Genomic DNA, 72,089 nt, shown 5'->3' with positions numbered 1-72,089 from the left:
TTAAGTTCCTGAAAAGCTGTTTCTGCTTCTTCGGTCCAGGCAAATTTTTTGTTGTTTTTTCATAGCAATACGGTGATCGGGTGTACGACCTGAGAGAAGTCTGGTATGAACCCGCGATAGAAGTTCACAAAGCCCAACATGCTTTGTACCCCTTAAGGACGTTGGTGATGGCCATTTCAAAAAGGCATCTACTTTGTGCAGGTCCATTCTGATGCCTCCTGGAGTAAGAATAAAACCCAGAAACTCAACTTCGGTGACGTGAAAAAAACACTTTTCAAGCTTTGCATATAAATGATGTTCACGGAGCTTGGTGAGGACTGAATGGACGTGCTTGATATGATCCTGTTTTGAGGTTGAGTACACTAGGATATCATCTATGTACACTAGTGCGCAGACATCAATTAACTCTCTCAAGACGTCATTCAGGAGATATTGAAATGCTGCGGGAGCGTTGCATAACCCAAAGGGCATGACTTGATATTCGTACAAACCGTATTTGCTACGTAAAGCAGTTTTCCATTTGTCTCCGCTTCTGACCCGGACCAGGTTGTATGCTCCTCGAAGATCCAATTTGGTGTAAATCTGGGCATCTTTGACCAGGTCCAGCATTTCAGGGGTAAGTGGCAAGGGGTAACGGTTCTTCACTGTGATCTGGTTTAATGCGCGGTAGTCAATACAGGTTCTTAAGTCCCCTTCTTTTTTCGGTACGAAGAACAAAGGACTGGCTGCAGGGGACTTTGATGGACGGATGAATCAGTTTGCAAGGTACTGGTCTAAATAAGACTTTAGATTAAGGTTTTCAAGTTCCGTAAGAGCATAGATTCTACCGCAAGGGACTTGAGCACCTGGAACAAGGTCGATCTGACAGTCATAGGGCCAGTGCGGCGGCAGCGTGTTTGCTTGGTCCTTCTGGAATACATCCTGGAAATTGTGGTATTCCTCAGGCAAGGTATTAGTTACACCCAGGGTTGATGCTGTCGCTCCGGGAGTCGTAGAGGTACTGAAAGCAGGTTTCTGTTCTTGATAATAACAGGCTGGGGAGCAGTCGCTGGGGAAGGTTAATTTCCTTGCCCGCCAGTCAATCAAAGGGTTGTGAGCGACTAACCATGGCATCCCTAGTATGAGCCGGAATTGAGGTGCCTTGATGAGATCAAACGAAATAAGTTCCCGATGTCCGTCCTGGCACAGCAAGGTTATCTTGGCTGCGCATTGGGTTACGGGTCCGGAAGCGATTTCTGTCCCATCCACCGTAGTAACCTTAACTGTAGTCGGCTTGGAACATAGGGGAAGCCCCATCTCTGCAGCCAGGTCTTGATCTATATAATTCCCAACTGCTCCGTTGTCGATGTATGCTTCAACGGCATGCATTCTTGACGACCGTTGGTTATTAATTAAGTTCACCGGTATTGCAAAGTGTGAGTTCAGTGGCTCTTTTCTCTCTCTCGACAAACTGACCTCTACGTTTGCCGAGCTGGGTAGTTTTCCGACTTAGATTCCTTCTCTTCATCTTTTTCCGTGGCCGCGACAATCTTCCTTAGAGGTTTCACTGGGCAGTCCTTCAGGAAAGGCCCTGGTGTTCCGCAATACAGACATAGTTGTTGTCTCCTTTTATCTCACTCTTGTTTTGTTACTGGAGGTCGTACCCCTCCGATTTGCATGGGCTTCACAGTATTTTCTTGCACTCGAGTTACATTGTCTCTAGATCGAACGTACACAGCCCGAGGTTCCTTTTTGGAACGGTCTGCTTCACAGACTTGCAACCGGTGGTCTAGTTGTACGACCAAATGTATGAATTCAGAAAAGTCTCTTGGAGGATCAACCACTTGAGCTAGAACGTCTTTTAATTCGCCTCGTAAGCCCTGATGAAACAACGTGGTTCTTTTGTTTTCAGTCCACCTAGCTTCAGCAACCAATCTGTTGAAAGTAGCAATGTATGTTAACAAGTCCTGATTCCCCTGTCGGAGGGAAAGGAGTTCATTGTCCACTGCTTGCTCTCGAGTATGGCGAGCAAAATGTTTGTCCATTTCCCTCTGAAATCCCCCAAAGTCATGTAATAAAGGATCATCATGGGTCACCAATGGTACTGACCAATCTGCTGCGCTACCACTCAGGTATGATAAAACAAAGGCTACCTGAGCTTGGTCATTTGAGAATGCTCCAGGCCTGCAAAGAAAGTGAAGGCGACACTGATTCATGAAAGCTCCTATTTCCGTGGATCACCTGCAAACCTCTCCGGTGGTGCCAAAGGAACTGTTCCCGGTAACATGATTTGTACCGGAGTAGAGGTAGTGGATGGCATGGTAGGATTTTGCATCGTTGGGTTGTTTCCAGGTAGAGGTGTCTGTCCTGCTTGTGATTGCAAGTATTGCCTGCTAATTTCTTCAGTGCGCTCTTTAGTCACTAATAAGTCTCTCCGGAGAGCATTAGTCTCTTGTCGGGCAGAATGAACCTCGGCACAAAGTTCTCCTAACAATTGGGCCAATTGGTCTAATTCTGATGACTCCATGGTGCCCAGGTGGATTGGTTTGACAGGCTTCGCGTTCTGTTACGCTCACCTGGTATCCACGGGGGCGCCACCCAGCCGTAGGGACTCTGGTATCCTTCTCTGCGGTTCCCAGGTGTGACCAGCAGGGAAGTTTTGCCTGGAATACAGGTGGGCAATGTTCAAGACTGGGCGACTGGGGTAAGCAGCCCCCCACCACCCTGTATGCCTGCAGCCCCTCTGGACCTCTCCTCACCTTGTTGTTAATTCAGGTGTGCTCTCTGTCCTGCCTTCTTGGCAGGGGCGCGTTGTCCTTTGTGGGCGAATGCGATCTAGTTACTTCACTGATGCCGCCCCGCTTTGAGTCTTTCAGGTAGGTCTTATTGCTGTTGTATATTGTTGTTATTCTTGCATGCCTTTCTTGGTTTAATAAATGTCTCTTTCTCTTCCTTAGGTGCGCGGAAGTCCAATGTGATGCATTGGCTGAATTGGGTCTCGCCGGTAAATAATGGCGTATTAAGAGCGCTATAATGCGGTAAGTAGGCACTATGCGCAGCGCTATGATGCCTTGCCTTAACCTGTTGTCTTTTCTTTCCCATAGATCGCGGTGCTCACCCAATGTATGAAATCCATAGGCGATGCTGGTCGAGGGGCGACTTGCAAGGTAAGCTTTTCGGCAGTTCGATATGTTGTAAAAGTGTCTAATGTCTTGTTTCTTCCTTTTTTGCAGATCCGTCGGTCCGGGAGACGCGCTGATCCTAGGATGCTGTTCGCAGGAGCTGTGGGCAGCTAACGATGAAAATTACAGGTAAGCTGCTGCTGCTAACAATGTCCTTTTGTCTCTTTACAGATGCTGGTCTTCCGAGGTTCGCGGGTACAGCTGAACACGATGAGCATCACGTTGCAGGATTGCAAAGTAACGCGAAACGTGTTATCCAAGTCGGGTGTGGTTTAAATAGCTTCAAGAAAGTAGTCCAGATAAAGTAGTTCCTAGGGTACCACACCCAAATCACTATACTGCATAGCTTGGTTCCAAGGAGCCAAGTTATGTGGATGCATCCATGTTGGCTGGCACTTGAAATAAAGTAGTTCCCTATACACAAGTCTTTATTAAGTATGAGCCTGGCACCAAACTCACCAGGACTGGCCCCAAGAGGGCCTAGGCAAAGGATGCCTAAGTTTGTTGGAGACCCGAGCCAAACCCCTCCTGGCCCATGGGCTTGCCAGGAGGGTTTCTGGATGCGGGTCGTGACAGTACTCCCATAGTCTGGATTTCCCAGTTGTCCTTGCACACCCCAGTGGTTACTTCGTATGTTGTGGCATGTGCAGCATTTTTCTTGCCCATTGTGGTGTATTTGATGTGCGCCTGTGGAAGTGTGCTTGATTGGCGTTTTGTATGTCTCCAGACTGTTGTGTGCTACTGGGAATGGTGGGGTGCTTTTCTTTCTGCTTCCATGTATGGCCACCTGGGCCCGGCATCAAATCTGAAGGATAGGGGAGGGAGCGCTCTGCTACAAAAATGCATTTGCAGTTATGGCGTCCTATGCTTTAGTGTGGAGGGGGCATGGCATGGGGTGTTTATGTGGATTGTGCCTCAGGGTACTTTGTGCTACATGTGCATGATGGATCTTAGGCCCCCCCTTCCACATTCACCTTTGTGGATACATACCCAAGAGCCAAGTGTGGTGTCCTCTGTAGGTCTCCATGTACGCAGCCAGAGTGCTCCATGTACGCAGGCTTAGCAGTGGGTCACAGTGAGGTCTGCGTCACATGCATTGGAACATTCAGGGAATGGTACTGTTTGCTGTTTTCGAAACATATGCTCCGCTCCACCAATGCACATGCATGCTGTCCAGAGCGGCTACTAGATTGAGGAAGTAGTCAGTGGCTTAAAATCTGGCCTGTGTTGCATGCACTTCTGCAAGGGTGCTGGGCAGAGAGATATGCTGGTGCACATGTTTCAGTGGTGTTTCAGCACTTTTGAAAATGTTGGTTGTGGCATGCCGTGCAGCATGCCGACTGTGTGCTGATATGTGCCTGTGGCACAGAATGCATGACTGATACCAGCTTCAGCTGCGCTGTTCGTATGTTGATGGTACTCCCAATGTCAGGCTGGATAAAGGTGAGGAGGTCTGCAATGGTTTGGCAGTTGAGGTGATATAGTGTTATCAACTGTGCGTCTTTCAGTGTCCGGGGCGATGGTCTGACTCTGGGAAAAGGGCCCTCTTTCCCACACGTCTCCTCTGACCTTGGCCCTCGTGGGTTCCTTTGTTGCTGCTGGTGTGCTATCCTCTCTAGGTCAATATATTGTAGGAGTCCCTGGATCTCATAGTTAGCATCTGCCATGGGTTGCATGGGGCTTGGAAGTGAGTTTGCAGAAGACGTGACTCTTACACACCCTGTTTCAGTCAGTTGGGTGCACCTGTGGCTTTATTTTTGTCACCTGAATGCATTTACCTCCCTTTACCTCCCCCTGTTTGGTGGTAGTAACTGACCCCATTTTTTGGTGGAAGAACCAGAGTGAATCTAGAAACTTTCACACCTATCTTTTTCATCTGAATTGGCATTTGTTCTGCTTTCAGTTTGTCTGCCCCCTACGCTACCCCTATTAGGTGCTGCATCTAAAACAAACCCTTTAATAGATGAGACTAGATTTAGGCAGCACTAGTTCTTTAAATAACGAACATCTAAATCCAATTGACTTCCTACCATTCGTACCGAACCTTAATACATTAGTTTTAGAACAATTAATTTCTAATTAGTTTATTGAAGCATATTTTTCTATTGCACTCGCCAATTTCTGCAAAACGATCTGTGTTTTATCTAATAAGATAGCGTTGTCTGCAAATGTTAAATATGGTATCTGTGTTTCCGCCAACCTTGGTGGGGCAAAACTCACTGAACTCAGGCAATCGCCCAAATCAACTAGGTACAATACACAGCCCTGTTTCAGTCATCTCAAAGTGTAGAATTATTTAAATAAAGGCCCCTCCCTGTTCAATCTAACCTGCAAAACAGTCCCGTAATGTAGATAGACCAAGATAGAAAGTAAAGGTTTCAGGATACCCCAAGCATGTAGTTTCGCCAAGAGACTTGCACGTTTCACCATATCACATGCCATGAAGAAATCAATCGCCATGACAAAGACCTGCCGCGATGAATTCGTCCATGCAAATTCTTGGATTGTAGAAATGACATAACCATTCAGTGTAGTCGACATACCCTTTCTAAAAACAGGTTTGGTATTTCGTTAGGCAACCGGCCTCTACAGCCCAAGCTTCTAGATCTTATAGCGCCAAACTTGCAAAGATTTTACTTTCAGAATCCAACAGCGATATGGGTCAGGCTTTTCTGGTCACCTTTCTTAAAAAATAGGCACAATCACAGATTGCTGCCACGAGCTGGGGGTCTGCTTTTTTGTCAAGACTGATGAAAATAACAAAAACAAGACCACTGCCCATAACCCAGGATTGTCCTTCAAGATGACATTTGATAGCACATAGGGTCCTGCCACTATCGAATTGGAAGCCTTTCTAATTGGACCTTCAATCTTCTCGTCCCCAAACTTCAGGACCCACTTACCGCTGTACTTGTAATGTAGCCCAAAGCTCTGTGCCTTACTCATAAGGCCTATTTCAAAACAGCTTCTGCATTGTCCAGCTACCATTTCTCTCACTGTGTTCCTGGAAGACATCTTAGATCTTTCTCTGCTAAACCTTTGACTATCCCCAAATTTAAGCGACATAAATGTGGTGGCCGCACATTTGCTGTCACTTCCTCGACAATCTGGAACTCGCTCCCTTTTTCAATTCAAGACATATTTATTATCTTGGGAGGTCAGTTGCTGTGCTTTATAAGATTTCTACCTACCTAGCCAAATGACAATTGCAAGGTCTCCAAAGATGCCAAAACTTTGGGGGTCTACCTCAACTCAACCCTTTCATCTTCAAGACAGTTCAATGCCACAGCCTCCTCTTCGGCCTACACCGCAAAACTAATAACTGCCTGTAGACCATTCTTATCCACCCAGAGTTGTATCATACTAGCTAGAGCTCTGATACTATCAAAACTAGACTATTGTAATTCCCTCTATCTTGGCACTAGAAAGCAAAACCTCCACAAACTCCAAATCCTGCAATATAATGCTCTCAGAGCAGCCCTTAACATTCCATGCTCCGACCATATATCCCAAGCCAGACAGATGGTCAAATGGCTCCCTATAAAAGACAGAATCACCTTCAGAACTCTCATGATCACCCACAAATGTCTCAACAACACCGGCCCCAAATACCTGGCCGATGAATTCTGTAAAAAGACTACATCGAGGCCTACCAGATCACACTATGCCCATTGCCTCAGCATTCCCAAATATAGACTCTAAAATTCAGGCGGAACCAGCTTCCCAGTCCTGGCTGCTAAAACTTGGAACTCCTTGCCCCCAGCGCTTAGAGACGAACACTCCTTCCCAGCCTTCTGTTTCAAAGTCAACACCTGGCTCTTCACCATGATCACAGCTACGTAAACCCCACTCAACCAGTACCGAGAACATGTACATCCTGTATATTTTGTAAATGTAAATGTATATTACAGTACTCCGCTGCTATTAACTTGTAAATTCTTGTAAATTCTTCTTGTATGCACACTTGTCTTGCCTTACCCACTATGTATGTATTCCTATACCAATGTCATTTCTGTGTACTTGTATATTATCTCTATTCTCAACTACTTTTGTGTATTTTACCATGTCTGTAACAAACCCAACCCAAGTCAAGCGCCTAGTTACCTCAGGGTTCAGCGCGCTATACAAGCAAATAAACTAAACTAAACAATTGTTCCCTTTCCTGATGGCACTAAGTGTATAAAGGAAAGTACATTGATGATGCTTTCAACATATCATGCACAATATTTTGCTGTATGTAACTTTGTCTACAAGGTGGCCATATTGCCTAACAGATGCTAGTATGTCCATAGACAGTGCGCAGCACATGTATGCAAGTGTCTATATGGATGTCTGTGCCATGCGCGGGCCGCCCCATCTGCAAATTAAAGCTGTTTAGCAGACATAACTTCTATAAGGCATCATTCCCTTGTGCTCCTGAAATTGGAAAACTCTGGGAGTTTTCCCCTAGAAAATGGAAATCAATAACACCTACGATAGGGTACATTAAGAGAGATTTTGGGCTGGACACACTTAGAGCAGCCTGGATTCTATGTCAAGACTGAGGCGAGCATTAAGCTTTCTCTTCTCTTTAATTTACTCTCCAGCAGTTTCAACAAATAGATCATATTTCGTGAAAACAACATTTTTTTTTTTTCCAAAAAACTTCAAGTCCCATCATTCCCTGTAGTCTCAGTCTCTAGTCTCTATGCTTAGTCCTTCCTGTTCCGGTACTCCTCCTCTTCTTTTCCTGCTCTCCAGATAAGTACACATGATTACCAGAGCTCCGTGAATTGTATACTTATAGAAGTAGGATTGCATAGAGTTTAATGTTTGGGGGGCGGAGCAAGCGGCGCGAGCGAGAAACTTTTTCTTTTCCCGCTCGCGCTAGGCATAGAATAGCCCCCACCCTTATGAGGGTGGAGCAGAGCGCGAGCACGCACAGAAGCTTGCGCTCCCAAGAGGAGAGGGCCCCCTCCTTTGCGAGGGAGGCTCACTGCTCCCGAGCGATTAAGCCAGTAAGAGCGCGAGCGCTCGGCTTGAGAAGCCCCCCCCCACCCTTGGGGGGGCGGAGCCAATTCACACGGCACGGAGAAATCTTCAATTTGAAGGGATTTCGCCATGCGGTGTGTTACGGAGCGTTAATAAGCTCAGTGGATTATCGTTACGTGGCTGACACGAATATTGTCTCATAAAGCATATAGCTTCACACACAGGGCAGAGAGCCTAGCCCTAAAGAACCCTGCACAGCAAGAAATAGTGCAGGCAGGTGCAGCCTCATAGAGTGGAGCAGTGGACGTGCCCCTACACCTGGAAAGGTATTTGAAAGGCACCTATACAGCACAACTATGTCTAACTTTGAGTGGAGTGATGAGGAGCAAGAGGCGATCTATCCAGAGGATTTAGCCTACAGCTTTAAGGAAGTGCTGGGAGACTCACTCACAGAGGCAGTAGCGCAGGGTGTGGGACCCCTGCAAGACAGGCTACACACCATAGAATTATACCTGAGCACAAATGGTACATGCACTGAAGATAGCACGTCCACCAGGGTCGCAGCAAAGGACCCCAAGGGGTGTACCAAGGCCCGGAAGAGCAAGGACTCTTCCGACCCCCAGGCCAAACTGAGAGGGCAAGTACTGAGGCCCCAGAGGCTTTAGATGCTTTTAGTAAACTAAGAGAAGCGTTCATAAAAAAATCGCAGGTGCCGAGCCTCGAGACCCCCTACCCAGGGGAAGATAATATGGGCAACATAGAAGGAGGTTTCCCCGAAGAGGGAATTCCAGAATCCCCTATCTCCTCACAAGAAGAGGCAGACAACGAAGGGGACGAGAGTAGCCAACCGCCGCCGAGGAAGAGGCTCAGAAAGCTCAACAATTTAGAGGAGGAAGAGACCTCTGATATGTTTAATCCGCAAGATATCAGGAACCCAAGATCATCAGAATGGGTACCATAGCCAAGAGTGGCAAAATACACGACGCAGAGATTGCGAAAAGCGTTAGAGAAAGAGGTCAGGCAGAGGATGAGGGCAGAATGCCTGAAACCGGAGTTACCAGGCAAGGTAGCAGAGGCTCCGGAGTTTGACCCGAAAATGTTGTCATTTGTCTCAAAATCGAACAAGGATCCAAGAAAAGGCATTGATCGCTCTTGGAAAAGCTGTCAGGAGAAACTTCTTGACATTGAGGGACCATTAGCGAAGATCATGTATCTGGCCGAACGTGCGAAGGACACGGGGGAAGAAGTGGACCCGGGAGTCCTAGCAAACTGGGCCCAGAGGGCAGTGTGCCTTTTAGGCAATGCGAACTGCGCAATTTCTTCTGAGCGCAGGAAAGGACTTCTACTTAAGATTGATCAGAAGTTAGGAGACCTGTCATCCTATGAAGCGGGCGAAGCCGCTCATGGTCTTCTATTCGGAGAAACCTTCAGCAAAGAAATGGGGAGGTTTGTAGGAACATACACCTCCCTGGAAAAGGCCCAAGCATCCATGAAAAAGATTTTTCCGGGACACATTTTTGGAGGGACCGGTCGGGCTAGAGGCCAAGCGGCCAGTCGATACCAGGCATTCAGGAGGCCTCAAGGAAACAGAAGTAATTACTGGGAAACAGACAGCCAGACACATTCTTCCCACCCAGGGGTCGCTTCCCGAGAGGAAGACGTGGCAGAGGACAAGGGAGAGGACACAACTTCCCCACAGGTGAGAGTCCAAAATTATCCACCAGTTGGGGGGAGAGCACCAATATTCTGGGAGAACTGGCATGCGCTTTCCAGCGATGCCTGGGTTCTACAGACAGCAAAAGGCATGCACATAGATTTTATAGAGACTCCTACTCAAAGTCAGGGACCACGTCCTCTAACAAAAACACGAATAGAGATAGATCTTTTACACGCAGAGCTACAGAAGTTAGCGGAGAAGCAGGCGATAGAGCCTTGCGAGACCTCTCCCAAATTTGTGAGCAACATGTTCTTAGTCCATCGAAAGGACAAAGTGAGACCCGTAATAAACCTGAAAGACATGAACAGATGGGTAACGTACAACCATTTCAAAATGGAAGGAACTCATCATCTCAGAGACACACTCAGACAAGACGATTGGTTAGTGAGGATAGACCTCAAAGATGCTTATTTGACAATACCAGTTCAAAAAGATTTTCGTCCATTCCAAGCATTTTACTGGGGCGAGCAGTTGTGGCAGTTTTCTACCATGCCGTTTGGTCTGGCGTCAGCGCCGTGGGCTTTCACGAAGATTATGAAACCAGTAGCAGCAGCGATCGGGGAGAAGGGGATCTGTATGATTATATACCTAGACGATATCCTTCTGATGGCCGGCTGCAGGGAGACACTCTGCTACCAGTCCAGCTGGGTAGTGAATCCCCTGACGTCACTGGGATTCCTAGTGAACCAAGAAAAATCGGAAATGAAACCAGCCAAGAGAATAGAATTTCTAGGTTTCATTATAGACACCAGGTCAGCGACTCTAGAACTTCCAAACAGGAAAATAAGAGACATAAAAAGGGGGATAAGAGCATGTCTCAGCAAAGCAGTCATATCACTACGCACGATAGCATGAGTGGTGGGCCTCCTGGCAGCCTCCATACAACCAATATTCCCAGGGCCGCTACACTATCGAGCCCTACAAAGGCTAAAGATAAGACACCTGCAGCAGGGTCTGCAATATCAGCAGCTAGTCCACATCGACCAGGAAGCCAGAACAGAACTGGAGTGGTGGCTAGCAAACATGGTTGCATGGTACGGGAGAGCCATTTTCGGCGATCGTCCAGACCTGGTTATAGAGTCGGACGCCAGCAGAGCAGGCTGGGGAGCCCGTTGCGGAGACCTTCAGACAGGAGGGAAGTAGAGTTCGGAAGAACCCATACTTCACATCAACTGTCTAGAATTACTAGCCGGATCATTTGCGATCAAGGCATTTACGAAAGGGAAAGTGAACTCCTGTATTCTGATGAAAATGGACAACATTTCAGCAGTAAAATACATCAATCACCTAGGAGGGACGAGATCCAAACTCCTAGCGGAAATAGCCAAAGATTTCTGGCACTCCTGCCTGGAATCAGGGATCTCGGTAGTAGCAGAATACCTGCCAGGATCACAGAACATGATAGCAGACTGGAACTCCAGGTACCTTTCGGACTTCAGCGACTGGAAGCTGGACCAGCAGGTTTTCCGACAGCTGGAAGAACGTTGGGGTCCGGTCCATACAGATCTGTTTGCATCCAGACTGAACGCACAGAAGGATAGGTTCTTCAGCTGGAGGTTAGACCCAGCAGCTGCTGGAGTGGATGCCTTCCTGCAGGACTGGAGAGTACAGATTCTGTACGCCTTCCCGCCCTTCGTAATGCTGAGCAGAGTCCTGGCGAAAGCTTGCAGAGAAGCGGCGATTCTGATATTAATAGTTCCAATATGGAAGTCACAAGTTTGGTTTCCAGCACTCATAGAAATGTAAGTAGACTATCCGAGAAGGTTACCCCAAGGAGTGACCCTGCTCACGGACCCAGTTGGGTCATTTCACCCTCTGAGAGTGAAGGGTCGCTGCCATTGATGGCATGCAGGATAGCAGGAGACGCTGGAACTTCCCAGGCATTTCGGCGCAGGCTGCAAGTCTCATCGCCGAGTCATGGGGCACCTTCAACCAGAAGGAGCTACGACGCAGCTTGGAATAAGTGGTCGTCATGGTGCAGAAGGAGAGATATTCATCCCCTTTCTGCACCTTTAGTCGAAGTACTGAATTTTCTGGCAGAACTTCTGTAGAATGGCAAAGCATATAGAACCATAGGAGTCCACAGATCTGCGATTTCAGCAGGTCATATACCACTTGATGGTACACCAGTGGGGGAGAACATAGCAGTGATTAGACTCCTGAAAGGAATAAGATTTAGGAAACCGCCACAGCCTAAGTACAAAGTGCTAAGGGACTTATCGATGGTGCTGAAACTACTAGCAGACTGGCCTAGCAACAGATACCTGTCTCTAGAACAACTATCAGGGAAACTAGCCATGTTACTGTGTATGGTATCATGCAGGAGAGTGGCAGACGTGAAGGCACAGGAGATAGATATAAAGACATATGGACCGGAAGGAGTAACTTTTAACCTGGCAAAGAGAACTAAAACAGATTTGTCTACAATCACATACCCATACATGCAGGAGCATGCGAAATGGTGCGTGGCCTCATGTATTAAAGAGTACGAGAGTAGGACAGCGGAAATGAGACCAGTAGGAACTACCCAATTACTTATAGCGCGTAGAAAACCACACAAAGGCGTAGCATCAGCCACGATAGCGAGATGGGTCAGAGACATCATGGGCCTAGCGGGCATTGATTTATCTACATTTGGAGCACACTCAGTCAGAGGAGCGATGGCCTCAAAGGCATTGGGGCAAGGCGCAGCCTTACAGGATATCATAAAAGCAGCAGATTGGACTAGTGATAAAAAATTTAGGATGTTTTATTTTAGGCCAATCAGCACGATAGCAGAAGCAGTAGCGAGAAGCTTTGAACAAGCTTAATGCTCGCCTCCATCTTGACATAGAATGAATATTCCCCCTGCTAATAGCGCAGGGAGCTCTTGATTCTATTAAAGAAAAGGAGGCAAGCATTAAATTCCCGACCCAGATACACAGGAAATAGGAAAAGTTAATGTAATGAACGAAGTATTGCATTGTAAGTAACCATGATGACTCTTTCCTCACAAAATAGGGTGTGTATTCCCAGCCCTAACATATATCTTTTGTTATTTGCCGATATTAGGAGATGACCAGAAGAACGGCTGATTCATAATCGAGGAAGCTGGATTGATCAGATCAAATTGCAAGTTCTGAAGCAAGAGATCGATTCCGCAGAAAGCAAGGAATGTGAAGCAGTTGGGCCCGTTGGCAAGTTAAGGTTACAGAGGATGGCAGTTTAAAGCAGTCCAAGAAGAGGAGTAGTACAGGAACAGGAAGGACTAAGCATAGAGACTAGAGACTGAGACTACAAGGAATGATGGGACTTGGAAGTTTTTTGAAAAAAAAATAAAAAAGTTGTTTTCACGAAATATGATCTATTTGTTGAAACTGCAGGAGAGTAAATTAAATAGAAGAGAAAGCTTAATGCTCGCCTCCTTGTCTTTAATAGAATCAAGAGCTCCCTGCGCTATTAGCAGGGGGAATCTTCATTGTATTTTCCAGCTCAAGCTTTTATGTGGTACTTGGCCAGTACGTTCAGAGACCGGACACAAACATGTCCACTATAGTCTGCATCTTCATGGTTACCCCTGGCTGCTGCTTGTTACTCTTCTGGTCCTCAACGTCTGTCATGCGCAATCTCTCTGTTCTGAAAACCGGAAGTCTCCTCAGTAACCCTGGTCCCAGGCAGTAGGACATCTCCTCATCTAACAGAGCCTACATCGTTTCCAGCAAGAGAAGCAGCCTTCCTGAGCAGAAGCTACACTCAGAAAAAATGTAAATTGCCCCTATGCGTTGTTGGTCAGTGTGAGTACTCCTTTTGCCCTCATTGGCAACTGCTACACATGGCATAGCCCTTGATGTCTGATGCGGTGACCTTAACAATTACCCCTGCTTCGAGATCTTTCTTCCGTAGCCTCATGCAATGCTCAATCTCTCACATCAGAAATCACGCAATAGAGCAACATATTTTCGAGAATACCGATTATGAGATGTTGGGCTGTGGCCTCCTTGTTATACGACAATTAAGTGCCTGTTCACCATGTACTGCTTCCTTCCGCTCAATGAAATCAGAGTGGAAAAAAGTAAGGAGAGATTGAAAGCTGCGATGTGCAGTTCGCCTAAATGAAGAAAATTAAACCAAGCAGTGAAGATGAAGTGGCAACGACAACAGTTTGGGCTTTAGTTTAGGTGTGGCATAGGCATTGGCTAGGCACTGTTGTAATTGTAGTACCCGGCCATAAGATGGCAACAGCTGGATATCGGAGTGATGGACCTAGGCATATGATGTCAGTACCTGGCAATTGCCTATCTGATGTGCAAGACAAAACTGTTGGCTTTGCCGTTGCTCGTTTTTAACAGGACTTCAGTACATGGAAGAGATATTAAGTGGCTGAATTAGCCAGTACCCATTTACAGCTGCAATACAACTGTTAACACTCCGAAGACTGCTTAGAAAAAACATTGACAATCAAATGTTTGATGTTACTGCTTGATAGTGCTGGCATAGAGATCCCAGGAGGGTGTTTTTCGGCGGAGTGTAGGGGGCATGTAGTGGATGGAATGGCCATAGGGATTTGCATGGCCAGGGGCAGTCAATGGGTCTGTAAATAATCAAACAACACCTACAAGTTGCATATCACTCCTCACGTCTCCTTCCTGTACTCCAATGCAAAAGCACACCCTCCCTTAGATACAAAGTAGCAACGTGGAACCTTGAGGATAAAGTGATTGGCAGAGCGGCCAGAGTAAACACAGATATATCTGGAGAGAAAATGGGGGCCCTCGGGCTTAGAAGCGCGATGGCCCATCGGGAAATCTCCAGAGTTCCCAATAGGTCAGTCCACCCCTGGGCTTTGAACCAATTCCTCTGCCAGATTGGGAGCGACCCGAGGGCCTGCGAAAAGAGAGAGGTCCGCTGGTATCTTCTGTCGTCAATCTGGCGGCCATATTGTGAACCAATTGAAGGCAGTGAAGAGGGAAGTCACGTGAAGTATGCAAGGCGTGGCCCTACTAAAGCAGTGCAGGGGAAGATGCGTGAGAATACACAGAGAAGGGGAGCAAGAGGCCAGAGAGCAAGGAGCGGCTTCCCGATTCATCCGCAAAGTAAAGGATGCAATTTTGGTTAATTTTGAATATCAGTTTTAATACCGCGAAAGGAGGAGGATAGTGCAAGGAGAGGAGTGTCATATATTGGAGCTCCAAGTAGAAAGCTGGCACCCGACCACCATGCTCTGGCCTTGTTTCCTTTTCCGTTTCTGTAGCCATAGCTCTCAACTAACACGCTTTTGGTGGGTGTCACCGCCTTGTAAAGGGCTGACTCACCCGCCAAGTCTCCTGCACACCCATTAATTCCAATGGGCGTCTCACCCGCCAAAAAACAAATCAGGTGATTTCACCCGCCTTTGCGAAACAAATGGTTGAGAGCTATGGGTAAAGCGGGTCCAGGATGAGGAAACATGCGGTAATGAGGTACCAGGTTAAGGATTTGTCTGGTAATGAAATTGTGCTTCCCTAAACTTCAATGGAGCATGCAGAAACCTGAAAGTGGCATTCATGCAGCCTCTACTGCACAGTGATTCTGGTGGCTGTCTCCTAGGGTGACCAGATTCAAAAAGTAAAAAAACCGGGACAGGGCAACTAACGTAAAAGTAGGACTAACTCTTGAAAGTGGCTGTCAAGGCACTACACTTCATTAGTGGTTGGGGGGGAAGGGGGTTTAGGTATTACTGTTCAAATTGACACATGTTATAATTAATCTATCACAAAAGAACACTAGCTAAGTTGAAAAATGCAGCATTTCCTCTGTGCGAGATTGTGCATTCCTGTCTGCCAGCAATGAAGACCTACTACCAAAAACCGGGACCACTGCAGTTTCCAATGGAAACATCATCTTGAGAAAGGGGGACTGAGCACCAAAAACTGGGACAGTCCCGGCAAAACTAGGACGTCTGGTCACCCTACTGTCTCCACTACAGGTATGCCCACCCATGGTTTGGTTTTAAGGCAGGGGATACTCCCTGGACACCTCCCAGCCCCGCCCTCCCCAACACCCCCAATCCTTCCCCATTTCTACATATCATTCTTATTGGGAGGCAGCCCCACTCACACCCTTGCTTGTGGCTGAACAGATCACCCCCCCAATTTCCTCTTGCAACCCCACCCACCTCTTTATACGCTCATGCTCACTGAACCCCTCTACTCCTCCACCTGATTCACCCCTCGGGGTCCATTGTACCCCTTGGCTCTGGGGCCCAGCTACTCGAGTGGCCATTTTAGCAGCCTTTTTCTCTTGTGCACCCTTTCCTCCTGTACACCCTTTCCTTTGCACAGCGGCATGACGTCCTAGGATACATCCTTGAAACCAACACCCACAGCACAAACTACAGTTCATTGAAAGAAGCCGCTGTTTAGAATATAGATGACAATGGCGGGAAAAGGCAAATGAAGGCCAGCAAGAGGGGTCACCAGGAAGCTTGTCTGAGCACTTCTCTTCACATTCCCCGAAAACGTTTCTCAAACAAATGCCACTATCCATAAAAATCACTCTCATATTTTGAGATGAATATAAATGGTGAAAGAGAAAATGTCCTGATTGAAATGAAAATATCCTAGGCGACAATTCAATACATTTTATGGTTATGGACGTATTGTTTGACAGCTCAAGCTTCCCGGACGTAGCTTTCTGACGTTTTTATTTCCTAGGAAAGTTTCTTCTTCTGCCAGCTGGAAGCAGTAGAAATCATTGTGAACTATTTAATACTCATATTTTCCATTCAGAAGGTATTCACAAGCCACCAGTGAGGCGCGATGGCCGTGAGGCTGAGAGGCCTTGGCGCGCAATACAGCAAATCTGTTTTTCTTTTTCTCAATCATCTTGTAAATTCAACTGTAAACTCTGTTTTCAGTATTTTCTTTGTGAGGCAAGACTGATTAGAACCGTGGTGTAGAACTCTGGCCTTCGTGCCTACACACCTATCGCCTTTTTAGGATAACCCCTGAATATGTCAATATTTTCCCATTTGGATACATAGCACGCACATGTATTCTCGTGTATATTCCTGTGGACATCCCGAAACCTTACACAATAGCCCACAAAGAATAATACAAACTACAGACATCCCAATTAATCCATATTCAGTAAAACAATATACAATCTAAGAGCTCAGATAGACGAATTCACATTAATAATTAGTTAAGGATACTTAAAATAGTTTTGATTTGTGTCCAGAACTTCATCTGAAAATACGTACAGGCAACACTATTGTCGCTCATGAACAGGTTCCAATATTAGATCAACACGAAGAAAACTTGGATGCTGGATATCTTTGTCTTATGTGTTTTAAGGAAGGGCATTCTAACAGTAGATGTTTAACATGTTCGATCCTTTGCTCAACACATCATTGACAGTCTTTCCCCCTTCAGAATGTTGTGCCACGCTCCTGTCTAATGTAGTAGAGGTGCTACATTGTATTTTTAGATATTCCCACGCAGAGTAATTACCCAAATAAGCCTTGGTATCCGTGGGTGTTAAAACACGGATAGCAGTATATTGAACAAATAACTCAGAAAGGCTTTTTGTAGCTAGGTCTATGAATGTCTGAACCCAGCTACGCACAAAACAAATATTGCATACTTTTGTTATAAAGAGATTGTAGGACTCACTCAAAGCATCCTCCGGCAACCACACAGCCCAGTGTACAAATCTATTGTGGATGTTTATGATCAGGCTTTTCTTCATTAAAGGGGTAGTTTTTACAGAAATCTTATTTCCCCAATCGATCGGCATGTATTTTCGATCATATATCAATCCATCTTAAAAAAAGTCCTATGCACCTTACCTTGGTTTTTCTCTCTTTTATACATGAGAAAATGCCTGCCTGGGCAGCGCCATCTTGTGGAAATCTTATCCGTTGATCCTTGCTCTAAGTTCAAGTGTCTTCACGGCACTAAAGCATATCACCCGCCCCTCAAGCTTATATCCCTATACGCTTACGCCCCTGCTCACAACTCCAATGCACGTCTCATGTGAACGTTCTCTGTGTGCCTTCTATTGACGTGTCTCCATGGAAATGCCAAGACACCTCTTTCCTCCATAAATGTAAACACACCCTTTCTGATTACACAACTTTGGAGATTATTTTTTCCCTTGTGTCAGTTTATTTCTTTTCTAGCCTGCCAGACTTGTTTGTGCTCTGTCCAGCTATTTTCTAAGTACCCCACACATTTAGAACAGGTATTTATGATGCCTAAAAATAATTAACTCAGTAGTTGCTTTTTATTTAATCGTTTCTTATATTATGTACAAATGTCTTTACCAAGCCATATTTAAATTATAAACATGGCATGTTCTTTACATGTGTCCTTGCAAACTTTTCACTTTTGTCCCGATTAATCCTCCCTTTGCACAATAGTTTTTTATAACATGGCTGTTTTCTTGCTTATTTTTGGTTGACATTGAATTTTAATGTTCAACCTAATTTCGTTAATGTATACAAGCAAAAACATTTCTATGTATTCAACTTTTAATTCTGTACTTCTGCAATATTCAGGAACTATGGCCAATATTCAACGTACATGTACGAGCCTGAATATACAGAAGAGGAAATCTGTGAAAGAGAAACAAGTAGAGACCATCGGGAATCAGATGCTAGTCGTGTCCATCAATCACCAGAGCCTGAACCCATTCGCATGGAAGACGTTTCCACCTGGTTTACCTCCTATCGTTGTGTGGTTATGCCAAGTGTGTTGGAGAACTGCTGCTTGGCCTACATTGCCCAAGAAGACACACCACCGCTATTGTGTTACCGATCTGCATGACCTCAGGGCTGCATGCTTAACAACATCCGTGTTGCGAATGATGATGTTCCTTATGCATGAAATTCAATCTGCAGTTTACCTGCGTATTATAAGTAACTAGTAAGTTCACTGAGTATATGTTGTTGACAACCGAGACAGCTAACATTTCAGCATACAAAAAATTAGCTTTCTTTCACACAGATGTAAAAAAAAACTTTTTTTTAACCATCCCACAAACAGCTTTTTATCGAATGGGCTTTCACAGTTTCAATTGATCCCCACTTGATATTCCAAGCACCGTTAGTACTTTCCATGTGAATGTACTTTTTAAAGCATCACAATGGCTTATATTTAAAAGGTTATTTCAAACATAATACATCAATTATTGGGTTCATTTACATAAGTGAAATATTTCTGTATCTCTTTACAGGTGGTACAAGCTTGTGGCCTATCATGCGGTTACATGGTGGATTCATGGAAGACTGGGATTCCGTATTCGACAAGTGATATCTGCCTGGTGTTTTGTGCCATTCGTGCAAAATTCCCAAGGGACTCTGGACAATACCGCAGATTTATGCAGACAGACCCTACACCGCAGCAGTACAATTCGTAGTTTGTCATTGCATCCCACTTTACAATAAAGTTGTTGCAAATTATTTGTACCTACACACCATATACAGAACTATAAGAGGATTGTGAAGGATTGGTGTGCTTCAACAAGTTTATGGGTCTATTGCGCTCCCTCCCCATCCACATCCATCCCCCCTGCAGGATCAATGGCAGTTCACACTTGTGGCCCTACACTCAGAAAGGGGCTGGCTGGGTGGGAACGCACAAGGGTCAGAATACAATGTACACCTCAAAGGGCTCTTTGGCACGGGGACCATTAACGACATGGCCTCCCCAGACCCAGTGTCTCCAGACTCCCCTTTGAAGGCCCAGTCCCTGCAATCAACATACCTCTGTGTCCTTTGAATGTGTTCCGGACCTTTTGTGCTTCACTCATCCATTCCCCTGCGGAGAGGGCGCTAGAGAGCCGTCCAAGATGGCAGCTTCCCAGTGACATCCGTGTAGCTCCTACATCAATCCTGATAAATCGCTGCTTCTGTGGTGCCTAAATCACTGTTACGCTCACCTGGTTCCCACAGGGGCGTCAGTCGGGCCCGGACAGCTGCGGTCTCCACCAATATGATGCGTAGTGCAGAGATGACTGTTTGGACTGGCCCGCCTAGTTTCGTCTGCTTGACCCGAAGAAGTATTCTCCTGCAAGTGGAGAAAGGGAATTAGCCAACCGTGGATTTTAGCAAGGACCCCCCGCTGCTCCTGATCTCCCCACTAGTCACCTCTGATATTTCCTTTTAGTAAGCTCACCTTATATATTTAAATGATGAGCTCTCCATCCTGCTTGGCATGCAGGGGCGCGTAGATACCAGTTACTTCACTGGCTTGAAAGTACTGGAGGAGTTCCGGCTATTGACTCCGGGGCTTATAACGTTCAAAAGAGTTCAATATGTCCGATGTTCACTCTTGTTCCATTCCCTTTTTAGAATTGCGCTGGGTCCAAAAGAATATTGCCTGGAGGTAGCTGATGGCGTTTGGGTAAGAGTCTGTATTTCCCAACACTGTCCGCTAAAGTTGGATGAGTTTAATTTGTTGTTTTCTCTCCCTTTATAGGTGCGGCATATGAAGATGTGGCATGTTAAAGGGTAATGCCTCCGGTGATAAATCAGGTAAGTCTATTGTAAGTGATGATATTTGTCGGCTTCCGGGCTCACCTTGTTGTTTCTTTGGTTTTCCCCAGATGCTGGAATTCGACGACTAAAAAGATGGAGAGAGCGCCGAGTTTAAAGATGCTGTGGACTGGTGAGTATAACGCGGCGCTGCAGCTGGCGATGCGACGCGTGTTGGAATAATGTTCTTTCCAGGCTCGGAGACGTGCTGGGTCCGGAATCAGGTAAGGAAATAAAATGATGTTCGTTATCTAACCTTTTCTCCTTCTTTTCCCCTTTTCCTAGGAGCTCCGGATTCGAGGCGGGCGTGGCAGAAGACTGGATGTAGGCTTACAGGCACGGTGAGCGTTACGCTGCAGAATGCAGACTAACGCGAAGCATGTGCTGCTGATCAGGTGTGGTTTAAATAGCCTCCAAAGTAGTTCCAGGTAAGAAGTTCCCCAGAACCACACCCGAGTAAAAAATAGTCCCTGTAACAAAATAGTCCCATCCAAGCATCACGTTGGCTTGGATTCAGTTACAGCATGGTCTGCATGAGGTAAGTAATGTCTATGAGCCTGGCGCCTATGGCGCCAGGACTGATTCCTATTATGAGCCTGGCGTCTAAGTCGCCAGGACTGAACCCAAACAGCCCCCAGCTGGGGCTGTTTGGGTTTTGATAAATGTCTGGATGCCTGCTCCCGGGGCTGATGGGCTCGATTCGGATGCCCGGGGGTAGGCATCATGACAATCACTCGACAACACCACCATCAAATTCGCGAGGCAATTTGGCACAAAACGTAGCCTCTATTCCATCCGATGCCCGCTAATTAGCCCCAAAGATCTGGTGGAGAGGAGCCCCCCCTGCCTGCGTGGAGTCGTGGCCTTAAGCTGGGACGCTGCGAGCACCGAGAGGGAGAGCGGCCTGCCGCGGAGCGGACCAGCGCTGAAAAGGAACATCCGGAGAGCACCAGATGCATCCCGCCGGGAGCTTCGGGCTGCAGCTGGACACTGGCGTGCGTGCTGCCCCGGCGCCTGGGTGAGCGGGGAAGCTCCTGGTGCTGTGGAGGACCGGCGCGGAGGGAGGAGGAGACGCCGCTTCGCCCAGACGAGCTCCGGACAAGAATCAGGTACGAGCGCTCCACGCGGCTCCACAGATGCTCACCCGTGCGGCGGGCTCCCCATCTGACCCGGTCCTCCCGTGTGACACAATACTTATTGAGAGTCGCGGGGGTACCCGGCACCTCTGCAGCCGAGACCCAGTGTGCTGAAGAGACTCCGATCACGGCCGGACCACCCAGGACCACCTAGAGGGCGAGCGGCACAACACAGAGGCCCTCCACAATTTCCAAACACTTAACTGGAACACCATGGGGCAACGTGTGTGGCTGATGGTGGAGGGAGTGCCACACAGCCCCTCTCCAGTATACCAGATAGAGAGTGTGGGGGCGAGGCCACCATCAAGTTACTGTCCCACACCATCAGAAGTGGCCGACAAGAACTGTAAACACTAGTCTTTAAGACAGAACCGTGGCGGTATCAGTACACAACCCAGGTGTGCTTCGAGCCACAGACACCCATTATCCTGCCCACGCCTAAGAGGACCGCCCCAGTCCCCTTACATAACCCCACCGCCAGCACGAAACTAGGTGGCTACCACACACCACAGCCGACAAAAATCCCATGTTCAGGAGAAAGGCAACAGGCATAGACCTCCTGCAGAGGACAACACCGTCACCATCAGCCGCAGCTCAGCGTCTCGATTCTGCACCTACCCAATGCTGTTAGAAGCACAGCGAAACCACGCAAAGTTCAGCAACAAAACTCCTCGACCCACCCACAGCAGTGAGACAATCCACCAGATATAGGTGTAGACAACCAGCCATTAACCCCAAACCTGATCCAAGTCATCACCTGAGCGCAAAAGTACTCACATCAGAGCAGGAAATGGGGAAAACGGACAAATCAAGAAAATTGAACTTCAACACCAGCTCCTCCTCCAAAGTGCCTAATTCCAACAGCAGACCACAATCACACACTCAGGTGCTCCCTAATGAGGAGGAAGAAGTACAAGACTTCGACATCACAGAAATCCTATTAGACCTGAAAGCAGGAATTGGAGGCCTGGGAAGCAAACTAGACTCACTTTCATCAAAAGTCGACCAGCTCCAACACCATCTGGACAATCACGCAGACAGACTAGACACAGTTGAACAACGGGTGTCAGACCTTGACGACGGTGCAAAGTCCCTAACCTCCAGGGTATCCTCGCTGGAATCACAAATGAAAGCAGTGTGCGCCAAAAATGAGGACTTGGAGGGACGCTCTCGCAGAAATAATATTAGGATTGTTGGGGTCAGAGAGCAACAACTCAAGATCAAAATGGAAGAACACGTGGAGAAGATCTGCATGGAGCTATTCGGAGCAGAGACCCTCTCCAAGCTGATCGTCATAGAAAGAGAACATAGAATTCCCAACACGAGACCAATCCTGGGAACAAACCCTCGCCCAATTATAGCAAAGCTGCTAAACTACAAGGACCGCGATGCAATACTCAGGGCAGCCAGGGAAAAAGGAGACCTTCAATTCGAGGGAGATAACATACAATTCTTTCCAGACTTCTCCCAGGCAGTCCAGGTGCAAAGAAGATCGTACGCAGCCGTGAAACGCTGATTGCAAGATAACCAAATACAATACTCAATGCTCTTCCCGGCGAAACTCTGCATTCAATATGAACGCAGAACCCAGTTCTTTAACACACCGGAGGATACCAGTGACAATCTAGACCGTGCCGGCTGCAGACCCGCCTCGAACAATGGAAGACCACAAAGGAGAGACCAGATGAGAAGAGACCCACCATAAAACCCCCCCACAGGAAACGCAAGGCAATGGCATCATGTCACCACCAACACTACGAAATAACCACCACAGAACATATCTACGACAGCAGAAGGGAACCCACCCCCCTCTTGGAGGGCTACCAGCGCCCCGAGCACAGCAATATTGACTGTTTTATTTAGAGGGGAACATTCATCGTGGACCAGATGGGGGTTGCCCATGCAGGGGAGGGACGATAGTTATATGAAGATGCCATTAACTGCTCACCCACGCACCACAACGTCCACACAACGGAGCGCCATCTGGATGAAAGCAATTTCCGACAGACTCCTAAACGCACCTAGACTCCAGCCGCAACCAAACGACCAAGGCTGGCCCACATTCAACCATCCTCCCAAATGCCAGTGACACTGTTTAAAGTCGGCACCTGGAACATTTGTGGTGGTAACCAACCAGCAAAAACCAGGAGAATCATCCAATACCTCCGAAGACACAAAATCAATGTCGCCATACTACAAGAGACCCATCTCCTTCCGTCCTCGGAACAACATTGGGCCAAGTCCTGGGGATGCCATAGATATTTCTCGTCCTACTCATCCTTTGCAAGGGGAGTCGCAATCCTAATTGACAAAAGAGCAAACTTCTGCCTGATTGACTCAAGGAAAGATGCAGAAGGGAGAGCCCTACTGGTGAGAGGGATACTGGCAGGGAAAGAAGTAGTCATAGTAAACTCGTATGCTCCAAACACCGATGGTTTTGAAACAAAGAGGTGGTGTCCTGCCACATATATTTATGTCAATTGCTCTTTACATTTTTATTTGCTGCAAAGATTATAACATTTCTCATGCTAATTATCAAAGGAACTGTATACTCATAGTTAATAGGTGTAAGAATACAAAAAGGAATATCACAGGTGACTATTAGCTTATTTATTTGGCTGATGTCACGAAGAATATGGGTTCAGTTTCCCATAGTGTTTAATAGTTTTTTTGAATAACATTTGCCTAAAAGTTGGCAGACATATTGAAAAAAGAACAAATAGAGAGTAAACTTAAGCCACAATTCAAATTCTCAAAACATGGTCATGAATTTACTAAAACATGTACATAGAAGCAGAGTAATTTTACAGCAATTATGTACAAAGAAATACATATAACGTGAAACTGTAATTAGTGAACCGGAATTTAGTCTTCACAAAAATATCCTGATAGTTGTTTCCAATGTTGTACTGGATATTTTGGGGAGATAACCAAGTCTTTGATGGGTCAAACAACTTTAACTGGGTTATGAGTCAACTAGGAAAGACCAACGCAGCGACTATTATTTGGGGAGCGGACCTCAACACACCAATGGATCCCAGAATCGACAAATCCCACAACACAGCAGGGAACCCATCCAAGGCGAGCCTTCAAGTCAAAGATATTTGCCAGGCATTTGATCTATCTGACACGTGGAGACAATACAACCGGGATGCAAGAGAATACACTTTCCATTCAGCTGTCCATAACACCAGCTCCCGTATAGATTATATTCTGGCATCTACCCACAGTCGATTCAACTGGGGGGCGAGCCGAATTCTCCCACAATCCTTCTCAGACCACTCAATGGTGACCCTCGAAGTCACACTTTCCGGCGCCGCAACACCTGGTCTCAACTGGAGGTTCAAGTCTGGTTCACTAGACGACGCTGCATTCGCAGCAGAGCTACACCAAGAAATCACATCATTTCTAGAAGTAAATCAGGGCTCTGTGGACTTGGCCAGCACCATATGGAAAACATTAAAATGCTACATCCAGGGAGTATGCATGGCAAAGGAGAAAGGCATGTTAAAACTGATCCGCAGAGAGCTGGCCAGTAGCGAACAGTGCCTGAAGGAACTGGAGCTCAAATACACTGCCACCACGGATCCACATACCCAAGCTGAGCTAAAAGAGGAACTACTGAAGTTCAAAGAAACGGCCGAATGCGATCTGAAATTTCTAGGACACAAACATCAAATCCGGCAATACGGAGAAGGGCAAAAACCGGGTGCACTGCTGGCCCGTCTATTAACAATCGACAAAACACCCACCAGCGTGGAACGCATCAAAGATGCACAAGGGACACTAGTCTACACGGAAGAAGAAATAGCCAACGTGTTTCACAACTTCTGCCAAAACCTGTATAGTTCCAAAGGCAGTATAAGCCCAGAGTCAATGCAAGACTTCCTGAATGACACTGAATTGTACTGGGTAGCCACTGAGCTACGTGAACCTCTAAACGCACCTATTACACTAGAAGAAATCCTGGAAGCAATTAAATCTCTCCCAAACACTAAAGCGCTAGGTCTTGATGGACTCACAGGGGAGTTCTGCAAAGCCCATGCAACCACCGTGGCCCCCCTCCTGCTTCGTGTCTATGAAGAATCAATAGAACGAGGGAGCCTCCCCCCCACACTGCGCGAAGCCAACGTAATAGTACTGCACAAAGTAGGCAAACCCCCAGAAGACTGCACATCATACAGACCGATCTCCCTGATCAACTTGGGCAATAAGATTCTGGCCAAAATCCTGGCAACATGGTTACTCCCCCTAATGCCAGCCCTAGTACTCGGCGACCAAGCTGGATTTATCCCAGGACGCAGCACAACCTACGGCATCAGAAGGCTATTTGGCGTCATAGAGGCCCTTGATCCAACACAACAGGCAATAGCAGTACTGCTTGACGCCGAGAAGGCGTTCGATTCAGTGGAAGGGCCCTTCATTTTTGCAACGCTCAGACAAATGGGGCTAGGGAACTTCTTTATCAAGTTAGTATTGCTGCTATACAGCGACCCAAGGTCCTACATCACACTAGGGAACACTAGATCCTCAAGCATCAAACTAGAGCGTGGAACTGGGCAAGGATGCCCCCTCTCGGCTCTCATTTTTGCCCTAGTGATGGAACCCCTAGCCTCAAGGCTAAGATCCAACCAACTGCACAGAGGCCTTAAGCTAGGACCCCATAGACTAATAGACTTCCTCTATGCTGATGATGTCATGTTATTCGTAATGACCCCCAAACTAACCGCAATCTTAAAATGCGTGAAGTGATCAAGTTCGGCCAAATGTCCGGCCTCAAAACCAATCACTCGAAATCAGTAGTATTCACCTCTGACTCCGAATACCATTGAGTTTACGGACGATCACGGCTTCAAATGGGAAAACTCAAAGGTCCGGTACCTGGGTATCTAAATGTCCCTCAGTCACAATGATATATATAAAGACAACTACGTGACAACACTAAGCTCCTTGCAGGAATGGGTTCATAGATGGAAGTCACTGCCATTAACACTATGGGGTAGAACCTCACTGACTAAAATGGTTGTTCTTTCCAAACTCCTCTATCTATTTACAAATATACCGTTGCTCATCCCGAAGTCCTACCTCCAAAAAGTCAAGAGTCTTATCCTAGAACTACTATGGGCGGGAAAGCCAGCACGAGTAGCATATAGAACACTAACACTACCAACTTCAAGTGGCGGCCTGGCACTCCCAGATATAGAGAAATACTACTGGGCAGCCCAAGAACAATTTTTGAGTCACTGGTATACGATACAATTTATTTGCCCACACGTACAAGTGGAGCGGGCCCTCGCATCCCCCAATATGCTAAGAGCCATCATCATCAGCCACATCCCGGTACCTGGTACCACATAACACGCTAAACACGGTCCTATCCACATACGTGATCTGGAAAAAGATCGCTCGCAAATACGAGGTAAAAATAAGTCTCTCCCCCCTACTGCCAATCAAATGTATTCCTGGCATTCCCCTCACAAATGAAAACGTATTCCTTATATGGCGGGACAAAGTCAACATCCAATCCTTTGGAGACCTATTCCCAGAGGGCACCTTTCTAACCCCACAGATGGCCAAAGACAGGGGAGGAAACACCTCTCTTGACATATTCCTATACGTTAGACTACGCCACACCATACAAAAACTGTTCCCTTCATTCCCCAAGCAGCCACCAACATGGGACCTACTACACAACGTAATCCAGGCCCAGGAGAAGGGAGACTAGTGTCACTGTTATACAAATCCCTGTTAACCGACACAGAAACAATTGACCCCCGGGTGAAGCAAAAATGGGAAACGGCCATTCAAGAAATAATACCTGCAGAAGACTGGACCTATATTCTCCGGCAAACCCAAAAAGTTGCGATAAACACTCGCTATAAACTAATCCACTTCGACTTTTTGCATCAAGCCTATTACACCCCAGTTAGAAAACACAGACACCACCCGGAAATGTCGGCGCAATGCAAAAGATGCAACACTGCAAATGCAGACTTTCTCCATTTGGCTTGGAACTGCCCCGGAATACACTGTTTCTGGACCACCGTTTTGCAAATAACAGCCGACATCGTGGGGGAAGAAGTGACCCCACTCCCACTGGGGGCCCTCCTCGGGTTGACCAGGTACCTACAACCCACAACATGAAAATTAGCTACCCTGCTTATGGTGCTGGCACGGAGGAGGATAGCCATGGCATGGGGCCACGGCCCACCACCTACGATCGAAGCCTGGAAAAAAGACATTCTGTACTGCCAAGACATGGACAATGAATTCATAAAGATGCTACCACTACATGCACGTCCCCCCGACATCTGGGGGCCATACATAGTATATCTGCTAAATAGCGCGGAGACCTCAGACTCAGAAACCCCAGAAACATAAACACAGCGTATGGGACAGTGAAACTCAGAAATAGTGCAAGGGACAGACCACATCGGCGTGGTTGAGTAAATGGTTATATATTTACTGAAACGGGCGTCTGGGCGGAGGGAATTTGAGCAGGGACGTTTGAAAGTTGATATTGTTATGGATGCACCAGTTCAGTGCAAATGTATATGTTATGTATGCAAATTCCCAAAAATAAAGTTCTTTAAAAAAAAATCCATTCCCCTGCGTGATCAATGGCATTTTTCATCAGTGCCCCCTGCGCCCGGAAGGGGGCTAGGTGGGTGGGAAGGCTCAAGGTGCTGAACACCATGTACACCTCAAAGTGCTCTTTGGCAGGGGGAACATAGACCACATGGCCTCCCCAGACCCAGTGTCTCCAGAATCCTCTTTCAAGGCCCTGTCTCTGCAATCCACATACCTCTGTGTCCTTTGAATTTGTTCCGGGCCTATTGCGCTCCCTTGATCCATATCCATCCCCCCTGTGTGATCAATGGCAGTTCTCACCTGTAGCCGCGTGCTCGCAAGGGGGCTGGGTAGGTGGGAAGGCTCAAGGTGCGGAACACCATGTAACCCCATGGGCTCTTTGGCACAGGGACCATTAACCACATAGCCAGCCCAGACCCAGTGTCTCCAGAATCCCCTTCGAAGGCCTCGTTCCTGCAATCAACATATGGCTGTGTCCTTTGAATGTGTCCCAGGCCTATTGGGCTCGCATTGTCAAAATCCATCAATCCAACCTTTGCCATCAATGGCAATTTGCTTCTGGGGCCGTGGGCTGGCAAGGGGGCTTCCCTGGCAGGATGTAGGACATCCAAATTTGTCATACAGGCCCGGTGGGTGTGAACGAGCATGTCATAAATTCACATACACACCCACTTCTGGAAGCCTTCATAAACACTGTGGAAATTACCAAGAAAACATCTCTGAAATCGACTATGGATATCACCATCTGTCCACTTTTTTCCTTGCTTGCTGAATCGGCTCATCTGCTCTTCTAGCTAACAGTTAGTCAACTTTTGCTGTTGTTTTCTTTTGTGTCAATGTTAAATGCTCTGCCACTTTCTATTGCTTTATACACAATGTACACCCTATTCTCAATTTAATATATGTAAAAGGTTGACACCATTATCAACCATTGCATGTACTTTTATCTCTTATTAGCTTGCGTCCCACTTGATGTATACCTACCGTTAAACCCTTACCGCCTAATTACGAGGTCCCTTTGCGGGTCCCGACCTTAACGGCTGGTTTTACCAGCCGTTAAGGAAGGAACCCGCAAAGGGACTTTCGAGGTAATTACGATACCACAATTTGCGGTACCGTAATTACCGCCTTCCCCATTCCCATTGAGCCCTATGGGGCAAAAATGGGAATGGGGAAGGGCCAATGGTGAATGGGGAATTACCGCCCCGCCAACCTTGGAATGGGGCGGTAATTCCGCCATTCACCATGGCGGAGTTGGTAAAATACCGGCGTAAACTATGGCGCTAATAGCACCATGGTTAACGCCAGGGTCGTAATGAGGCCCAGCGTTAGGCGGATGGCACTCAGCTCTTTTTCAGGCTCACCTCTTCAGCCGCTTCTCCTACCTCTATCATTCCTGAGTGGCTATCCGCTATACGGGATTGGTGTGCCTCAACCAATGTCTGCCTTATTGCCAGTAAGACTAATATCCTTCTCATTGGGCCCCCCTTTCCCACTTTCAATCTCTTATTCTGCCCGCCCTGCTTGGGCCCTCTACATTTGCCTTCCTGTGATGCAAAAATCCTAGGTGTCCTCTTCGAACCAATTCTCTTCTTCTCTCCTCACATCACGGACCGTGTCAAGAAGGACCACTTCGAGCTGCATCTCCTCACAGGTTTTACAACTTTTCTCACTTTAGCCCAGAAGCTGACTGTTTTTAGAGCCCTGGTTCTCTCCAGGTTGGACTACTGCAACAGCCTCTTTCTCAATCTGCCGTCCTCTACTCTTCACTCTCTGCAATTAATGCAAAACAGGGCTGCTAGACTTATCCTTTACCTCAAGTCCAGGCACTGTATCTCGCCATCCCTGAATTTTCTCTGCTGGCTCCTGCTGACTGCAAGAATCAAGTTGATGACCCTCTGCATCGTCCACAATCCTTCCTGGGGACTTATCTCTCTCACTTCCTTGCTAACTTACCGTCCGCTGCACCGACTGGTTGCCTGGCTACCCTCAGAGTCTCACTGTTAACGGGCTCCTCTTTCACCAGTGTTTCTTGCACTGCCTCCAGGCCTACCATGCTCACATGGACTGTAAATATAAACCCTACAGCCCCCCTGCCTCCTTGCACTTAACTAGAACTGCTCTGCTCTGGCAGAACTTAACAAGATGTGCACCATGGTGTCACCCAATGATTGTAAAGCAAGTGAAAAACAATATCCTGACTGTCCCTAGAGGAAGAACACCTTGGCCCTAGCAGGAGTGCCTGGCCCTATGTGAGGAGTGATGCACCGCCTATCTAACAGGGATAGAGGAGGGAGAGACTGTTCCTCAGTGCTAACAATTGGGTAAATGTATTGATTCGTTTAACAATTCAAGCAGACAACAAAAGGACAACCAATCGGCTATTATCGGCAACAGGACTATTAGATCCTGTTGGAACAGCTGGTTTACTGGCAATACAATTTGTGACCTTGGGATTTCTATTCACTCTTGGGCATCAAGAATGCCATATGCAATTGGTTGTGCTCAGTGGATCAACATTTAAAAATGATGCCATATAAGTGGGACCTCTTACAAGGCTCACTGAACATGAGTATTAGATGCAATTAATATATCTTGTATCCCTCGTTGTTATTGGGAATATCTTATGTGGTCATGAGAACCCTCATGTCCAATAGGTGGACCGGATTCAATGGCATGTACAATTTGGCCATCTTCTTCAGGACCATGATTTTAGTCAGTGATAATTCCTCTTCCAGCATGCCTCTGTATATGACAGTGTGGGTAAACAACTCTGTCTCCTGTTTCATTGTGTTAAATGGTTTGGAATTGGAGACAGCATGATGGCAGTTTTGCCGGTTTTTAAGTTGGTTAACCACGACACGCCTTGCTCCTTTCTGAAGAAATCAGTCGGTATACACGCGGGCTGCTGTGCGCTTGATATGTTAATTTGAGACAGCGTGATGGTTTTCGTATTGGTTTACTTGAGGACCTCCGTGCTCCTTGCCGCTAGGATTCGTCAGTGTTAGGATTCAACAACGTACTATTCTTGTACAGAAACCGTTTTGGAAGTTGAGGTATGACAAGTGATAAATTATTGAATTAAATTATTTCTTTTTTTTAAACTTGAAATACTATCTGCAAATTGCAAAGCATTAGCTCAACAACCTCGATGTATTTCTCACAGAAACAAATGCCACAATGAAAGTTTATATAATTATATACTGAGTTCCGTGATACAGCGATAGTTTGGTGAAATGTCTTTTACAAATAGGTCATTTTGTTCAATGTGTTCATTACCATGTCTGTCTTTACTTAGGTGACACCTCTGGAAGTGGAGACCGTTACTATGGAGGAAACCACAGACACTTCTAACATCCACATGGTGAGGCCGAGTGACTAACACATATACTTACATTATCGCTTTTGATGTGGTATAATTTATAATACAAATGTGCATTGGCTATTAAAACAATTGTGTTAATGTATGTATCAATTAAAGGAGATAGATGTACATCTAGCACCATTCCGGAGTCAACAGCAACCAGATTCACCTTCAGATGCGACTTAACGAAATATGTATTTATTTCAGTGCATTGCAACCCTGAAATCTGTCTAAGTGGCATGTAGGCTTCTATGTGAATATTGTCCAACATTATTTTAATTGTAATTTCTTTTCGATTTTCCTTTTACATCTTTATTATTTCTATTAATTTGATATAGGGGGAGGCTGGAACTTCAGGCACGTGCTATTCTTGTACTGCAACCGTTCTCGCAGATGAGGTATGACAAGTGATGAATTATCGAATTATATTAAACGTTTTTGGTTGTAATTATCAATACATTCTGCAAATTACTAAGCATTATCTCAACAAGCTCTACGTATTCCTTGCAAACTAATGCCACAATTGAAGAAAAACTTCATAAAACATAATTTGTTACTGTTATGGAAGGAACACAACGATGGTCTCTTTGGCATCGTTGGCGGCATCTGCCAAGGGTTCATTTTCCCTCTTGCAAGATGGTGCCCGTAGTTCCGGGTGTCGGTCTAGTCTTGCAGTCTGAAACAGACCTGGCTCCTCCCCTAAACCAGGAAGCAGTACTTCCCTACACCGAACAGATGCCGTGGTGCGTTGCTACTGTGCTTAGTGGCCACGCTTCGTATGTTACTGCTCGTCCTGTACTTACTTTACTCCTTGCTTTAACACTTGACCCCTCTTCAGACTCTTGATTTCTCTCCTATCTCCTCAGAATATCCTGCCTCCAGCGCGACACCTATTCTTGTTCCAACAAAGATTTGAATACCGGAGTAATAGCAAATCGGGATCACAGACTAGTACGTCCTCCCTTTCAGCATAGCTAGTGTCAGGAAATCGATACAGGGCTAACCATTTTGTTTCTCTTAGAAGGTACGGTTTACGAACGTACATCAGACTTCAACTCCCAGCATACCCTTCAAATCGTTCGCGGAATCAACCGCGAGCAAAAAATCACTGAAGAAATATCTTACCTGGTACGTTGGAATCCCGTAGACCCCCATTACTGTTTTTTCTCCATTCTACTGTCCCTTCAAATCTTTATTCTGTTTCCTTCTCCAGGCTCTTACCTGGATCCATTTCTTCAGAACACAGCCTACTATCTCCTTAACCAGACTACAGTCATTGAAAGGAGAGGTTCGTTGTTTATCCATTTACTTAGAGGTTCTGTTAGCAGTAACGGATATTAACCTCTCTCTTCATATATCCTTAGAACCATTACGTGAGTTGGATGACAACTTAACTTTCCAATCCACGCCTTGGGAGTAAAAGGAGTACCACCATCAACCACCCTCCAGCTCACTGTAACCTACGATCTCCAGCATCACAGTGTTTTTTTCCCCACAAGGGTGTCCCTGGCGCATTCTCTTCTTGCCAATACAATTGGCTGGTACAGAGTGTATCAGGTGAAGTTCTCTCTTTCTTCGAGCTGCTTCCGAAGACCAGGTCAGTCATTCTTATCTTGTGCCTATTTGTTGTACACCGGAGGGATAACCTTCCTAGAGTACTCTCTCATAAGAGAGAGGAGATAATCAGATAACAGTTACTGAATTATAGACACTTTCACTAACTGTATGAAAGGAGTATGTTTTTGCTCGTAAACATTATCTGCTTGTTTGAAAATTTAATGGCTATTCAAAGAAATTTCAACACACCATTAATGAATATGTTTTGCAGGATGAACACACACCAACTCCTAACGACATTGCTGAGGTTTATCAGATACACTTTCGAATCTGTTTTTTAAAAATGTTACATATAGACAGTGTTAAAATATATGTCCATAATAATGCCAAAACTGTAAACAGACAGTTAACCGTATCTTTGAAAACATTTTTTAGAGATATTGTAAGGTAGACAATCATTAGATGAACTGTCCCAAGATTTAGTTTGTGAGATCAATGATTTTAATATAATCATTTTTGTGGAATTTGTTATGTTTAAGGAATGTACTACTGAAGTGGTCGAAATTGAAGATACCCATGGACCTGAGATATACATACGATATCTATAAATTTCAAGTTATCATCGTTTATAACATTCATGTAATATTTTTACATTTTCGAATGTTTAGCTGAGTGAAAATGGTTCCTTGTAGATTTGTGTATATGAATGTAGCAGTTGAAGAGCAAATTACATGGTTGATACCATTTCAAAATGTTGTTTTTCAGTTTGCTCTTGTGGTCGCACATGAGATTTGAATGTTCCAAAGAAAATACAGAAAAAAGGGTAAATAAAGATTTGGATTAATATTATGTATGTGTACAAAAGATTAAGCATGTTTCTTTTCATCCATCAGAGACCTAGGAAGAAGAGCAGCATGAAGACATAGACAACAAATCAAACAAATGAAGTGGCTTGCCAAACCGATGTCAATTGGCAGCAGCTACATTTTGAAGCTCAGCATTGTTCAATCAAAATTCTGAGCTGTGATGCAGATGTCCAGTGTCCAGAGTTTGATTGGATTGTTACAAGTGATCCAAGTAAAGGAACCATGGATCATTGCTACAACAAAAACATGCTACAAGAAGATACAGAAATAACAGACGATTTATCTGGATTGCTTGCAGAACCGCTCACACAATCCACATCCGTTTAGCCCAAATGATGATTGTGCAAGGCTTTCCATAAACACTTTCAGACATGGGGAAGGAGAGAAATAAATAAGCATTCATTTGAAGCACCAGTACAAATTCTTATTCTCCCAGATGCTCCAGGCGTTAAATGGTTTGTGTCTACTTTGTCACAAATATTTGACCTTTTCACTTTTGACCACATTCTTTTTGCTTTTTTTATTGAATATGCGGAGGGAGACCCACCGCAACCTCACCCTATTCCCGCCCCATATATATATTTAATTTAACGTGACAGAATTTTGACCAAGATACAATCAAAATTATTCAGTCAAAAGTAAAAGGTCAAATGTTTCTCGACCATGTATGCTAATACCCTTCATATCCCTCATGATGTCCCTCTTCACTATTGGAACCCCACACCATGCTAGATATGCTCAGTGCAGGTTTGGTACAGCTGCCCTGGCTTCTGAAGTTGCCTTTTCTCTGTCAGGGACAAGTGCACTGTGGCTACGCCCCAAATGTGCCCCCACAGATAGCTTGTGAGGAAGGCTTTGGATGGAGTATGGTACTTTGGAATTTGCAGGAGAGTAGAATGGCCAAAGGAAAAAAAGCAACATAGCATGTTTCCAATGAAATGTATTGATGTAAACCTGTCTAAAAATCAAATATGTCCATGTATTCAGCATAATTCATTAGATCCCCATGTGTTTCCTTTCCTCTGCCATTACTACCACTCTACCTCACATCTAATCTCACTTGGATGGTGTTCTCAGGAGGAGGGACTCTCAAAGTTTGAGTCAAATTAAAATACAGTGCATTATGATAGCATGGTTTGCATTTCAAAGGCAAAGGAAACATAACTTGAATAATCAGAAAGAAATCTGAAATTACATTTATTTTGAGAGTTAAATACCTTCAATGTCATCTGCTGCACCAAGTAGGCAGGGTGTGGAGGCTGCAGGGGCAGCTGCAGCTCTATCCACCCCAGCTCTGAGCCTCCCAGCTGGGACAGTGTCAGTCCAGGTCCATCAGACCGACGTTGCCCCTGCCAACATCACCCTGCAGCCACTGCCTGCACCAAGACCTATGGTCATTGTGCCTTGCCCACACTAGGGAGTGGATTCCCAGCACACCCATTACTCAGCCTTCCCCACCACCTTTCACTTGCCCTTGTTGATGAGTCTTCTTTCACAGGTGATCAGGCACCAGTAATTTCTCCTGTAACTGCTCACTGATTTATTTGGTCAGTTTGCTCTCCTCAGTTCTAGATTAAGAACGCCTACCTCTCCTCCTAAGGCTAGTAACTTGAGCCTACGCTCCCCTAATGCTTTGTTGTTTTCTACAACCCCCCTCCCTCTTCTGTCTCCCCACAGGAGACACTCTATCAAGTTCAGCCACCCTGAACCTACGGATTTGTTCCAACACTACAATCACGGTCCTGACGAAGATGGCCTGACTCATGGATGCCATTGAAACCGGTCATCTCCAGTGGCCATGAGGGCTCTCATGATCCACAACAAATATATCCAATAAGAGGAAAAATATATTGTCCCACCAATCGCTCTTTGGCACACTCATATGGCTAGAGTGAGCACGTTTTAGAAGAGCCTTTTTAATGCCCCATAGCCTTTTGGCTTTTTTTACTTCGCCTCTATTTAGGCCTTTCAACCTTTTTGAACTAATCGTATTTCCCACTAATGTGACCTATGGGCATTATTAAAATTGACACATGGTATGGCATACGCACAGTTGACCTGTCCTCAGGTTGTTTCGACTAAATCCAGGCAGCTACAGAATCTAATCCTCAGTTCTGGGCACTGCTGCCAATACCAAATTGGAAATGCCTATAATATTGAGTATTAGGAATTTATGTGTGTTATGTGATATTTGCTCCTAAATAGACGGATGCCACTAGTATAGAAGGTTAGGGCTAGTCCTCTCCTCTATCTCTATTAGATAGGTGTTACCACACACGCTACCTAGGGACAGGCACCCCCGCTAGGGATAGGGTGTTCTTCCCCAGGGCAAGGTATGCATAGTTTGGTGACCCTCGTTTGTATCTTGAATCTGAGCAATTATGTACTTAGTTTTTGAATGTACAGTCACAGTGGAATCACCCACTTCCTTTAAAACCGTTGTTTTTGTGCTACCACACTTCATATAGAGACATGCAAACACAGGTAGACAAGGACAGACACAGAGAGATGGACACAGTGAGATATAAATATGCACTGATAGAGATGGAGAAAAAGGTGGGTGGATATAGAGAGACCGATACATACAGATGCTGATCATTATACGTATATATACACAACAGGAATCATTTGTTGTCAAAGATGTATAGAAGAAGAGTGGATGAAGAGTCATACTGCATTGCTTTGATTCATCCATGCCTTTGAATTGACACTGACAAGATGCAGTGATAGGCTCGCATCAATTTCACACGTGTTTCTAGGCTACCTGGTCGGCTCACAGACAGGGCCATACTCATTGGCGAATAAGGATGGCAAAGAGTTTTTTGGTAATATTTGCAGCACTGTGTAGCATTGACTATCAGTCTATTTCAATCATCATTAATTTCTAACCACATCAATTTATCCACATAGCCAGCCATAGATCCTTTGGTTGCTTTTTTAAAAAAAAAGATTATTTTGGATATCCTTGTCAAGTTATTTCTTCATAAAAGTTCTTACACAATGGTGTCCTAATTACACAAGTAAGAAATATAACGTTCAATGTTACCAAAATCCATGTTCTTTGAGGAAACAGTTTAAAAAATATATATATTCATGCTTAATTGAAACACAACCAATTATGTGAGACTTGGCATTGAGTCTAGTTGTTATAGATGGTAGGGACTCTGTATTGTCCTGCATTATGCGACTGCAGGAGCACCATCATCAACACTATTGTACTAGCCCCCAAGTGAAAACCTTTAAATGTAGCCCTTGTGTATGTGGTATAATATTTAAATACTTATGTATAAATATTTAACAATGAGAAATGCATCTTCTTTGGATCTTGATAAATGTATTATGAAAATCCATGTTGAAGTCACATCTGCTCCTTGTATCACTGTAATGAATTGAATGTGGCTGTGGTGTCCTTGGCACTTATGTAATTTTGATCTTTTTCAAGAATTTAAATGAACGTATTCCAATTTTAAAAAATATAGCACAAAAAGGTGTGTTACTTTTTAAGAATAAATCATCTAAGTAAACATTTTTCAAAAATTCGACCACCATAATATATTGTAATTCTGATAAAGTTCACTTATATAAATAAAATGTATCCAAATAAATCATGAAACTTTCATAAAAATACACATTCATTAAGAAAAATACAGTCACATACAAAAACTAATATACAAAGGTATTCCTCAAAAAATAAGTACAGTTAAAATGACTTAACATTTTTTTATGTCATTCAGTTTTAGAAAATACAATTGATTATTCAAAGTAGCTTATTATGAAATTCGAAAGACCACACAACTTCATTTGAATCTTGAAGTCAACTTTGCAACAAGTTCAACTGTTGGAGGACGAAACACATCAGCAATGTTCAGTGGTATAGACTGCCCACTGGAAATATAATTTGTTGTCACTCTATGCGTTTGCATGGCCAACACAGTCAATGTCAGATCTTTCACAAAGTCAAATTCCATCTGCTCTTATATTGGCTTTTTGTTAACACCATGGTGTAACGAAGCATAGTAAAAGTACCTCCTGTTCTTGATTGTTGCCTACCAATGTTCTCATTGTGAGCAAGTACAGCCTGCCTTGTTCTGGTCTCCATAACTTCTGTGCTGGAATTCAACATTTTAGGCCTGTACTTTAGGCGCATATTATGGAAAACCTCCAAATCACTAGTATGACGAAATTGTGTTAGGCCTTTCAAATCTCTGGTAAGCATTTTGTCACACACAATCTTTTGTAGAGCCATGTGAGGAGGGTAGCCTTGTACCAACCACTTTTTGTTGATATTGTGCTCTTCACTCAAAGGTCCATGTACACACTTGTGAAATGCTCATTATTCTCCCATGAGTGCACATTTGAAATATGATTGAGCATTGAATGCCACTTTTCTTCAAGAATCTGTAGAGAAGCATCACAAGTTTTTGAATTCCACCAAAGATGACAAATTTAATATTTCTTCTGACCCCTTCTTTTTAGCAGCTGCTGTTATTCTTTTGGATATTGATTTAACAACATGCCATACATCAAATTCATGTTTTATGTACTTGAACTAGGGGTGTACCGAATAGTAGTTTTAAGTATTCGGCTGAATACCGACTAGTATTTGGAGGGAGCCGAAATGAAACTGAATAGTTGCCTTTTCATTAAATAGAGTTATGTAGACAAGAAAAATACTTTAAAATTAAAAACACACTTTAAAATATCTATATCCATTCTTTTTTGCATTGTCTATGGGAGATGTTTGTGCAAACCATGAAAGGAATACATTATTTATTGTTATTGTGTTCCACAGTACAAATGTACTTTTAACACAGTATTTAAAATGATGATACAAGAAAATAATTTTTAACAACCAATGCAATTCATTCACATTTCGTGTTTTAGTGCACTTCAATAATAACCACAAATTTAAGTCCTAAAAACACCATACAAAAATGTACAAAAGTTAACACATTCCAACCTATTATAAAAGTACTGCAACTTTCTTTAGAAATTCTAAAACATGAATACTCAAACTGAATTCATTGCGATTAAAAATCCTCCTCCACAGCTCATCTTCGGAAGAGTAACCTCTCCCGGATAAATATTGAGATCTCAACATTTCCAAATTAGGACACCCAACACATAGGTGCTTTAAAGTCTCAATCTGGACTTTGCAATGAGGACACAGTCTCTGATCTCGTGGGATATTAAGTCGCTGCCCCAGTATCTCATTAGTTGGGACCAGGTTCAGCCTAATTCTTAGTACTTGAGACCTAAAGCTTCTAGGTGGGTGCTTTTTCAAGTAAGGTGCTAGTGCATTAAAGCTTTTGCAAGACCACACAAAATGATCACCGAAACATTTAAAATCCATGATCGTGCTTCTCACATTTGTCCAGACATATCTGCACCATCTTAACTTTGCTACTTTTGGTGTAAGGCCCAGGTCTTCAACAGATATGTCTGCACATTAGAGCACTGATTCACAGCTAATGACCCAGCCCATAAGGACCCTGCAGCAACCCTGTAACCTTACCAGATTTAGCTGCTCAAAAACCGAAGCCATTTGGGGGTTAAGAATATTTATAAATAGCTGGAGCTTCCCCCAGTCTACCATTGTCTGAATAGGCAGCTGTCCCAACTTGAACAGAATCCCCGCAAGGGGTACTGATTGGGGTAATTGCAAAATACCTCTCCACAAGACACCCTCCAATTTTGACCAATCTATGTGCTGGCTCTTAGTTTGGGTACCATAAATTAGTTTTGGAACTAATTGCTGTTTATACAGTTTCAAAACTTGTAAAAGAGAATATCTGCCAAATTTACCATCGAATATTCGCAGCTTCACAAGTGCCCCTAGGAATTTAACCTTACGATCTTCTTGAGGCTCTGGCCCTGTAACCTTATCATACACTGCAAGACCTAGATCAACAAACTTGTTCACTACTTCTAATTTACCATTTTACAAATGCCAGGTTAATGTTTTACAGCTTACCCCCCACCACCCCCCCTTTTAGGACAAGCACCTTTGATTTTACTGTATTTAACAATAAATCCAAACTCCCCAAAAAGCCTTCTACTGCTATTAATGCTCTCTGTAGACCAATAGCTGTTAAATCACATAAAACAATATCATCTGCATAGAGTAAATATTGGATTACCACAGAGCCCAATCTTGGTGGGAAAGTATTGAATGTTTGTAGATGGCCACCCAACCCCAACAAGTAAAAACAGAAAAGGAAAAGGGACAATAAAAAGCCCTGTCTAAGGCACCTATATGTCTGTATCCAAGGCAAATAACTTCCAAAGGCATCAAGCCTGACCCTAATACTTGGGTCTGTATGTAGGGCCTCCAGGATACTTAACAGAGCAGCCGGGCACCCCTGATAATGTAACTTTTTCCATAAAAAGGACCTATTCACAAAATTAAAGGCCTTACTTATGTCCAGAAAGGCTAGGAATAGAGGCCGAGCTTGGATCTTTGCTTGATGTGCTAATAGATCTAAAACAAAGCAAATTGTGGCAGTACTCAGCCCTTGGCGAAAGCCCGATTGAAAGACATCCAGAGACTTTGATTCCAGTGCCCTTATCTGCAGGGCCTTTAACAACATTTTCGCAAACATTTTATTGGAGGTGTCCAGCAGGGATATTGGTCTATAATGTAAAGGCGAAGACCTATCACCTCCTTTAAAAATCAAAATTATGGTGGCCGCCGACCAAGTGCAGGGAAATAGTTTGTTTGCGGGAATATTGGTAAATAAGTCTAAAAGCACTTTTGACCAAACTACAAGGTTATCTTTAAAGGTCTAATTTGATAATCCATCTGGCCCCGGCGCATTCGACTGCTTACTTTTCTTTATCAAGGAAGTAACATCCTCCAAGTCCCATACCATAGCCCCACTCCATTCCACCTGGGACCAGATCACTGATCTTTCCAACCCCTCTACCCTGTATAGGTCAGAAAATGCTTAACCGAGGCTGTATCACTAACCACCTTTGCTTGCAAAAAATCCTGGGATCCTATAGGTTTAATTAAGCCCCAAAATGTTTCAGTCTTATTTCCTGCCATACATGACAACATTCTCTCAGCATCTTTAATGTAAAACACAAATTGCCTTCCTTTCACCCAATTCCTGTATGTTTGTCTTAGTCTCCTAACCTCCTCCTTATACCCAACCGGTAGAGACTTCTTAAGCTGGCTTGCTTCTTGGTGCAATTGTTTTTTTGTGCACCTGTATCTCCATGTCAATTGAGTGAATGCCTTTCATTGTTTTTGACCCCTGAATTAAACCTCGGTCTGTGGTTAACCTAGCCAACAGCTCTCTTACTAGCCCCGAGGAAACACCATCTTATCTGCAAGTCAATTTACTATCTCACCAAGAGATGCCTTTGCTATTCTTGGGTCCATTTTACCTCATTCCTTCCTGAATTTATTGCCACCACCAAGGGCTCAGGCTCCCTCTTCATCACTAAACCAAACAGTTTAAATACGAGCAGGGAGTGATCGCTCCAGGTCAGGGGTTTAACTTCCAAGCTGTCTCCTCTCACAACTGAATCTTGTGAGACAAAGACATAGTCCAGTGTCGTCTCCCATAACCCATTCTGCCATGTGAAAGCTGGAGGAAGGTCCATTTGTATGTTATCATTCACAATTATTAAATCCCAAGCCTCAAATTCTTGCAATATTCTTTTTCCCCTCTCAAGGGCCTCCTTACCAACAGAATACAGGAATACATTATTAGAAAATAAACTGTTCAATAACAGCACAGCTTGTATTGGGCATCCATAGGTGTTGCTTGGTGGGTAGGGTCCAAGTAACTAAGTCTAGCCCAAAAAAGGATAGTATGCAATCACTCTGAGGGTAGACTGGGATGCATCTATTTGTACTTTTAAATGTCCCTTTTTGGCCTGCCTAACTTTAGCCTTCTGGCTCCAGCATGACACTGAAACACAAAAGGAGCAATTACATCAATTAGCACCCTGCTGACTGCTGAAGTGCCACTGAATGCAAACCTTTGGGATGCTAAAGCCATGCTTTCTACGCGTGGTGCTAAGAGGAGATGAGGCATTTGAAAAATATCTTTTCATTAATGGATAGTATTTTTCTTTCCTATTTGGGTGAGATAGGGTTATGGTTGTGGTGTTTTGGGGGCATGGCTCCCAGTTGATCCTACTGTAACGCTCACCTGATTCCCGTAGAGGCGCCGGTCTTGACTGGGCGTATACCGTATCTTCAAAGGTGATGTGTAACACACGGTTGGCTCTTTGGGCTGGACCTCTGTGCACTGTATGTCTGACTCGAAGGGTAACATGTCTGCAGATAGAAAATATGGGATTAATGAACTGGGTTATTGAATGTCTCTCTCTTCTTCCCTTTCTCTTCTCCTGTAGAACCCCAAAGGTTAACGCTCTCACCTTAGGTAAGTGAACGCCGTGCTCTCCATCTGCCTCGAGGCAGGGTGCTGTAACCAGTTTCTTCACTGGATAAGGGGAGCAGGCCTCTTGACTTCAGAGGACTGCTGTCCGTCGTTTACTGCACGAACGGTAAGTTTCGAGTAATTCTAATGTCTTTAAAGTCTTTAGTAATGATGTCTCTTGTTTTGCAGGGTTCCGGCGATGGCGGATGACGGGCTGAAGTGAGTTGAAGATGGAGCCCGTGTGATGAATAGAAGCGCCTGGAAGCACGTAAGTAAGCGCTTGTTGCCTGCTTCACGATGCGCTCTAACTGTCTTTTTATTTTGCAGGTACAAGTTCGGAGCGGCTGCAGGGTGCCGGAATACCCACTGGGTTAGATGTGGAAAGGAGTAATGGCACGTGAGTATTAAAGTTCCCCAATGTCTTTAAACGCACATTGTTTTATCTTTCAGATGCGGGATGCAGCGCCGAAGGCCTCCGGAGCGTGCGAAAAGTTGGTAAGCTTTTGTCTTTCAGATGCCGGAATGCAGTGTGAAGACCTCCGGAGCGCACGAAGAGTAGGTAAGCCTTTGTCTTTCAGATGCCGGAATGCAGCGCGAGGCGTTGGTGACAGCCGATGGACCAGGTAAGTGAAGAGCTGTCACTGAAGACCGTAATGCTAACCTGTTCTTTCTTGTCTTTATAGGTGTTGCTGAAGACTGGATTCAGGATGGTAAGCCTTTTTCCTTAGGCCCAGGATCAGATGCAGAAGACACGATGAGCGTTCTGCTGCTGAGGATGCAGAATAACGCAAAGCAAGATTCATCCATCGGGTGTGGTTTAAATAGCCTCCTGTAGTGCTTAGGTGTCTCCTTCCACGGCCACGCCTAGGTAAGAAAAGAGTTCCTGCTTTCCAGAAGAGTTCCAGTGCTCTGAATCTAGGGAGTGGCTCCTGCCCCACCCAACAGGAAAAGTAGTTCCAAACAGAAGAGGATCAGAGGCTCAACTGGCAGGCAAGTAAGCAGCATGGTCTGCTGCAGGTAAGTCCACCCAAGCATTATGAGCCCGGCGCTTCCAGCGCTGGGACTGGGCATATTTATGAGCCTGGTGCCACTGGCGCCAGGACTGGGTCCAAAAGGTCCCAATTGGGACTGGTTGGCACTCGGAACCTGGGTTATGGATCTGCTTCCAAGGGAGTTGGGAAAACCCTGACCTTTTGGAAGCAGAGATCATGACAGTACCCCCCCTCAAGGCCCCTCCCAAACCGGGCTTCTCCGGGGGTTTTGGCTTGTCAGGAAATGTTCGGTGAAATCTTTTGATTAGGCGAGGAGCGTGGACATATTCAGCAGGTTCCCAGGATCTCTCTTGGGGGCCGTAGCCTTTCCAGTCAATTAGGTAAAATAGTTTAGATTTGGAGATCTTGAGTCCAGAATGCTTTTGACTTCAAACTCGAGTTCTCCATCAACTAGGATAGGTTTTGGAGATTTGGTTAGTCGGGTTTGAGGTTGCACGGGTTTTAATAGAGAGACGTGGAAGACCGGATGTATCTTCATGTGCGGGGGCAAGTCCAACTTGACCGCTACTGGGTTTACTATGGTAGTGATGGAATAGGGACCAAGGTATCTTGGGTTGAATGTGCGTGGCCCTTTTAGAGGTAGATATTTGGTGGATAACCAGACTTGATCCCCTACTTGATATTGAGGGGCTTCCTTCTGATGTTGATCTGCTCCTTTCTTGTATTGTTCTTTAGCCCTTTGAAGGTGAGAAACAGCTTCCTTAAAGGCTTGGGTGATTGTAGAATGCAGGTAGTCTACTGCTGGTGTTTCAAGATCTTGGAGGGGATCCAACTCCGAGGTTCGAGGGTGACTGCCGTACAAAAGAAAAAACGGGGTTTTCCCAGTTCCCGAATGGACAGAGTTATTGTAGGCATATTCGGCTATCCAAAGGATGTCTTTCCAGGTTTTCTCAGTTTGTTGCAGCATGCAGCGTAAATACTGTTCCAGAGTTTGATTTGTCCGTCGGTCTGAGGGTGGTGACTGGTCGATAGTCTCACATCAATTTGAGCCGACCGACAGCAACTTCGCCAAAAATGAGAAATAAATTGACTACCTCGATCCGAAATTAGAACCGAAGGAAAACCGTGCAGTCGGACGATGTTTTCGAGAAATTCTCGGGCCAGAGTTGCTGCTGTTGGCAAGCCTTTGAGCGGAATGAAATGCGCCATCTTGGAGAATAAGTCCACGATTACTAGAATCGTATTGTATCCGGAGCATGGAGGTAGATCGGTGATGAAGTCCATAGAAAGCGTATGCCAAGGGCGAGGTGGGATGTCAATAGGGCGTAAGAGGCCTGCTGGTCTTTCCTTTTGACTCTTGTTTTGGGCGCATACTCCACAGGACATTATAAAGTCTCTGATATCTTTTTTCCAAGACGGCCACCAGAAGTAGCGCTTGATCTTTTCTGAGGTCTTGGCCATACCGGGATGTCCTTCCATTAAAGAATCGTGATAACAAGAGATTACTTTTTTCTGTAAATCTGTGCTGGGTAGGTATAATCGTTCTTGGAAATACAATAAGTTGTCCTTTACTGGAAAGTCCTTTCCCTGCAGATGCCAATTCTGTATGTCTGCTGGAGTTACAAGTTGCCTGGCTTTATCCTTAACTTCCTCTATGGATTCTGTGGTGATTACACCCAGAATTCTTTGTTCGGGAATGATTGGTACAGGTTTAGGGTTGATCAAGTGTTCTTCCACTCCCATCCGAGAAAGGGCATCAGCTTTACCGTTTTTTGTACCAGGTCGATAGGTAATTATGAAGTCAAACTCGGCAAAGAATAATGCCCAACGGAGTTGTCTAGAGGATTGGGCTTTTGCGGTTTTCAAATATTGCAGGTTTCGGTGATCCGTAATCACAGTAACGGTGTGTCGGGCCCCCAGCAGATAATGCCGCCAAGCCTTAAAGGCAGACTTGATAGCCAGAAGTTCCTTGTCAGTAATCGTGTAATTGATTTCAGGAGGTGAGAATTTGCGGGACCAAAATGCCACGGGATGCAACTGATTGGTTACCGGGTCCTTTTGTGATAGAACTGCCCCCATGGCAAGGCTTGAAGCATCAGTTTCCACGATGTAGGGGAGTTCGGGGCGAGGGTGTTTTAAGATTGGTGCAGAGATAAATTTAGACTTCAAATCCTGGAAAGCTTGTTCCGCCTCGGTAGACCATTCAAAACGTTTGTTTTTCTTTAACAAGGCAGTGATGGGCTGGATTATTCGAGAGAATTCGGGGATAAACCTGCGGTAAAAGTTAGCGAAGCCTAACATGCTTTGCACACCTTTTACGGAGGATGGTGATGGCCATTTGAGAACTGCATCGACCTTCTTTGAATCCATACGCACTCCGCCAGGTGATAATATGAATCCCAAGAATTCAACTTCAGTCACGTTGAAAACACATTTTTCCAACTTAGCGAAAAGTTTGTGTTGACGCAATCTTTCGAGGACCATTTTCACGTGTTTCCGATGTTCAGATTCCGATGAAGAATAAACGAGGATGTCGTCAATGTAAACAACAACACACACATCTATGAGCTCTCTGAGGACATCGTTCATAAAATATTGAAAGGCGGCCGGGGCATTGAAAAGTCCGAAGGGCATGACCTGATATTCAAATAGCCCATACTTGGTGCGGAAGGCCGTCTTCCATTCATCGCCCTCTTTTACTCGTACCAAGTGGTAAGCTCCTCTAAGATCCAGCTTTGTATATATGCATGCTTTTCTGACTTGGTCCAGGAGTTCAGGGATCAAAGGTAACGGATATCTATTCTTAACGGTGATCTGGTCAGGGAGCGATAATCTATACAAGTTCTAAGGTCTCCTTCCTTTTTTGGAACGAAGAACAAAGCTGAAGAAGCAGGGGACTTGGAAGGACGAATAAACCCATTTGCCAGGTATTGATCCAGGTATTGTCGAAGGTGAAGGTTCTCAGGCTCGGTGAGGGCATAAATTCTACTACAAGGAGGAGTAGATCCAGGTATCAGGTCTATCTGGCAGTCATAAGACCTATGAGGAGGTAGAGAGTTAGCCTGATCCTTCCGGAAAACATTTTGGTATTCTAGGTATTCGGGAGGTAACTGGGGAGTCTCTGAAGAAATTGCTGCCAGTGCAACACCAGGTGGAGGGTGACAAGTAGAGACACATTCTGGAAACTGGACCGTTCTTGCTCGCCAATCGATCAGAGGATTGTGTTTCTCTAACCAAGGTATTCCTAGAATAATCTGAAACTGAAGGGCCTTGATCACATCGAACACGATCTTCTCATGGTGTCCATCTTGACTTACTAGCGTCACTTCTTGAGTGGTATGCGTTACTGGCCCGGAGGCTATCTCCGTACCATCCACCGTAGTAATGACGTCCTTTACAGCCTTGGGACAAAGAGTTAGATTCATCCTCAAAACCATTTCATGATCCACATAATTGCCGATGGCACCGCTGTCGACGTAAGCTTCAATTGCATGTAATCGATCCGGATTATCAGGGCTAATGAGGACCATAGGTATCACGAAATGCGAGGTCACGGAACTGGTTTTCACGCTCGGCAAGAGGACCTCTATTCTTGTCGGGCGAGGTCGTTTCCCTGCTCAGAGTTTGTAACTTTGGTAACTGCAGCTCCTACTGCCTTCTTGGCAGGTTTCACCAGACAGTCTCGAAGAAAGTGCCCTGAGTTTCCGCAATAGAGGCATAATTGCAACTGTTTTCTCCTTTCCCGCTCCTTTTGTGTTAGAGGACCTTTCAGACCCCCTATTTGCATGGGTTCCCCGGAGTCTACTCCTTTGGAAGGAGTTGGCGGTTTGGAAAATACTCGAGCATCAAACTTGGAACGATCGGCCTTCCTGTTCTGCAGTCTGTGATCTATTTGAACGACTAAGTCTATATAGTCCGAACAAAATTGTGGGGGATTCACTACTTGGGCTAACACATCTTTGAGCTCTCCACGTAGACCTCTATAAAACAGCGTAATCCTTTTGTCCTCAGGCCATTGAGTTTCCACTATCAGTCTGTTGAAAGACGCAATATAAGCCAAAAGGTCTTGATTACCTTGTCGCAACGAAAGAAGCTCATTGCCCAAGGCCTGCCCCTGTGAATGTCTTGCGAACAGTTTTTCCATACTGAACTGAAAAGCTTGAAAATCATGGAGGACCGGATCATCTTGATTTACTAGAGGGATCGACCAGTCTGCCGCATTGCCACTAAGGTACGAAAGCACGAAAGCTACTTTAGCTTGATCAGTTGGAAAGGCTGCTGGCCGGCATAAGAAATGCAACCGGCACTGATTGATAAATCCTGCAAACCTCTTTGGGTCACCAGAAAATCGTTCGGGCGGAGCCAGAGGTACATTCCCAGGTAGGTTGATCTGCACTGGATTCATAGAGGATGTAGAAGGAAGATTTCCCCCAGATGCGGGTAACGGGGTCTGTCCGGCTTGTGACTGTAGCAATTGTCTAGCGAGATCATCTGTTCGCTCCTTGGAAATAATCAGTTCCCTTCTTAGAGCGTTCGTTTCCTGACGGGCTGCATGCACTTCTGCCCTTAGTTCCCCAAGTAACTGGGCTAGCTGGTCGGTATCCGAGGTTTCCATAGCGCCTGGACGGGAGTTTTGTGGTAGGCTTTGCGTTCTGTAACGCTCACCTGATTCCCGTAGAGGCGCCGGTCTTGACTGGGCGTATACCGTATCTTCAAAGGTGATGTGTAACACACGGCTGGCTCTTTGGGCTGGACCTCTGTGCACTGTATGTCTGACTCGAAGGGTAAGATGTCTGCAGATAGAAAATATGGGATTAATGAACTGGGTTATTGAATGTCTCTCTCTTCTTCCCTTTCTCTTCTCCTGTAGAACCCCAAAGGTTAACGCTCTCACCTTAGGTAAGTGAACGCTGTGCTCTCCATCTGCCTCGAGGCAGGGTGCTGTAACCAGTTTCTTCACTGGATAAGGGGAGCAGGCCTCTTGACTTCAGAGGACTGCTGTCCGTCGTTTACTGCACGAACGGTAAGTTTCGAGTAATTCTAATGTCTTTAAAGTCTTTAGTAATGATGTCTCTTGTTTTGCAGGGTTCCGGCGATGGCGGATGACGGGCTGAAGTGAGTTGAAGATGGAGCCCGTGTGATGAATAGAAGCGCCTGGAAGCACGTAAGTAAGCGCTTGTTGCCTGCTTCACGATGCGCTCTAACTGTCTTTTTATGTTGCAGGTACAAGTTCGGAGCGGCTGCAGGGTGCCGGAATACCCACTGGGTTAGATGTGGAAAGGAGTAATGGCACGTGAGTATTAAAGTTCCCCAATGTCTTTAAACGTACCTTGTTACCTTGTTTTGTCTTTCAGATGCGGGATGCAGCGCCGAAGGCCTCCGGAGCGTGCGAAGAGTTGGTAAGCTTTTGTCTTTCAGATGCCGGAATGCAGTGTGAAGACCTCCGGAGCGCACTATGAGTTGGTAAGCCTTTGTCTTTCAGATGCCGGAATGCAGCGCGAGGCGTTGGTGACAGCCGATGGACCAGGTAAGTGAAGAGCTGTCACTGAAGACCGTAATGCTAACCTGTTCTTTCTTGTCTTTATAGGTGTTGCTGAAGACTGGATTCAGGATGGTAAGCCTTTTTCCTTAGGCCCACGATCAGATGCAGAAGACACGATGAGCGTTCTGCTGCTGAGGATGCAGAATAACGCAAAGCAAGATTCATCCATCGGGTGTGGTTTAAATAGCCTCCTGTAGTGCTTAGGTGTCTCCTTCCACGGCCACGCCTAGGTAAGAAAAGAGTTCCTGCTTTCCAGAAGAGTTCCAGTGTTCTGAATCTAGGGAGTGGCTCCTGCCCCACCCAACAGGAAAAGTAGTTCCAAACAGAAGAGGATCAGAGGCTCAACTGGCAGGCAAGTAAGCAGCATGGTCTGCTGCAGGTAAGTCCACCCAAGCATTATGAGCCCGGTGCTTCCAGCGCAGGGACTGGGCATATTTATGAGCCTGGTGCCACTGGCGCCAGGACTGGGTCCAAAAGGTCCCAATTGGGACTGGTTGGCACTCGGAACCTGGGTTATGGATTTGCTTCCAAGGGAGTTGGGAAAACCCTGACCTTTTGGAAGCAGAGATCATGACACCTACAGGGACAGTGCTGATTTCCAGATCTTTCATTGGCGTGTGCATGTTGATTTTTCTAATTTGCTTCACTTGTACATCCATTTGGTCCAATGTTTCTAAATTGTAAGATTGTATCTCCTCATCTTTATTACACAAATATCCCTCTGTTTTTAACTCTGTAATGTTGGGAGGAATATTTCTGCTGAAACAGAGTGGGGTATTTTGGTTAAAATAATTTTTTGTAAAACTCTTGATCTATTGGATAGCCACATTCTTTAGTAACATCTATCACTTTACTCAATTCAAAGGGACTCATTTTGGCAACATTAAATATTTGAAGAGCAGAAGTTGTAACCTATATTTCGATATTACAAGCACATTTCTGCCGCAGGCACACTTCCCACTGAGCCATCTTACTTGCTTCATAACCTTGGCTTGCAGGCTGCATTCAGTTCTTTGATGCAAGCACACTTCTTCCTGAGATATTTTACCCCAGGTTTGGAATTTCGTGGGATCTCTGCAGCAGTTATATTAATACACCTAATTATATTACTTGGATTGGGAATTGCAACCTGTAACATTCAGATTACTGGCACAGGTCATCAGCAGATCAATAAGCTCCTAAAGAAAATACCTTTTTCCAATAGTCTGTAAACTATTGTTCCAGCAAAATGGTTTTCAACTGCAAGATACTGGGGATACCAGAGACATCTCCTTGCACATTCAAAATACTGAGAGTTTTGCTTCTGCTCACACCTCCTCAGCAAGCCACCAAATGAAAGTATGTGTGTACGGCACATGAAGGGATGAGACTTTGTTTGCACTTTCACACCTCTGCTGTGCCCGAAATCAATCAAACAAGTGACAGAAGCATTTGTTTAATGATCCTTTTAAAGGATAAACATGACATGCATGAATGATTCCAAGCACTACAGTCAAAGCATTACTTCATGTATTTTGTAGGGGAAACTATTCGGCTTCGAGTGAAAATTAATTAAGTATTTGGCTGAAGCGGAATATCTAATTTTCACTGGGTATCTGCTGAATACCTACTCAAAGCGAAATTTCGGTACACCCCTTTCTTGAACTGCTCTCGATTGACCTTTGCTATTCCGACGTGCCTGTCAGTGGCGATCATTTCAATTTGGATTCCCCTCGATTGCAGAAGTTCAGTGGAATGAAAGGAAACCATATTTCTCCATGGCAACAGAGGATGTACATTTTGAGTCTTGCACTCCAACAGAACTCACAATTTTCTGGGTATCCATGTCATGTAAGTGGTAAGTGCAGTACTTGGCCGAAAATCCAGGACTGTCGCACTGCCCACCACCAGCAAATTTTACTCTTATCTCTTTGAAATTCCAGGCCTGACTAATAGTGGGGAACAAGAACTGTCTCTGATATCTCTAGTATGCAGTTTTAGCAAGGAACTCAAGTCCCACAAATATACAGAAACTTGATATCTTACTAAATGTGGAACCACTGAACAACAGAGCACAAAAACAAAGTACGGTTCCGGCAGGTACTTTTCCAAGAATGAGTTACGTTCAATAAAGCATCACTTGTCATGCCTTTTCTGCCTGACCAGTTGCAATAGAAGAAGAGTATGCTGTTGAAGCACGGTCATTCTCCTGTAGATACTTTAATGTCCTGTTTTTAAATTATATTGTTACAAGTGAAGTTTATCCATATAAATTCAATAAAAAATAATACAGATACTTTGGTATGATTCAACATTCTAATTTTTCTATTAAATATATTTAATCAATAACAATTCTATATTTTTTCAAAAGTTGAACTTGACCTTATATCTCTATTATTTTCGCAGACAAAATTAAAATTGAAAAAAGTATTACTTGAAATGGAAGTGAGCTTGATGTTCATTCCAGCTTGTTCCTTTATTCAAATCATATATTTATAGCAATGGTTAATAAAAAACATTAGTCATAAGAAATACAAAATGTAGTACACTAAGTGTACATGCATGTCAGCATGGCTCACTGACTGAATATTTGAGGGGTCTGTTGTTTCTTTGGAGGTAACGGTCTGGACTTCCATTAGTGTGGTCTATGTAATGACAAACATTGTAATCATTAAATTTGGAAAATATTTTACATATACTAGTTTTTATAAAGGTTCACATTACATATAACTTTGTGTATCACAAAATGAATTTATTGAGGCACACATGTATATACATATGTAGATTGTAATATAGTAGAACATTTGACTATAAAATATCTATACCAATAACACACCCCAAAGAATAATTATTTGCATCCCATTTCCTATTGGCAAACAAAGTCAATAAAATGTGTGATCATTGTTAATAAATATGTGTATATACACAAAAGTGTATTAATAAACATATATGAATCATTCATGTGCACTACTCACCTGACTCGGTGTGTGTTGAAATTTAGTTGGAACAGTGTTGGTAAGTAATTTGCAAAGGAGTCTGGGGTGATGCTTTTTAGTGAACGTTGCTGTTTCTTACACATTTTCTGAGAAGTGCATGTTGCAGATGCAGATTCAATTGCCCCAACACCCTCAGAGACTTTCTTGGCTCTGCTGTCGATCTTGGATACTGGAAATCCACAATTGAACAACCATTTTCTTATCAACAACATATCCTTTGGTAACATATGCATAACTGTACCCGCAGTTTTGACATGGCTGATATTAGGGCACCCCAAAACAATACACAAAGGTATTGTTTGATAGTCCAGTAGATCTAGAAAAGAGTGAACAATATGACAACACATTATGACAGTGATACATCCAAGAAAAACAATCTTGCACAGTCAAAGTGCTTTACAGTTTGGTAACTGCCATGTAAGCTAGTCTCAACCAGCCATGTTAACAAAGAAATTTTAATTTTTAAGTCTAGGGTCTGTCACATGAAGAAATGTATTACTGAGCCACCAAAAGAAAAGAGGGATGACAAAATATTAGATTTTCAAAAAATGCATTGTCATGTGATGTAGGCAGTCAAAAGATAATGATACATAGAAAGGTTGATAATGGTGAAGTCATTCAGATACATGAAAATAAAAATTGGATGAAAATGCCTTAAAAAAACACTATAAAAGTACCAAGCTGAAAACTAGGACACTGTAATAACCAAGAATTAAATTACCTGCAATCGGAAAAACTGGTGAGGCGTTTCAGCAACATATAACGATGCAATGGTGATATTTACAGCAGACGGCAGAGATGTTTTCTTGCTAAGTTTGAAACAGTTTAAAAACACTTAGAAAAGTGCGAGTGTATGTGAATTTATTACATGGTCGGACTGCCACTACATTTAGTTAGTCTTTTTTCATGGGAGTGATGTAGTATCATTACATAGCCATATTTGGGTATGTTTAAAGATTGATGCTGGTGAGGGTTTGATGACATCAAATGTCAAAGAAGAATGTGAGCATCTACAGCCAACTATGTTAGCGCATGCTCTAATGTGAGAACTGCCTTTCATAAAGGTGTGGGTGTATAAGGATGAAGTGAGTGAAAGAGCCTAGAACCTTTTCGAAGGACACATAGATATGTTGATTGCAGAGACAGGGTCTTCAAAAGGTAGTCTGGAGACAAAGGGTCTGTGGTGGCCTGGTGGACGATGATCTCCATGGAAAGACCACTTTAACTTGGTCATGATATTCGGCACCTTGTGTATTCCCATCCACCCAACCCAATTACGGGTGCATGGTCACAGGTCCAACTGCCATTGATACCGGAGCCGGGATGGATGTGGAATAGACGAGCGCAAAAAGCCCAGAGAATGTTGCCAATGGACACAAGGATATGTTGATTGCAGGGGCATGGTCTTCAAAGGGGAGTATGGAGACACAGGCCGGGGTGGCCCTGTGGCCAATGGTCCCTAGAGGCAAGACTCCTTTTAGTTGTACATTGTATTTGCACCTTGTGCATTCCCATCCACTCAACCCAATTGTGAGTGTGTGGTCAGAGGTGCGAACTGCCATTGATACTGGAAGGGGGATGGATGTGGATGAGGCAAGCGCAAAAGGCTCAGAACCTTGTCAAAGGACACAAAGATATGTTGATTGCAGGGGCAAGGTCATCAAAGGGGAGTCTGGAGACACTGGCTCTGGGGTGGCCTTGTGGACAGTGTTCCCCATGCGAAAAAACACTTTGAGTTGTGCATTGTATTCGGCACCTCGTGCATTCCCATCCACCCAGCCCCATTGCGAGCGCTGGGCCACAGGTGGGAACTGACATTTATACCGGAGAGGGAATGGATGTGGGTGAGGTGGCCGCAATAGGCCTTGCACCTTTTCAAAGGACACTGAGATATGTTCAATGCAGGGACTTCTAAGGGGTGTATGGAGGCAAAAGGTGCTAGGTGGACAATTGTCCATAGACACTAGAACACGCTGAGTTGTAGATTCACTTCCACTGTGTTGAACTTGCTGGCCCAAAACCAAAAGCATATGAAAGACATTGAATTTAATGAGTTTGATAAGGGATTCGTCGTTGGATAGATTATGATAGACTCCAAATGATGTTTAAAAATGATTGATGGCAGTAACAGTAATCTTTCTTGATCTTGATTGTACAGCATACAGTTTAAAACAGTATACTTGAAGGCGTTGGTGACTTGGACAATTACTTTAATTCACTTGGCATATTACCTCATTGATTTTATTTGCTATGACAGCAAAAGTGTGATCATTGTTAACTTTTATTGAAAGAGTTGTTTATTCATAAATAGAACCTAATGTAATATAGAGCACATGAAGGCAAAAAGTAACATGAATAAATGATAAGAATATGATTTGTAATCATCCTTTTAATGCAAGTACAGATTTGTTTGTATTTTCACTTTAGTGTTTGTGCATTGTTGTATTTTGTTGTTAAAAAAGTGCAAAAACCTGAAATTTGAAAGGAAAACTGAAACCTTTAAATGAAACACATAGTAACTTGAAATGATTTGAAAAAAAACACAATGAAAAATGATTGTATGCATAAATTATTTATTAAAAGTAAAATATTTCATTAAAATGCTAGTTTTTTTTACAAAAGGTTGATGGTATATACAAACTACAAATTATACTGATGTGGTTGAGGTATTGTCTGTATAAATACCTTGTATTGTCTGGAGGCACTAGGGAATTCATCACAAATTGCTCAAACCACAAAGGCAGGGATGACTTGTCGAACGCGGAATCCCAGTCTTCCATGAATCCACCATGTAAACGCTTGAAGCCTGTGCTATCTCCGTAACAGATACAGAAATAGGTTTGTTGAATGAAACCAATAATTTAGCTTATCTTCTAAAATACAAAGCATTGGTATGAGTAAAGTACCCACAGTACAATTCTTTTGAAGTAAGGGTGATGTAGAAATGTGTATGCCCTTTTGAACAATAAAAGATAGGAGCATAGGGAAAGTCAATGACATTTTATCAAAACACTATTGAAATTTTGTTGTTAAGTCGCTAAATAGAAGATTGAATAGTTGGCATGAACAAAAAACAGAACCTTTTTTCAAATATACCAAAATGTATATCGCCAGTGAACCCGCAAAATCACAATGTACTAGGAAAAAAACATAAACAGCTGCAGTTAAAGGTTGTCACAAATAAAATGTATAAATGCAACACTTGCTCATTACTTGGAGAATGAGAGCAAACTGAGGCTGTAAGTTTGTGCATCAGGACCATCATCATTCTTAACACAGATCTTGTAAGGCGGCTGGCCTGAAGTCATGCAGCTGGGTAATGCATATTGGGGGATGCTCTTCTTCGGCTATGTAGGCCAAGCAGCCAGAGTTGGCTCTGCAATGCAGTTCTCCACCAAAGTATGAATTACCTCACATTGATGGCACGCACCAAATGGAAATGTTTTCCTTGTGACTAGGATCAGGATCTTGTGATTGATCATCATGACTTTCCCTAGATTTACCATCTTTTAAGCTTCTTTCTCTCTCTACCATTTCCTCTTCAGTATACTCTGGCTCTTACAGGTGGGGCTTTATTGTTGCATTAATTCTTGAATATTGAAGAAGTATAAGTATATTGTAAGAAGTATAAAATTAACTGATGGAGAAAAATTCAAAAAGGAGTAATTCGGCAAACTATTTTTGATTTTTCTTTATACATATAGACAACATGGGCTTTATAAAAATAATATACAAACACATCACAATTTTCAAATCAACTATTATGCTATAACCATAAAATACTGGACATACATGACAATTACGATCTTCACTTCCACAAAATTAAATATTATTGAAGAAGTATAAGTATATTGTAAGAAGTATAAAATTAACTGATGGAGAAAAATTAAAAAATGAGTAATTCAGCAAACAATTTTTGATTTTTTTTATACATATAGACAACATGGGCTTTATAAAAATAATATACAAACACATCACATTTTATCAAATCAACTATTATGCTATAACCATAAAATACTGGACATACATGACAATTACGATCTTCACTTACACAAAATTAATTATTCAGTTAATATTGTTTAAAATCTTCTATATAAAATTTCATCAAATGATATATCAGATTAGCATTGTTTCTTTTGAAATTCATTATTCAGTTAGTATTTTTAAAATCTTCATAATTTTGACATAAAATGTCATCATGTAATATATCAGGTTAGCATCATTTCCTTCCGTCATTTTTCACCAAAGTGTTAACTGGGTATTCGCAGTTGCTATATTGGAGTATGCCCGCATTGCACTTATCTCAAAGTTGTAAGACTCTCACATGCACATAGTATATGTTCAGTGGATTCAATTGTGTTCTCACCACATAATCAACAATTCTACTCATTGCGTGGTATTTGCATTATTGCTCCCACTATTTCTAATACTTCTGAATGGCTAAACATGTACAGCAAGTAATTACGTATACTATCACTATTAATGTAGACATCAATGTATTTACATCTAGTAGTGTGATCCATCCAATGTGCTATAAAGGGGCCACCATTTACCTGTGATGCAATCTTGACCATATCTCTTTCTTGGTATGTATCTTTTATATTTGCCTTTGAGCAGTATTTTAATACCATCTGGGAACAAGGGCTACTTAATCTTGGATTCTCTTTTAAGGTCTTGTGTTTACCATATTGACAACCAAGAGTCCCAAAATGTGTGTGGTTATCAATACCACTAAAGGCTTGCATACATTTCCACATTATTGTGCTACTGTCAAGCCATTGCAATTTCTAATAGCTCATCACCAATTTATGTTCTATTGCTCCAGTTATTTTTTGGATGTCAAACTCTAAGAAGAGTTATTCTATTGGCAGTGATTCTGGCTTTCTGAACAGTAATCTCAAGATTTTAGCTTCTAGATTACCAAATTCAGTTCTCAAATTATGAGCCCATACCTCCACTCCATATAGCATTTAGGGAACTATCATGGAGGACTATAACAATAGGATGGTTTTAATGGAGATTGATCAAAGAATGTGCGATTTTCGGATGTATACGGTTTGGCGATGGCACAATTGTTCACTGCTGAATTGACCGTGGTCAATTTGGCCACAAAGCCAATTTTGCCATGGCCAAATCCACCCAAACTAAAACACCTCACCCATCCCCATACACCCCCCAACCACTCCCTAATTACCTTTTTCGCCGTCTGCTCATCTTCTAACCTTTCAGTGTCAGAGCCATCCCTCCCATGCGGGCCGGATCCGATGCGGCAGGGTCCGCTTTTCTTTTCTTTTTTCCCCATCCCCCGCCTTTAGACCTCCTAAGCGAGGGACACCCCTGCTACCCCCAAAAGCCATCACTACCAAACATGAGTAGTGGCGGACAACCCCGCAACCCCTGCTTCAATGTTTGGTAGTGATTACCAAAACTGATTGTTTACAAAGAATCGAATGGTACTGGCCGCATTCAGCCAGATTTACCATACGATCGTTTGTAAGCGATCAATTTGGGTAATAGCTGATTTTCATACAGCTGATTTGATTTGCTTTCCATTGCTGAGCCCAGCTCAACTTGTTTTCAATTATAATGCCAAGATATTTATAGAATTCTACACATTCTATTTCTTTCTCATTGAGTTTCCATTTTGGACATGCTGGTGTTTTACACTTTGTCTTATTAAAAAATGCCACTATCTTGGTTTTCTCGATGTTAATCCAAAAAACCATTGCTGTCGGTATACACTCCTGTAGGCTCTTAGGAGTGTAGTAAACCAGCGACAGCCCTTAGGAGTGTAATCAACCAGCAAAATGTTGTCTGCGTATCCTAGCGAACTACAACTCAATGAGCCAACATTTGCTGGACTGGCTTCCGCCAGATTTAATGTTTAATGTCGCGTCCAAGTCAGCCAGGTACAGGTTAAACAATGTTGCAGCCAAAATACAAGGTTCAGTAACACGGCCCATGTTGTTGGTTCTCACTTGGACTCTGTATAACAACTGGATTATTTGCAACAGGCCATGAGGAATATCCCATTTCATTAATTTATGCAAATCCAATCTAATGAAAAATAAAACATTTTCCCTCCAGAATAAAGTTACTGCCTACGCATTTGCCTAATAGATTGAATCAGTTACAGCAAGGCATCACACACAATAGCCACACATGTTTAACTCTGGCACTGAGAAACACTTTACAATGGAAAAGAGGAGTTTGAATTACTGCACCAGGGCCTACCAGTACTATCCCGAACTAGTCTGGAAATTGTGTTCCATAGACGCAGTTCTATAGGTGACGCACCAGGAGGGAACCCAACAGGTTGAGGCCAGTGCCTCCCATGCTTTTCAGTACTTGCTCATGAGAACTTTCACAGCACACTTCCAATTCCAGTAAACTGTATTTAATAGGCTCCCGGGGAAGTTTGTAGGGGCCCAGGGTAGAGCAGTAAATGTTTTCATGACCTGCAAGGCCTTCAGTGAAATCAGGAGACCTCGAATTCTCTGACTCTCTGAGAGTGGTGGAGCTTGGGTTGAGTAAATCAACTTGGGCATTCTGCTATGGTTATTCTTGTATTTAATGTTTAATGATTACACAGCTAAAAGTAGCATAGTGCAAAAAAAGGGCACAGGACAGTTGAAGAGCTCTGGTGTTGTATTACATGAAAGCTTGGTCTTTAGTTCTTTTCCAGTGAGAGCAACTATTCTGTTAATAAATGCACCAGAATGGAATGAACTGTGAACTGATGAGATCAGTTTAGAGTTCTACAAATATTAGCATTTGAGTAAAATAACATATCTCATATAATTATTTTTTTAAATATTCATTTGTTTAAGCGTCCAAAGATTTGATACTTCAATGTAAAGTTCTACCCATTGGTTTTTGTGGCCGTTTGCTAGGACCTGCTTTTATCATTTCAGAAATGGGAACGTTTACACTATGGGAGAATCAGATAGTGATCTGTCTGTCCCACTGAATACAACAATCAATCAACACCAAAGTGCATATTCCCTCATGTTGCCCTTGGAATGAATCTCAGATCCAATTCGGGCAAGGACAGCTAAATGATGCCCCTGAGTTTCATGCTCTGCTTGTAGGAATTTCTAGGGGACCCTTGCATGTGCAGTACTCCATGGGAAACCAATGTGCTATGGGTTAAAAGGTGACAACAGCAGGATGTGATGGAGAGGCTGGAGAGTGGTGACTACATTGTAGGTAATGTGAGAATGCTCAGTGTGGTGATTAGTAAACTGCAAGCATGGGACTCTGACTCCTGTGGGCCTTGTGCTCTATATCTATGTTATCAGTGAAGCACTCTTAACTAGATCCATGTCAGGTGTCAGCCCATCTAGACCTTTTTTCTTTGCATTCTGAGACTTGTCGTTTTGCCCTTTCCATAATAAATGCAGGACTATACATCTTGAAATTCAAACAAAAGGGGGTACTGGATGAGCTATGCTCCCCCTCTTTACCCAACCTCTAATTCCCAACATTTAAATCCAATCACTAATTATAATTTGTATTCCAGATCATCTAGCTTCTAACCTCAGACCTCCTAGCCCCAACCTTTAAGATCTGAAATTAACCTCTAACCCATAACTCCAATCTTTGACTCTAACTGCTGACCTCTAACCCCAAAATTCTAAACCAAAACGTTTACCTCTCCACACTAGTCCAAAAGCACACATTCTAACCTCTAATGGCTAACCCCCAACCTCAACTATGAACCTCGAATCTACAGCATCTAACCACAAACTCGAACCTTTAATCTGTTACCCCAACCTCTGACACTCAACCTCTATCAACTCAAAGTCTCTTATACCCAACTTCTAACCCAGTCTCTAATCCCTACCTCTCAGTGTCTAATTCCTGACACAAACCTCACACCAAACCTCTAACCCTAATCCCAATCTCTAACCTTCAAACTATAACCCCAATATTGAACCCATAATTCCACTCTATAGCCACATCTCTAACTGCAAGCCTACACCCAATTGCTGCTTTCTGCCCTCACACGCTTCATTCCAACCTCTAACATCTAAACCCAATCCCGTAACCCCAATCTTTAAATCCAACTTTAACCCCTAACCCCGACATCTAATCCCAACTTCTAAACTCAAACATGAACCCCCACCTTTATCCTCTCGAAATCTTTAATCCCTAACTTTTAACTACAACATCTAACCCTTTTAACTCATTCCTCTAAGTACACTACCCAAAGCAGCAAGTGCTCCAATCTCTAAACTCAGATCTCTATCTCCTAGCTCTAATTTATGATTCCCAATCTTTATTCTACAAACTCCACCCCATCTCCAACCCTAATCCATAAAGCTAAACGCTAACCCCAAGTTATATCTTCTAACCTCCAATGTTTAACCTCAACCTCTAACCCCCACATTTTACCTCCAAACCCTAAAACCCAGCCTTTAAACCCTATCCCTAAACATCTAACCTCATCCCAAAACCTACAAGGCCTAACCCTGACTTCTATCTGCAGATGTCAACCTCTAACGCCAACATTATACCCCAATTTGTAACTCCTAATCCCTAACCCCATGCATCTAACTCCCAGTCACCAACTGTAACCCCTAATCCTGAACCTAACACCTGACTGTCGACCTCTAAAGCAAAAGCCTTTATGCCCAACCAGTAATCTCTAACTGCAGTCTATAATTGCCAGCCTCTAATCAAAACATTCAACTTCCAAGTACCCAACATCTAACCATTAGCCCCAAACCACTGCCACCAGCCCATAGCTCTTAACTCTATTATCTAACCCCCAACCTTTAACTACAATCTTAAACCTCCATAGCTAACCATAACATAAACTCTAACTTCTAACCCAGACTGCTAACCCCATCCCCAACCCTTGACTTTCAACCTGGAACTCTAAATGTCTATCAAACAACATCTAGTCCAACCTGTAATCTCTCCCCCCATGTCTACTCCCTAAAACTTTTCCTGACCCCCAACTCTAATACATTACCATAACATTACTCTCTAACCACAACCTGTAATACCTACCCCACGCTCCTAAACCTCAACCTCACACCTGCAACCTCTGACCCAATATCTAACCTAGGGATGTAAATCCTAACCCTAAACTCTAACTTCTGACTAACACCTCTAACTTGAAGCCTAACTGGAACCTCTCACCTTTACTTTCAACCTTAAAACCCCAATCTCAACTAAAAACTGCTAATTACAAACCTATTACCATAATGCCAATCTCTAACTATAGCTTTAATCTCTTACCCCAACCTCTAACCTTTGACTCCCAACCTCTAACCCTGAACTCTAACATCTACACTCAAACCCTAAACCCCATCCTTTGTGCTCTGGCCTCTACCCTCTAACCTTAACATCTAACCCCTAAGGAGTTACCTCTAATCTCATTCTCTTTGTACAGAATGATCTTTTTTTACTTTATGTAGGAAGCTTGAAATTACAACAGAGAAAACTGGCAATTATAGACAGTTGATGCATTTACATTCACAAACATAGTCTGGTGGGAACTTATACAAAACCATAGATACCTCTTGGGGTACAGTATTCAGCAGTATAGATGAGACAATGACAGTCGAGATAAATACTTAAACGAGGTTGGGAGCTGGGGAGATCCGGTCATCAGTGTCATCATTGGAGCCAATGGATAAGCAGGTAATATAAGAGTGGAAGGGGTTCCAAATGTTCCCGGGTCTGGTGGCTATTTATTGCAGGCCTGCACAGCACTCCTCAGTGTCGGAGGCCCAGGTGACAGCCCAAAGCCATTGGTCATGTGTGGGTGTCCCTGGGCAGAGCCATAGCAGTATGATACATCGGGTCGCCAGTAGCATGCATAGGCCAGCCAGTTTTCTGGAGTCACGCCCAAGTCGGGCGAATTCATGGAAAAGACAAGCCAACGGAGATGGGGCAATGGTGCACTCTAATATGTCAGATACAGTAGAGCATACCTCCTCCCAGAACAGGGAGAGGCATGAGCAGGACCACATCATGTGTATGTAATTTGCGTCATCTGATCCACATCTTGCACAAATGGGGTGATGATCTTTTGACATGTGATGCAGTCTGATCGGTGTGCAGTGGAATCTATGGAGTACCTTAAATTGGATCAGTTTAAATCGGGAGCTGAATGAGACGTCATGAATACGGGCGCACATGCGGTCCCAGCGTTGGTCTGTCATTTCAATACCTAGGTCCTCACCCCAGGACTCCCTGAGCCTGACGAATGGAGGGGTAGCCCTATTCTGAAGGAGGGCATACAATCTGGAGACCTTCCCCCTGAAGGTGGTGGTATTCAGGATTTCCGACAGTATCAAGTCATCAGGGGGAATTGAGGGGAAATCTGGGCATCTGCGCTTGAGGGAGCGGCGCAGCACTGCATAGTGCAGCCAGCGGGAAGGCCTACTTCGCAGGGGCTCTGGTAGGTCTGGCCATTCAAGAAAGTTACCCTGGTCAAAGACATTGCATATGATACGCAAGCTGCAGCAGCCCAAAGACGTGTTGTTGTGGGGTCTAGCCGGGGAGATTCCGGAAGAAAGTTCCAAAGGGGGAGGTCTGCATGGAAAGGATGTGAGATATTAGCACAGCTTATTTAAAGCCAGTGCTGTGGCCCCGGTGGGATCTAGGGGTTCAAATTTATCACAGTGGGAGGGGAGGATTAGTGAGCAAATATTGCAGCCATCTATTGCCAGGCGTTCGAGTTAAACATGGAGAGGGGGTCGGTGGATATGAACCAGTGAGACGTGTAGTGAGCCTGAGCAGCCACCCAATATCTCTCAAAGTCGGGGGCATCAAACCCGTCCCTTGCCTTTGGAGTAGCCAATGTTTAAAATTTCAGGCTCACCACTCCGGAATGCCATAGGAAGGCATTAATGGTCCGAGTCAGTGCTGTAAAGAATTTGCGACCTGGCCATAGTGGAACATTCAGGAATCTGTATAGGAGTTGTGGTAGCACTATCATTTTAAGCATGGCAATCCTATCCACCAGAGAGATTGGCAGCTTGGCCCAACCCGTGCATTTTCGAGAAAGAGTGACCAGGTACTTCCAGTAGTTGGCCTCATACAGGGAGGTTTGCTGACGCGTGACCACCACTCGAAGGTATGTTATCTCGGACTGTGACCACATGAATCCCAGGGCGTGTAGGGGGGGTGGTGTCTTCGGTCAAAGAGAACAATACAGATTTAGAGCAGTTAACCTTGAGACCTGAAAGCTCACCGAGGAGTATCACATCTTCAAGCACTGGGGCCAGCTTCTGGTCAGGGGAACGATGAACATGACTGCATCGTCCGCATAAAGGGAAATGATTTCGGGGGGGGGGGTGGGGGCAGTGAGTCTTATGCCTCAATGTACGTGTCGTTGGCGTATCCTGTCGGCAAAGGGCTCGATGGCTATGGCAAAGATCCGCGGTGAGAAGGGACAGCCCTGTCTTGTACCTCAGAGTATTGGAAATTGTCTGAGCATCGGTCCTCAGTGCGGACCCTGGCGATGGGAGCGGAGTGCAGTAGTTTAACCTAGGACCAAAATCGAGGACCAAAGTTGTATTTTTCGAGGACCTGCCATAGATAACCTCAGGAAACAGAGTCAAATGCTTTCTGCATATCTAGTGTAGCTGCAATCGCCTGAACGCCCGGATCGCACAGCATAGTGTGTTGAATAGGTGGCAAAGGTTTAAAGAAGTGGAGCGCTCCGGGATAAACCCCGACTGATCTGGGTGAAATATAGAACAACACATATACGGGGCCAATTTCAAAGCTAATACCTTGCCATAGATTTTGACATCGCAGTTGATAAGGGAGATGGGGCGGTATTAGCCACATTGTGTGGGGGGTTTGCCTGGTTTAAGCAGTACCGAGATTATTGCCTCTCGTAGGGAAGGGGGGAGGGAGCCATTCTTGCAGGCCTCCTCCCATAAGAATGCCAAGTGGGGAATCAGACGGGCCTTATACCGCTTATAGAACTCAACAGGGAGTCCGTTGGACCCAGGGGCCTTTCCCGAGGCTAGGGCGTCAACCGCCTTGGTTATTTCCTCTGGCATTATCAGGGTGTCAAGGGCATCTTGCAGCTTGGGGATCATCAAGGAATCTTCGTTCAGGGTCCGTGTGAGGCTGGCAGGCAGCTGAGTTGAAGCGTATTGGGCTTCAAGAGTGGCGAGGCGGGTCTCACTCTCTGAAATGTTCCACCAGATCACTCTGAGAATCCCTGCTTCTTTGAAAATTGTGAGGCCCCTGATGTAAACTTTGAATGTCTCTGAGAGGGTGGCTTGTGATTCGACAGATCCCGTATTTAGTGCAAAAAAAGTCGATGGAGGACCCCAGTTCAGTTTTAAAAGCAATATCAAGTGGAGAGTGTGGTTTCAATCTCCATGAGCGAGTGCCCAGGGTTTCTGCATTCCAGCTGAGGGAGACCGTCACCGGGGAGTAGTCTGAGAATGTTCTGGGAAGGATGGACATATGGGTAATGATACTGATTAGTATATCCGAGATGAGCCATCTCTCAATGCGCAAGTGTGAATCGTGTACCGAGGATTAAAAAGAGTACGTTCTGGAATCGGGATGTATCAGCCTTCAAGCATCAGGAACTTCTAACCAATGTTGTCTTGGCTGCCCTGGAAAGTTGGTAGGGTCTGGAGCCCGATCTATCAAGGTTTACATCTAAAATAGTGTTAAAGTCGCCACCCCAGAGGATAGGAACCAAAGGAAACACAGCCAACAGGGGGGATAGCTGAGCGTAGAAGTCAGGGTCATCAATGTTAGGACCATGGGCCTCATTACGACCCAGGCGTTGGACCATGGTGCTAATAGCACCATGGTCCATGCCGGTAACTTACCAACTCCGCCATGGCGGAATGGGGAATTACCACCCCATTCCGAGGTTGGCGGGCCGGTAATTCCCCATGCCGCCATGGCCCTTCCCCATTCCCATTTTTGGCCCATAGGGCTCAATGGGAATGGGGAAGGCGCTAATTACGGCACCGTAAATTACGGTGCCGTAATTAGCTCCTAGGTCCCTTTGCGGGTTGGTTTTTTAACGTCTGCTAAAAGCAGGCGTTAAAGTGCAACCCGCAAAGGGACCTCGTAATTAGGCGTTAAGGGTTTAACGGCGCCGACACCTTTTACGGCGCCGTTAACACCTTAATGCCTGGGTTGTAATGAGGCCCCATATATGTTAAGCAGTACGACCTCTCTGCCTAGCAGGGCCCCGAATAGCAGTACATATCGCCCCAGGGGATCTATCTAGGTCGCTTTAGGCCAAGATTTTAGGGTTTTATGGATTAAGATCATGACCCCCCGGTTCTGGGTAGCTTTGTGTCGTTCGATATATAGCTGCAGTTTATGCATTTTAGCGTGATTAACAAGACCCCTAACATTCCAGCTCATACATACAATACAATCATCAGCCATTGGGACGAAAAACCAACAATATCAGGCAATCGCCCATACTGGAGAGTGGTCTATAGAGTTCAGATCAGATGTGCAGAGGTTTCATTCTAGTGATACTAAGCTGCACACATTTAAGCGCCCGAGTTCTCAGTCGCGTGTCAAGAATTTTGTCAACTTTATACCACACCCTACCCACCCCCACCCTTCCCACAATCCTGTTGTGAGCAGGTCCGTGCCTCGGTCCGCCCTGCACTCGCGCGCATCCACACAAGGAGACACGGGACACGCGTGTGTGCCTTACGGCGTCCCAGCGGCAACTGCCCGCATGGACGTTCTTTATTCTCAATGCGCATGCGCGGACCAGAACGAGGCTCGCGCATGTGCCTTTCATGCTTGCAACAACACATCCCTTTTTTTCTTCAACCAAAAACAATCTAACATCGACCAGAATGAACCATATACATGGTAAACATAAAACATGTAACCCAACGTGGGTTGGCCGGCTGCTGTACCCTCGGCTCAGTCTCCCGAGTCCAGAACATAGTCCTTGAGGCGAGCCGGCAGTCTGCGGTTTCCTCGCACAGGGTACAGAGGGGTGCTTTTCGGAGTCAAGCTGGGACCATCTGCATGTGGAATGGGCTCCCTCTGGGCGTCCTCCGCCTGATCTTCGTGGACCGCTTCGGAGGAGGTGCTTTCGTCCGGTTCACTGGCCCTCGTTGATGTGTCCACTTTTTTGAAAAAGGACCTGTTGAGGGTGACGGTCCCCCGGTTGCATGCTGCTGTGACCATGGTTCCTTTCACGTGCGTGACTGTCCACGGGTGAGGTTCGTAAGGCATTGACAGTTTGCCTTCCGGGTGACGATTCCGCACTAGCACGGAATCACTTACAGCCACTTCCTTGTCTTGGAGACCCCTCCTCTCACTCTCTCTCTGATTGCGGGCTGCCCGCTCCTCCCTCACTTTTTCATTGTCAATGACCCCGGGTATTCTTCCTTCTATCTCCGGTATCATGCCGCGAAGGCAGCGCCCGAATAGCGCTTCAGCAGGAGCTACGCCCGTCGATTGATGCGGCGTGGTCCGATACTTTTGCAGGAATTCCACAACCTTCTTCGGGAGGTCTTCTCCTCCGCTTGCGGATATTCTCAGCACCTTGTTTAGCGTGCGCATGAGCCTTTCAGCTTCCCCGTTCGCACGTGGCCACAATGGGGATACTCTCCGGTGATGGATGCCCCTCGCTTAAAGATACTGTGCGAACTGGCTGCCCGTGAACAGGGGACCATTGTCTGAGCATAGTATTTCGGGGAAGCCATGGGTCGCAAACATTTTGTCCAGGGCCCTGGTGGTGTACTCGGTGGTGGTGGACTCTACGATCTCCACCTCGGGATATCTGGACCATTGGTCTACCACCGCTAAAAAGTACACGCCTCGACCCGTCAATCCAAAATCCGCATGGACGGTTCCCCAGGGCTTTTCACTCCGTTCCATTGAGATGATCGGTGGAGCTTTATCCCCGGGATTCGCCGCCAGACACAGCAGACACCTTTTTATGAACAGCTCGACCATTCCCTCGAGGTCAGGGAACCACACCTTGGGTCGAAGCCGGGCTTTGGTCTTGGCCACCCCTTGGTGCCCTATGTGAGCAAATTCCAACACACGATTTCTCAGGGCCTGCGGGATCACAATTTGCCTCCCCCTCAGCAGTAGTCCGTCGTCGGAAATGGATAGTTCATCCCTCACCCTCCACAGCGCCTGAAGGTCTTTCTGGGCGTCAGCTTGCCGCCTTGCATTATTCTGAAGCACCTCTCTTCAGTCGCCGCTTCTAACCGCCGTTTTGATGATGTGGAACACTTCATCTTTGGACGATTCCGTCGCTATGGTGAGTCTGGACAGCGCCACCGGCAATGCACCTTCCACCACCTGACAGAGCAGCCCTCTACAAGCAGACACCTCCTTGGTCTTTTCCACGCTCTCTGGGTTTGGGTGTCGCGACAGATAGTCCGCTGGATTATTGGTCCCTGGTCTGTACACCAGTCGAACCCCATATCCCATAAGGGCTAGCATCCATTGTTCGATTCTGGGTGGAGGTTTTGATGACACACCCGCCAGGATGGGCAGCAGGGGCTTATGATCGGTCACGACTACGACCGGCTTGCCCAGGATGTAGAGACGAAAATGGCGACAGCCCCACAGTATGGCCAAGGCCTCTCTTTCTATTTGCGAGTTGCGCTGTTCTGTGTCTGTGAGCGCCTTGCTCGCATACGCAATGGGTCGCATGTCCCCTCTCTTGTCCCATCTGCACGTCGTGGCCATTTGCCTTAGGCGAGCGCAGAATTGATCAAGCGACTCTTCTTCCCGCTGTTTTTCACTATTGAACAGGAACCTCTCATAGTCCACGTTGGACAGCGGAATAAAATTATTCTTTAAGGCAGTCTTGACCGCATCATAGGTGACTACTTGCAGGTTAAGGGACTCATAAATGCTTAGGACGTCCATACCCGCGGAGTATGGTAGAGTTGCCCTTTTTTCGTCATCATTAGTTTCTCCTGTTGCGGTGAAGTACATGTCCAATTTTCTTATCCACAGCAACCATCTTGGGCCCAATTTTGAGGGTGGACCCGACGTGTCGAATTCTTGCATGGGTAACAGCAATCCCTGTTGTCTCCTCCTTACCACCACCTGCGCTGTCCCTGCATCTTCATCACTCTCCGCCATGTTCACAGGTCGCACTGGCACCTCCTTAGCGTTTAGAGGCCGCAAACCTGACTTGTGCAGACAGTCGACGTACATAAGGCTGCTGCGTGGTGTGGATCAACGTGGCCATGGACCCGTCCAATTGCCACAGCTTGAGGGACAGTCGTCTTGGATCTCGACAACTGTCAGGATTCCAAAAATTTGTTCACTGTAGTTTCTGTGGAACGTGAGCAGCGCACGAGCACCTTTTCAGGCCGCTACTGCCCCGTGTCCTGCGTAGAAACCGATCTGCTTTGCTCCCACTGGATTCGGGGAATGCTCCGATATAACGTTGCTGCCGTGTACATGCAGCGTTATGCCAGCGGAACGCTCCGTTCGGATCCCGCCTCGTCGCCAGATGTTGTGAGCAGGCCCGTGCCTCGGGCTGCCCTGCACACGCACTCGCTCGCGTGCATCCACACAAGGAGACACGGGACACACGTGTGTGCCTTACGGCGTCCCGGCGGCAACTGCCCGCACGGACATTCTTTATTCTCAATGCGCATGCGCGGATCAGAACGAGGCTCGCGCATGCGCCGTTCATGCTTGCAACATCACAAATCCGAGAGGTGACATCCCAAAAGTACTTTAACTGAACCTCAAGCAGCGCTGGCATCGCATGGGGGGCCGTGCAACAGCCATGAGCCGCTATACCTTTGGAGTGGGGTGTTAAATAGGCATTATGTGGTGCACAATTGCAAAGCAATACATGAGAGTTTAGGAGCATAACTTGCGGGTCGGGCTGGATGACGGCCGGAAGAAAGACCGCAGCAGCATGCAAACAGAACAGATGTCAGGTCTAAATCCGCTCTTGGTATTATTAAACACAGATAGTATACAGGGACTGAAGGACAAAACCTGTGGGTCAGAACTGGGTGGCAACCAATCTGATGAGTCTAGTGATGTGTTACCCATGCCCAGATCTGCCCTCAGTACTATTTAACGTTTGTCAATGAGCAGAACGGGATGAACCTAGAAGTGAAATCAAATGGGGTTAACCAGTAAAATGCTTGTCAATAAATTTGGAAGCCTCCTCAGGGATAGTATTGATATTGATATTGATTGATATTGATATTTTATTTCTATCGCGCTCATACACAAGTGGTTCAGAGCGCGACAAGGCAAGGGAAAGGGAACAGGGGAAAACAAAAACAATGATCTTACTAGTGGGGTGACATTGAGAGAGGGGGAGATGTGCATGGAAGGGGGAACAAAAGGAGAGTGCGGAGCGAGAAGGAAAAAACAAAAATAATAATAAAATAATAAATAAAAAGGCAACAAACAATGGGAGTGCAGCCAGCAAGTGGCAAGTGCTGGGTTTATGGCAGCAGGCCGGGTAGGTCTGAAAGTGCAGGAAGAAAAGGGGAGGGCTGTATGGGTACAGATACAGACCCCAGTGCAAGGAGTGGCCCGGAGGCAGTACGTGAGGGTGGCAAGATGAGCATGTACCTGGGCCCGGAAGACAGAGGGTGGCCAAGTGCATGGTGCCGAGGGAGAGTAGAATCAACAGGGGAGAGGAGAGGAGAAGGCAGAAGCAAAAAGGAAGGTTTTGATGTGCTTCCGGAAGCAGAGATGGTTCTCCTCAAGTTTTAGAGTGGCAGGGAGGCTGTTCCAGAGGGAGGCCCCAGCCGAAGACAGATATCTACCCCTAGCTCCTTTCTTTGAGAAACGACTGACCCTGAGGGAGTTAGAGGTAGAGGAGCGGAGTGCTCGAGATGGGAGGTATTTGCAGAGGGATAGCTGAAGGTATGTTGGACTCAGGCCCCAGAAAGCCTTGTGGACAATGCAGAGGGTTTTGAATTGAATCCTTGCATCCACTGGGTGCCAATGGAGAGATTTCAGAGCTGGAGAGATACGATCCATGGGCTTGAGGCCAAGGACAAGTCTCTCAGTCCTGTTCTGGATAAGTTGTAAAGGGTGGAGTGCAGAGGCAGGTAGATTAAGAAAGAGGCTGTTGCAATAGTCCAACTTAGAGAGAACCAGAGCTTGGGAGACAGTGAGCTTCTGGGGGAAAGAGAGGAAAGGAAGAATACCTCTGAAGAGGTGCAGTAGGAAGTTTGACTTTTTTGATACATCAGCGATGTGGGCGGAGAAGGAGAGTGTGGAATAAAAGGTGACAGCAAGGTTCTTGGCCTCGCGGGTGGGGATGGGAGGAGGGCCTATGGAGGCCGGCCAGAGAGTGAGGGGAAAGGAAGGTGATGGTGTGCCAATGAGGAGGATCTCTGTCTTGCTGGGATTAAGACAAAGATCGTTGGCGGCACACCAATCTTGAATGGCAGTGAGGCAATCAGTGATGTGAGAGGTGGAGGAGGTGGCTGATGGCAGCCTGAAAATGAGTTGAGTGTCGTCTGCATAGCGCTGGAAGTTTGAGCAGGAAATGGCAATACAGTGGGCGAGAGTTGCCAGGTATTGGTTGAAAAGCCTGGGCGAGAAGTTAGACCCCTGGGGAACACCACAGGTGGAGAGGAAGATAGATGATAGGAAGGACCCAAGTTTGGACCTGGGAGGGTCGATCGGAGAGGAAAGAGGTCAGCCAGGCCAGAGCCTGATCGGTGATGCCAAGTTATCCCGGAGACGGTTGAGCAGGTTGGTATGGTTGAACGTGTCGAAGGCAGAGGAGAGATCACATAGGATGAGAACAGAGGGAATGCTAGAGTCAAGGTTGGAAAGCAGATCTTCACGGATGTTCAGGAGAACAATTTCCGTGCTTCTGCCAGATCTGAAGCCAGACTGATGGTCATGGAGACAGCCAACAGAATCAGAATGAAGGTTTAGCTGAGACATGGCCAGCTTTTCAAGGAGTTTGCCCAAGAAGGGAGTAATGGAAATTGGGCGATAGTTGGCTAGACAAGAGGGATCCGCTGTGGGTTTCTTGAGGAGAGGATGCACAAGGTAGTGCTTAAGAGGGGAGGGGAAGGATCCTGAGGCAAAGGAGTGGTTGCAGAAGTCAGCAAGGGCCAGAGCGAGGGTATAAATGTGGTCCTTGAGAACTTTAGTGGAACAGGGATGAACCTGTTTTGACGAGGCTTTCATAGATCGGACTTGTCTAGTGACCTCATCAGGGGCAAAGAGAGGAAAGGAAGAGAAGGAGGTTGGGGGGTTGGCTGGAGGAGGGTCAGTGAGTACCGACAGAGAGGGGAGAGGAGAGGGAGTGGAGGAGAGTGTGGACAGGATGTCCTGGGTTTTTGAGATAAAGTGTGAGGCCAGGGCATTGCAAAGAGCCTGAGAGGCAAGGGGAGGGGTAGAGATTGCAGCAGGGCTGGCCAGCTCCTTCCAAATTTTAAAGAGTTGCCGCAGAGACACAGAGTTGAATGTGGACTCTCTTCTTGGTACGGACAGACAGACGGTATTGCCTTTGGAGTAGGCGACAGGCCAGTTTGTCAGAGGATGAGCAGGAATCCCTCAATTTTCTCTCAGCCGCCCTCCACCTACGTTTAAGTGTAGCTAGGTCGGAGTCATACCAGAAATTGCACTTGGCTTTGGACTTCATACGGATCCTCATGACAGGGGCAAGAACATCAAGAGTATCAGAAATAGAAGAATCGAGAGAAGACAGGGCTGTGTCAGAGTGTGAGTCAGCCAGAGGTAGAAGGGCTAGGGAGAAGGTGGAAGCAAAAGCCTCGACTGACACACGCTTCATGGGCTGGATGTCCAGGAAGGTAGGTGGCAGTGTTGGGGTAGGCTTGGCTTGGGGGGAAGAGAGAGAGAGATGAGAGGAGATGAGGTAGTGGTCACTCCAGGAGAGGGGAGTGGAGAGAGGGATAGATAGGGGGAGGCTAGAGGAGATCAATACACCAGGTGTGTGCCCTGCAGAGTGCGTTGGGCCAGAGGGGAGGATAGAGAGTGGTTGAGGCCAGGCGAGAGGAGGAGATGGCAGCCCACTCAGAGAGAAAAGAGGTGATTTGACCAGGGGGCCGGTAGAGAGTGGCAACAGTAAGAGAGTGGCTAGGAGAGATTGAGAGCCTGCAGACGAGGCATTCGAAAGAGGAGTAGATCTGATCGGGAATTATAGTGGCAGGAATCCACTCAGGAAAGATCAAGGCTACACCCCCTCCAGGGCGAGTGGATCTGGGTTCGGAGAGGATCTTGTAGCCATCAGGGAGGAGAGTGTCAAAGCTTGTGACAGAGCTGGCCGTGAACAATGTCTCTGTATGATGGTGAAGAAGAAGACACTATTTGAGTGTTCAATCCTGAGTTTGGCAGGGTAAAGCATTGAATA

Source organism: Ambystoma mexicanum, chromosome 5q (assembly GCF_040938575.1).
Source record: "Ambystoma mexicanum isolate Mex_15411 chromosome 5q, UKY_AmexF1_1, whole genome shotgun sequence".
In the NCBI taxonomy this organism is placed as follows: domain Eukaryota; kingdom Metazoa; phylum Chordata; class Amphibia; order Caudata; family Ambystomatidae; genus Ambystoma; species Ambystoma mexicanum.
Note: the sequence above shows the minus strand (reverse complement) of the source record.